At 40.0% G+C, this 71,366-nt stretch overlaps 3 protein-coding genes across 5 annotated transcripts; 1 reads left to right on the top strand and 2 right to left on the bottom strand.

Moving 5' to 3' along the window:
• Positions 1-12,597: 12,597 nt before the first annotated feature.
• IL16 (interleukin 16) lies at positions 12,598-38,724 on the top strand. 3 transcript variants are annotated; one of them, XM_058811459.1, is made up of 20 exons: positions 12,598-12,924; positions 20,563-20,699; positions 21,389-21,497; positions 23,016-23,109; positions 23,560-23,702; positions 25,435-25,545; positions 25,931-26,045; positions 26,247-26,320; positions 26,414-26,627; positions 27,671-27,788; positions 28,932-29,064; positions 29,806-29,893; positions 30,596-31,074; positions 32,713-32,851; positions 34,088-35,171; positions 35,671-35,854; positions 36,044-36,145; positions 36,824-37,076; positions 37,958-38,083; positions 38,332-38,724. In XM_058811459.1, exons 1-20 carry the CDS (start codon positions 12,613-12,615, stop codon positions 38,523-38,525), a joined length of 4,209 nt encoding a protein of 1,402 aa, XP_058667442.1. In that variant the 5' UTR covers positions 12,598-12,612; the 3' UTR covers positions 38,526-38,724. The 3 variants fall into 3 exon arrangements, with proteins under 3 accessions (XP_058667442.1, XP_058667443.1, XP_058667441.1); XM_058811460.1 differs by having other exon boundaries at positions 21,389-21,521; positions 32,710-32,851; XM_058811458.1 differs by having other exon boundaries at positions 21,389-21,521; positions 26,411-26,627; positions 32,710-32,851.
• Positions 38,725-40,629: 1,905 nt separating this feature from the next.
• Positions 40,630-45,689, bottom strand: STARD5 (StAR related lipid transfer domain containing 5). Its single transcript, XM_058811482.1, has 6 exons — positions 45,578-45,689; positions 45,434-45,483; positions 45,200-45,332; positions 43,713-43,830; positions 42,620-42,713; positions 40,630-42,108 (listed from the first exon to the last, which is right to left on the bottom strand). The coding sequence occupies exons 1-6, from the start codon at positions 45,665-45,667 to the stop codon at positions 41,961-41,963; spliced, it is 633 nt and encodes a 210-aa protein (XP_058667465.1). The 5' UTR covers positions 45,668-45,689; the 3' UTR covers positions 40,630-41,960.
• A 1,021-nt stretch (positions 45,690-46,710) lies between these two features.
• TMC3 (transmembrane channel like 3) lies at positions 46,711-66,705 on the bottom strand. The gene is made up of 22 exons (XM_058811646.1): positions 66,596-66,705; positions 65,178-65,321; positions 63,864-63,939; positions 61,788-61,869; positions 61,290-61,396; positions 60,249-60,347; positions 60,014-60,156; positions 58,434-58,581; positions 57,123-57,166; positions 56,837-56,984; positions 56,018-56,127; positions 55,788-55,866; positions 55,108-55,335; positions 53,446-53,574; positions 52,709-52,776; positions 52,286-52,414; positions 51,351-51,461; positions 50,837-50,962; positions 49,421-49,499; positions 49,181-49,223; positions 48,280-48,577; positions 46,711-47,551 (listed from the first exon to the last, which is right to left on the bottom strand). Exons 1-22 carry the CDS (start codon positions 66,703-66,705, stop codon positions 46,711-46,713), a joined length of 3,342 nt encoding a protein of 1,113 aa, XP_058667629.1.
• Between the last annotated feature and the right edge of the window lie 4,661 nt (positions 66,706-71,366).

Below are 71,366 nucleotides of genomic sequence, written 5' to 3'. Positions count from 1 at the left end.
GCATTATTAATGCAGCGTTCACTTAATAGGATCCGTGATTTTGTGCCTCATTAGCGACTGATTGAGGCAGTGTGAGCCCACAGAAAGAGGTGCAGGCTGGTGCAGGACAGGGTGTAGGTGCTGTGCTGGCCCTGCTGCCAGTGCAGCCTGCTTGGTGCAGCTGGGGAGCCCAGACTGGGGAGCCCAGATTGGGGAGCTCGGATTTGGGAGCCCAGATTGGGGAGCCCAGACTGGGGAGCCCAGACTGGGGAGCCCAGACTGGGGAGCTCGGATTTGGGAGCCCAGATTGGGGAGCCCAGACAGGGGAGCTCAGATTTGGGAGCCCAGATATGGGAGCCCAGATTGGGGAGCTCAGATTTGGGAGCCCAGATTGGGGAGCCCAGATTGGGGAGCCCAGATTGGGGAGCTCGGATTTGGGAGCCCAGATTGGGGAGCTCGGATTGGGGAGCCCAGATATGGGAGCCCAGATTGGGGAGCTCGGATTTGGGAGCCCAGATTGGGGAGCTCGGATTTGGGAGCCCAGATCTGGCACCCAGCTCCTGGCCAGCAGAGCCTTTGGACACTGCAGGGTTTGGAGCAGGATTGGTGCCAGGGTGGAGTGGGGACAAAACCCTCCCCTCTTCCCCCACCGTACCAGCCTGGCATGAAGCTGTGGAGCTGTCAAATTGCCTCCATTTGTGCTGAAGGACAGACCTGACAGTCAAGGTCTCTTTGCTTTTACATCTCCTGGCTCTCAGAGAGCACCAGAGCTGTGATCTGCTGCTTTATTTGCCTCCTGCTGTTAATAATATTTCTGCTCTCTGTATTACAGTGTGGCACACACTGCACCCTGTGAGAGAGTTTGCATGCCTTATCATATGGAATAAGCTTTGTATGCAATAGATTCTGCTTAATAGGAGGTGGATTGAAAGGATATCATTACTTGACAACAGCAAATTCTTGTTGCTTTCTAATAATTAGAATGTTTCTAGCTATTATTTTGTTCATTGTCCCTTTAAATAAACAAACAATACACACTTAATTATCTTCCAGTACTTTTCATCAGAGAAATTCTCACCCCACACATCCAGAAAAGAAGTGACCACAAAGCCATAACCCTCTTTCTTTGATGAGGACAAGGATTCAGAAGTGAGGAAAGCAAACCTTGAGTCAAACCAGCAAGTCACCATCAGAGTTGGAAGGAGATCTCCAGACTCAATTAGAATGTTCAGTCAAAAATGAGCTGGGGCAGATTTTTACTGCTTTATAGTGCATTAGATTTGGTTGGTAAGATTCAGTTATGGGTAGTTTACTTCTCTGCCCAAAATTAATGCTGAGCCTAAACTGATATTGTCAAAGTCTTAACATTTTTCTGATACCTATTTTATGTATTTAGGGTCCTTTTCTTAAGATAGAAATAAGAAAAAAACCCTCAGCTTATGCAACCCTCAAAGGTCTGGGTATTCTTGAGTGTTTTTTGAGTTGAGTCTTTAAAGATCCAGTCAATGAATAAAAAGACAACATTTATAATCAGTTTAAAAAGTGTTGAAATAAAAAAGAAAGAACCAGAGAAAGAAAATCCTGGGTAATATTGGTGGTCATATTTTTGTATTGGAACATGATTTTGGACAATTTCTTGGGAGTTAAATCCCAGAAGAGGCTGCTTCTTTTGGGAAATCCAACTGAGACAAAGAATATAGCCTCAGTTCTTATGAAAATCATTATCAGGTATTCTCTGGATCAAAAATGAGCACACATAAGAAAAGGACACCTGAAAAATTTGTTTCCCTGAGCACATCTGTGCTGCAGGGTCGGGGTCATTCAGTGGCCAGGTGCACCAAGGCTGCTCTAGGGGATGGATTGTGCAGAACCTCAGCACATGTTTCACAGCAGCTCTTTAAGTGTCTCCAGCCTTTCCACAGAGTCAGTTCTCAAGTCAGCCCTGGGTCTGGAGGCCCAAAGTCTGTCCCACAATCCAGTTTATAGCTGCTCTTCCATGATTCCTTTCACTCCATGGTCCTCCTACTCATGTTCATAAAAAATTCTGAGGAAGTGATCATAACTATTTACTGTGCCATAACAGCAATAGTGAAGCTCTTTTGGGCCAACACAGAATAAAGGCAAATGAGGACACAGTGATGTTTAAAAGAAATGGTAACTAAGCAGCATAACAATCTGTCTGAGTGTATAGCAAGTTTTCAAGACTGGTGTAATAATGTCTTTACATTCAGATTTGGTGCTTATTTTTAAAGACAAGTTTTAGCTAGAGTAGGAATTATTTTCATCAGTACAGTACAGTACATTACAGGTTAAGATTTTATCTTTAACAGGTTAATCATGCTAGCTAATTAGAACAACAACTGCTGGGCTTGAGAACTGATTCTGTAGAAAAATCAAAACCCAGTATCAGGAATCCTCAGTTGAGATTTCTTAGCCACTAGCTCTAAACTGCTTAATATTAGATAAGCTCTGCTCTGGATGAGTAGGCTGATTTCAAAATGTGGAAGCAGAGTAATGTCCCACAGACACTAAATCCCAGACTTATATTGGGATGCTGCAGCTGACCCCAGCACCGTTTATCACACCTATGATCATCAGATCTCATGAAGCACCAAAAACATTATGTTTTGTGCCTTACCAGGGACATATTTATGTGCCAGATTATATTACACTGATATCCTCATGGGAAACCTGTAAAATACCCTGATTTTTCTGTAATGCTGGTGAGTGGTCTATGTGGTGTGCACTGTGACTGAAGTCAGTGTTAAAAGTTACAGTATTGCCAAAAAACGAGAGAGAGCTGCCATTGGAACTTTATACTGTTATCTTCAACAGCACAAACAAAACCTGTCTGCTCAGCTTCATTCTGATTGTCACAGCCTTAGAGATAAGGCACAGCAGCAGAAATGTGAAGGGTCCTCAAGACTTTTCTAAGGCAGAGTTAAGAAGCAGCCTGTGTTAAGTAGCTTTGCCTCTGCCAAGCTCCAGGGATGACAAATACTCAGAAATAGCTACTGCTTAAGCCTTGTGCTTAAAATGACAACTCTGCAAACGTGGTGAAGTAATTTTCTTCATACACTAATATCCAAGAGAAGAGGTTGTGTAATTCATCACCAATCACTGACAAAGCTAACTGAAAACAAACAAGCAAACAAAAAAAGCCCAAACCAAACCATAACAGCACCCCAAAACATTCTGCAATACCTTCTCCCCCTCAAAAAGCCCTCACAGACAACCCAACCCAACCCATCCAGTCACCCAGAGAGGACCATGCCTGTTACCTGTGAAGTGCTAAGAGATGACAAGCCCCTGGCTCTGGTGAGCCTGAGATCAGACTGCTGGAGCGAGTGGTGCCTGGACCAGAGTGTGAAATATGGAGCAAATTCTGCCACTGGTTCTCAGGTGGACTAAGTATATTCACCTTTTCAGTACTTCCATTCATTCACATCTGTTCAAGGAGTAAAGAAGGCAGCAGCAACAAATATGACAAAATCCAATGTGAATTCACAATAGCAGGTTAAAAAAGGGCAGGTCTAAGTACACCTTTTAACTGAAATCATGAAAAATAAAGAGAAATTAATTAAATAATTTTTTAGGTAGAGTCAATTCAGGTTTTTTTTTTGCTGTTTATAGTTTTTTCCTTATAAATCATAGTTTGGCTATTGATAATTCTCCTTTCATTCAGCCTAAAGGGGCCTTTATGTATGCCTACAGTTTAGGGAACTATAAATTAAAGGAAATACTAAGCCAGATGAAAAAGGAGCATTATGTGGAAAGAAGGTAAAGTCATAACTTTTAAAAATATTTGTTTAAATTTAAATGACACCATACAGTAGAGCTCACATAATGTTTTCACTACTCTGGTGCTGCATTAAGTTATAAACTGTGTATTGGTCAATGGTTTAAAAAAAAGAGATGGACCTTTCCTTCAGTACTAGATTTTTAGCAGCTTCATAGCTGACATAAATATTTAGTGGTTCTCAAAGCCCAGTATAATATCACACATAGTCTACATACACACTATAAAAATATTAAAATAAAAATACAGCACACAACACTTAGCTGAAAGGGTACAATTTTTGCCTCATTCACCTCTCCATGGCTACAGCCAACAAATTTTACACTCACAGTGCTGGACTTTTTCAATCACACACTCTTAACACAATCACTTGTGTAAATCACATGGGCTACTTTGTAAACAAAGCATTGTATGCATAAAGTAACATATTCTTTATGGAGTTCAAGGATATGTTCTCAAGATGAGGTAAAAAATACTTTTTATGGGTGTACACTTACTATTAGACCCTCTTCCATGGAACTATATGAGCAGTATTTTACTGCTCATCTCTGGGGCACTGCAGCAAGAGAGGTCAGTAATCACAGAGTGAGGGTGCAAGTCATGAAACACAAATGTTTCTGGCAAGACATGGTTTAGGAACTTTCACAGGAAAGCAATTCACTTGAAAATAGTCTAGGAGATTGCAGAGCTGGATACTATCATAAAATAGTCAGGTAATAAAGTTCACAAAAGGAAGTGAGTTTTTTTCAAAAAGGATCTGAAGCAAAAAGAAGAGTTCCAAACATATAAAAGCAGTGTGAAGCTGAAAGGAGGGGCAGAAGACAAAAAGATAAAAGTATGCAGAAGATAGAGGATGACATCAGTACAGAGATCAATGAGAAAAGTATTCCATGGAGATGTGAAGATCAGAATATTTTTCCTAGTACAAGAACTGAACAAATCTTAGAGGCAACAAATTTCAAACAATTACAAGGAAGTACATTTATATGTAACACATGAAACTCATTGCCTGTGCATGCTCTTGAAATCAAAAGCTTAATGGGAACCAGAAATGGATAAATTACAGTTCTATTACACAGGATTCATTTCATGTGTAGAAGGGAAAAAATATCTTCGTGCTTCCTGGCATAAGTTAGGTACTAAGTAATGAAAGGAATTAAAAAGAGTTTTACCTAATTTGACATTATGCAATACTTATCCAAGATGGGGCAGCTGTAACTTCTGCTAAAACAAGACTATCATATATCATATCATATCATGTCATGTCAATCATATCATATCATTATATATCCAAGTATTTTGGAATAAATATACAAAACCTCATAGTGCCAGTCTACTCTACCAAGGCACTCAGAAACTCTTCCTGAAAGCAAGTTCTGTCTTGATTTTTTTTTTTTTAAGTTAATACCTTTAAAACAATTGCTATCAGTTATTGCTGGAGAAGGATACTGGACTAGCTGGGCTAATATGGTGACTCAATCTGCCATGTAGCTATGTTTTCATGGATGGAAGGGCAGTGGGAAAGTCATGAAAGCCAAGACAGAGATGACTAATCCAGCCTGGCTTAGCAGCAGTGAGAGGATGGACTGTCCTTTGCAACATAACTTTGTAGTCTGGAACATGGCAAATGTGAAAACTGTGGCTGTGTTTAAGGCAAAAGTAAATTATCAGTTTGCTGAACAATGTAAGGACAGGAAAAAACTTGAACACTCCAAACTATTGGCTTGCTTTCATATGAACACAAGCAGTGTTTGGGGCTGGGTGGGGATCAGGACCGAGGCTGTTCCATCATGACTTAAATCTGCTTTGCCCAGTACTAATGCCCTGTTTAAATTTATACATTCCTTTTTGGAAAAGGTTATCACCAGTAGCAACAGGCAAAATATTTAGTATTGAATAGTCTGCATATTTGTCCTCTAGAACCCAAACCTGTGTATGTGGAAAATAATTTGGAGAAAAGAGGGATCAACTCCTGTATCTGCTATAGTTCCAGACACATCCTGATTTTAGTCATGCAAAAAAGAAGAATTGCCATAACTATTGAGTGCAGTGGCTCTTCTCTTGCCTTTACTCACTGCCAGTAGATCCTAACTCCAGATATCAGAAGAGTTAGTCCATTTTATGGTAACTATCCCATGGCAGGAGTATCATTCTGCCTGTAAACTGCATTGTTTGACTTTCATTCTGAGGCAGGAGTTGCTGCCCCTTTGTTATGCTATTCCCTTTAACCACAGATCTATATTTTCATCGATTCACCTCTTGGGGTAAAATCTCTGTGTGACTGAAATAAAAGACAAAACAGCTAACTTCAAAGTGCTCATGATTTCTGCTGCCTTCTTGTTCCACACATTCATTATGGTTTAGATTTTAAGTATTTCCTTTTATTTGTTTGAACACTGTTTATTTTACCACATTCTTTTCCTGTACCTCACATGAGAAGGAAATAAAGAAACCACACTGATTTGCCTTATATTTCCTATTATCTCATAAACTGTTATCAATGTAGTTCCTTTCTACACAGGAAAGTCCACATAATTTCAATCTTTTAATACAAAATTCCAGCCTCTGATCAGTGTTCATTGCCCTTTTCCTGCTACAATACCTTTGAGCTAAGTAATGAAGATTGACCACAGTATCCAATATCAAAGCATACCATTAATGCAAGAGGCAGGCACGGTAGAGCTTCTCCCTCTCCTTTTCTTCATGGCTTCTAAAAACCTGCTTTTCTGTTCACCACTGGGCACTGAACAATTACTGTACAGAGAAGATGGAAAAAACTGAAAAGGTTAGAGTAAAGAAACATGAAAAAACAGCCCCTCCTTGTGATATTTATGTTTCTGCTGCTGGCCCTGGCAGAAACCCAGACTTGGAATGAACAAAACTCCCAGTGGCTTAGGGACTACATTATTCAGCCCAAAGTCAGGAAATGCAAAAGCATGTGACAATGGGAAGAAATAAAGCAAGCTTTCCAATGCTTTTGAGCTTCTAGCTCAATCAGCTTGGATCAGAACTCAGAGACTGTTGAGATTTTGTGTGAATGAGTTCTCTATTGCTAAACAAAAACATGTCTGTGTTGTAGTGAAAGACAGTAAAGTGGTAAACAGTCTGTGGCTTTGCTTTCTTGTTGATATTTCTTTTTTACAGTACTAGCACTAAATATAAAACCCCATTTTATGTACAAGGCCACTGTGCTCTCTCTTCAAATACAGTAACAAACTCTTCCCCAAAATAAAAAATCAGTTCCCTATTTCTCCTCCTTTCCAGGAAAGCTACTTCCTAATTGTTGATCACTATTCAGTGCCAAAGCTTTGTTCTTGTGAAAGAGTTGGGTAATGTTCCATGTCATTTGTTAACCAGTGAGTCAGGTAAAACCTCTGTCCTTTAGAGAAGATTTCTTTGAGGACCAAATATCCCAATGACATAGATGTTAGGAAAATTATGTCAAATTCTCTCTATACATGTTTAAAACAAAATTGTATGGACAGAGTATTCCAGGATTCTTGTAGACACTGTACAGAGCAGAGATTTCATGTTCCCTTTTTCTCCCAGTATGGAATCATTCTCATGGGAGACATGTTTGTCTTTACAGTCTATGTTTACCTAGAAGCCATAGGATGACCAAACATGAGCCCCTCTCCATGCAATATTTTAAATCTCTTCTATAATTCCTCTCTCTCCTTTGCAAGGTTAGTGACAGAGCAATAAAACCAGAACATTCAAGACACAGAACACAGAGGGCATCAGGTACCTAAGCACTTTCATATTGACCATTTCTATGACCAGACAGGGCCAGGTTTATGATTACATTTTCCTGAAAAGCATGATATTTTTGGTTTGTGAGAATACTCTAAAGAGGCCTGACTATTTCAATAAACTAACGTTAACTGTTTCAGATACAATGTTTTCTTTTATGGATTTTTTTCAAGCTAACAAACACCCTATGCATGTTATCACACGAATTCATTGAGAGCAAGCAGGTTTTTGCAGCAATTTTGTTACCTGTCTGTCTGAGCACAACTGAGGATCAACAGGTGGGGACTGACATGATCTGTGTGATAAACAACAATTTTCTGAGTCCTTGATCTGGTGGGATCACAAAGTTGCAATCTAGCCCATAAAGAGGAAAGTATTTTGGAACTGGGAAATCAAAGAGATTGTGTTCATGGTGAACAATACAGGGGTCTGGCATTCAAAAGTTGCCCCTCTTATGTTTTGCTCCTGGAGCAGAATTTGTCTACAGAAATCTTACTAGCTTAATGTTAAAATATCAGCTGAAAAATACAAGAAACTTTCTTGCCATCTCAGCCTCCAACAGAAAACCTTCACTGGATTAGCACATACTCTGCTGTTGCCCCAACTCCCCTCAGGTGGGTTCAACATGACTGAACCCATCAAACCTTGTGAAAACAAATGGCACAAAATACTTAAATGCTGCCATGTCTGGGTAGCTGGGAGCCTGCTGGAAACAGCTTCCCCAATACTGCATCCCATTGCTTTTGTTTATCTAGCCTTGCTGACATTTTCCTCAATTAGGAAACAATAGCTCCGTTCCAATGTACTGAGCACAATTACTGAAACTGAGTCACGTGGCACCAGGAGAGTGTGTTTTCAATTATTCACTCTGTCTTTTTTTGCCAGGCCTATGAAGAGGAACAGCCTTCTGCAGGAGTCAGGTTTGTCTGCCTCGCTGTTGTAAGTTCCTCCTTTTAAATTTTTATTTTACCATCAGGGGTTTTTTAATTATAATTTTTTAATTCTACTCTCTGAGAGTTTCTTACTCTTTATTAGAAAACTTCCAAATCTTTAGCTCTACCTGCTGTGGGGAAACCCTAGACATCTGCAATACTTCAGTGCTAATAGTACTGCGCAGCAATGAATCTGAGTACGATCACAAGATCTAGATTAAATTAGGAAGCAAGATCTAGATTAAAAGAGGATGCTGCTAGCACTTGGTAATGTAAAACTCATCTTGTTCTTGCTAGTAAAGTCCTGTATTTCCTACTGTCTGGTTAACAGCAGAGCATTCGCATTCAATCTGGGAGCTACACCAAATTATTTTTATCTTGTAAATGCTTGGTTTAATATCCAACCAAAAATTTGAACCAAATGGCTACAGCTCAGATCATGTATTTTGTTTGCAGAAGACAGTCTGAGTTTGGGCTTTTAAGATTTAAGGCTGGAAAAATAAAGCTTGGGGGGAAAAAAATGGAACATAGAAGGAACATTTGGTTTGCATTACAAACCACAGACAGCTTCCATCAGGCAAGCTGGAGGTATAAGAATGGCAAAAGAAAATGACAAGCAGTGAGTGCACTGGAGAAAAAGATGAATAGTTTGGAGAATTGACTTTGAAGTAATTGTCCATGGCCATCAATATCTCAAATTAAATTTAGTGGAAGATGGCAATGAATCATAAAGCTTCTCTGGTACTTGTGATATTGTATGCTGTGTAAAATAGCTTTTCTGGTTATTTTATTGGAAAGCTTATAGAGTATGTTTTTGGTACCTCCTATATTTCTGTCACTTATGCAACCCTGAATCAGCAGCTCTGGAAAGAATGTTCCTTAGTTAGGACTTGTGATCTAATACTTATAGCAAGAGAAAGTATTTAACTGGAAGTCTTCAGGTCTAGTGGGTTTATTTCCACGTCAGCCCCTGCCTCACTGTGGGATTGGGTAAGTCATTCAGGGTTAAACTTGGCCTTTGAGTGGATGGAGCTCTCTTGGGGGCAGGGGAGGAGGAAACAGCTGATGGAGCAGAGTAAAGAGTTCTCTCTGCATAAGATAAAATTCCTCAGGAGCATTGCAGGGGGATGGGAAAGCAGGATGCACTTAGAGCCGTGTTTCCTTCACTGTTTCAACAGGTGCTTCCATCGTCCCTGCATCCCAGATGTTTAGCAGAGCCAGAGAGGCACCTCTTGGATGTTTAGTACTGATGGCAGTTCTCCCTTCAGTCCACTAGCTTCAGGCAGAGCTAGAAAGGACTTCATTCTAGCATGCCAGTCTCCAGAGAGCTGCATTCTGACCATTAAGTTATCAAGTCCTCTGCTTATCCAAATGCTCAATAGCTCTTTTAAAGTTCTTCCTCTTTGAGAAAAGCAAGTGTGTTTAATGTTGTGCAAAAATGAAATACTTGAATGAAAAGTGTTCTTTCTTTTAGTTTCCCCACATAGGCAGGACTGTTTAGGTCTGAATGTGCGGCTTGGATACATTTGCGGTGGTGTTATCAGTGTCTAATAGCAATTGCCAGTATCACTGATCCCTAGAGCAGATTTTCAAGTGATGCACATTCCACTCACCTCCAGCTCTGTTGCTTCCTACCTGGGTGCAGAGAGTAGAGACTTGCAGAAATTCCTTTCACCCCAGCCATTCTTTCTTTTTCAACTCCACATTCTGGTCTAATGGGCCAGATTGCATTTTTACATTCAGACATACAGGAAACACAACATCATAGGCTTTAACAAGATTAATTTCCAAATACAGTGGAGATGCTAACAGTGGGGATTTCCAAGTTCAAAAATTTAGGTCATGTATATGATTATAGACTAGGGCTTTAGGCTTATCAAAACACTAAAAAGTGCATTTTTAAAAAGTCACAAACAAGATCTCCAAACCTTACATTTGTGTGCTCTGTGTCACAGGAAGAGAGCGTGGCTGTGCTGCTGGGCAGCTCTCAATCACACCAGACTTATCATTCATAAGAGAGGCTGCTCTGAAAAAAATAAAAAAGTAGAAAGTTCTGTGAATTGAAGGGGATGGAGAATATGCAAGTCCAGTTTGACCCTGAAAGCTTCCCCCATGCCAATGTCAGGGAGGCTGGGAGCCCAGTGACCTCCATTCCCCTGCTCCAATCCAGCAGGGTCAGACTCTCACAGGAGCAGAGAGGATCCCCAAGACACACAGAGAGGGGCAGGAAGCACTCCAGCTTTGAGGAACTTGACATATTCTTGCTACTTTCAAACTTTGTCCTCAAATAGTGTCTTGCAAGGAAATCCCTGGAGTTCCAATAATCAGGGAACAAGTTTCTGAAGCATTAGGGATTTTGTTTTGGGGAAAAAAGACATAAGGGCTGAGCAATAATAGGACTGGTGTGATAGAAAATATGATGGAAATCTGAAGAAGCATTACCTATCCAAAAACACCAGAAAAGACTGCACAAATAAACATCCTTCTCCCTGGGACATCTCAGATGCACCTGAAAATTATTTTGTTTTTACAAATTCAAGCAAATTCAGATTCATGCTGAACTGTGAATTTCTCCAGCAATGCCACGTAGCTCCTCTAGGCAGATGCTCAGTGGCATAGTGTTTATCATCTGCTTTTGTTCTTCCTGTTTAATTGTATAAGGAAAAAAACCCCAAGAAAAATAATCCTGCAGCTTTATTACCAGGCTGAATTGGATTTATTATCCTGGCTTGGTCTGAGTTTGTAGGCCTGTGTTTATTATTGTGGCTGCAAGGAGCCTTTAGAAAATGTGCCTTCCTTCTGTCTGTATCACCAGTGGAACTTCAGGTACAAAGTGCATATATACATATCTTCTTAATTCTGCATAGAAACAGGGGAAAAAACCCAAACCAAATGCAACAACCCAGTTAAGAGCGCAATGGACAAACCTTTTCTCTCAATAGGATACCTGAAAATGCTTTTCAAACTACATTGATTTTCAGTTTTGTGTATAACACCTACAGCATCTTTGATTTATGCAAGTACTTACATTTCAATCGGTATCTTCTCTAGAATTGCAACACTGGTATCAGTTAGGTTCTGCGAGGAGAATAGAAAAGTTTGTGTAGTAAATATTATAATAGAACTTAGGTGAGAGAGTCAAAGTAATTAATTTAGACATCCTCTTGTTGAATTTTTAAGCTGACACATACCTACCATAGCATTTCTAGAAAAGTTTTTTGAGAGAGTTTTAACTACTTTGTTATCTTAAAATGCTCATTATGTTACTCATTTTACAAAAGCTCCAAATTTTGGTCTATTTTGATTGTATATATTTTTTCCAGTTTATCTTAATTTTATATGTTGAATCATGTGCTGAAATAAACCATTTCTGTAATAGGACACTTTTTGATTGATGTACTGGAGGTGTATTCCTTTATAGAATTCAATCCCTAATCAGATATTCACATCTTAAGTGCTTCACTGGGTCCCTCTGTTACTCTTAAATGCACAGTCTAAAGTGAGTTCTGGTTTGCAAAGGTGGAAGCTTTATGGCAGCCTGACATCCCTTACTCTCTCAAGGCTAAGATCGACTTTTGCTAAACCACTTACAACTCGGATGTGCCAGACAGAAAATTTAGAGTTGACAATTTGATTAATCTTCTTTGAATTATAGTGGTTTCATGAATCAAACTTCAGAAGGAGCTTCTTCTTTCCAAATAATATTAGGAGGATAGAGCAATGCTTTTAAAGTATCTTCCTTTTCAATTTGGGATTTCAACATGCAAATTCAGCAGATGCCCAAAGCAGGCAGACAATGGCAGCATCACAAACATTTATTAAAAGCACTCCACTCTGCTTGGGTAACATGGCAAGAGAATGAAAAGGTGAAGGAGGATCTAGGAGAGCTCTGCACAGAAGCAGAATTAGCAAGTCATGAGATATCACGTGGCTGTTCTCAGACTGAAAGGCTCTGTTGATTCGATTTATTCATTAGGGCTTTCCAGTAGCGTAGGTTATTAAGTGGGAGAAAGTAGGGTATATTACAACTTACTTTTATATTTCCTTTCCTGGAGGATATTTAGCACCACAGAAGCAGAGAAAACTACTGAAAGTATCATGCCACATAAATGGGAGAATGATAGGAAAAAGAGCAGCAGCTCTCTGAAGATGGATCAAAAGAACAGTGCTGGGAACAGGAAGTCAAGAAAGTTTCGCTCCATTTCAAGATCCTTCATACTCTGCAATGCCAAAACCAGCGATGATGGGTCGAGTCCCGATGAGAAATACCCTGATCCACTGGAGAGCTCTACCAGCTGGGGTCAAGAGGATTTTCACTGCTGTCCCAGAACTCAGCTGCCATACACAGCAGAGGCAGAGGACAGCCCACCTGATCCTCCACGTGTGGTCACCAGCATCCTCCAGTCCAAAGCTGCAGCAAACGAGAACTGCAACAACACGAGAAGAAAGTTCCTCACCAAGGTAGGCAACTCGTGCTGGGTATTGTAATGCTTCCCACTGCAGTAGTTCCTAAATGGATTAATTACTATTTCTCAGGAACTTAGGGTTCTACTTGGCTTTTTCAGAGCCTATGAACCTGCAGTGTTCCTGCTCTGCATAAAAGGCATGAAAATATACTGGCTTCCCTGCTGTGCTGTTGCACTCTGCTGATGCACAGCCTGCTGAAATCAGTGCCTCTAGGCCACTGTCAGTGTTCAGACAAGTACAGCTGGCGTGTTCTCTCTGCAAGAGACTCTTCAGCTCAAAATATAAACCTGTCACTGTAGCAAAGTGCTCTTGTAGTGTGATACCATGATATCTCACAAGCCAGGTAAGCATGAATTGTATTAATACTGTGTCAGACACAGGAGATTCAGTAGGCAGATGCTCTTTCCCTCTTATTCAGGGAGAAGGTAGTGATGGCTCTAAAACCACCAGAGATGTCACATTTCCTAGAGATGTGAAAAGTCTAAGAGCCTCATATTACAATGCTATTCTTTAATCAGCTATGTGAACCCAAACAATCTGAACAACCTTTCAGCCTGAGTAATATATTTTAGATGGCTTTAGAAAGTTCTTTCAGTAGGATAGCCTAATTTTTCCACTTTCTCTCTACCTGTTGCTGTGATGTGTAAAAGGGACCTCACTGCAAGTGTCATCCTGGCATCTCCTTTATTACCTTATGCCTCTTATCTGTGCAGATACATGCTTATCTGAAAGAACTGATTCTTTCACCTAAATAGTTGTCCTTGTATATTCTATTTTATTTTATATAAAATAAAATATGTGTTGGCTAAAATTAGACATCTATGTCTAAACACACAGTGGCACAAGTGGTACTGAAAATCAGAATCTCCCCTTACCCTTGATGATGACCACAGCATGCCCAGCATCACAAAGACTACAGCAGGATGAATCAAGGTGTTTCCACTCTTGACAAAGTCCCTGTAGGAAGACAAAACCAAACCAACCTGCTATTGCATTCTGACAGCAAACAAGACCCAAGTCCCAAAGCTCACTCAGTCCCCTGCAAAACCATGCCAACTCCTCCTTTTTGGAAACAGTCCTTATGCACCCTGCAGATGTCTCTGAGTGAAGGAGCTGGCCTCTGTGCACTCCCCATCTTTTCTTTTCAAAAGCTGAAGCACTCAGGTTTGTGTCAGCTGCCACAGTCTATTTCCTTGCACATCTCTCAAGTGTGAGGGCTCCAATTACTGCTGTGACCCATATCCACATGCAACTCCTCAGTATCTTATCTCAGACTGGAAGTTTAGGTTGTTTGCTTTTATAGCTGGCAAACAGCTAAAACAGGGATCTGAGGAACAGAGTAAGTCCCACAATGCCTTTTCACATATAAAATAGAATTGCTAAGGATATAAATCCAGTCTTAGGCTGAAGCATCAGTGTCACTGAAGAGCATGTGTCGGATGCTGACATAAATTAGTCAGCAGCTCAGTCCCTCACAGCAGCATTGGGGTTGCTTAGCGCTGCTGTAGGCTATGAGTACCATTAAATTCCCACTCCAGAGCTCTCATAGCAATCTAAACCTCTTCAAATGCTACTTGCTAATCTTCCATACCTTTCAGAGTCACGGATCAATGAGTGATTCTGAAGTCTTATCTTGGCTTGCTAAGTAGGATGAACATTGGTAACAGCCACACCAACCCTGTCCTGTGCCTCTGAGGCTTTCTCCTGGAGTATGAAAGCAGTGATCTCTACCTTCCATACAGCACAAGCCTGTCAGAACAATCTTCTGTACCACATGTCTTACAAAGCTTAAGCCTTCTCTCTTTAAGAAGTCAAACAGGCATTTTTTCATGTCCCAGTGTAATTCTCTCTCCTCCATCTAAATGTGACACTTCAGAAATTCATGATGTGTGAGTCAGAGCTGAAGAATCCTTGTCTTTGTTCAAGAAAATTGATTCCATTCTTTCTGTGGTGTTTTTGAGGATATTCCATTATTCTTCTCCTTTCCAGCACCTCCAGCCCTAAGCGTGACTCTGAAGGTGTTAATAACTCCCACAGAACTGAACAACTTAATATTGCTGTCACAAGGAAGGAGAGAAGAATGCCTAAAAGTGCTGCATGGTTTAATGCTCCCTGTGTATTTCTTCTCCAGAGTAAGGGGGAACCTGTAACATCAGCATTCAAAATGCAAATTCCTTTTTTTCTGTTGAACACCATAAGTGCCTCTCTGAGCCATACTCTGCTGACTGCATGGGATACACCATAAGCAATAAATTTTTAGCAAATCAGTGTTGCAAGACTAAATAATAGATTTTTTTATTCCTCCTAATATTCTGTCAGCAATGAGAGCAGATGAACTGTCTTTTAATTCATTTGGCTTCTGTGGCCCACCATTGACTTATATTGACTATTACTTGCTGTGTCTAGCGGCCCAGGGTTACCCTGGTGTCACTTGTTCAGACACTTTCTGAGATGAGGTGTGCTTGATCTGGTATGGTATGGTATGTTGGACTGCCAGCTGGTCTATGTATAAAGAAGCAGATCTCCTTTACAGTTTGCTTCTCACAAAATCAGCAATTTTCACAAGGCCTGAAAGAAAAGAAACCAAAGAAATGGTAAGCAGTATCTGATACCCTGAGCATGGACACAGCAAATACTGTAGAAGATGTCTTTGCCTGCTCAGACTGAAATCACTCCAGTTGTTGGAGAACTGGGCAGGAATAGATGATATCAGCTCCTTCAGAGAACAGCAGGCTTTGCTGAGTGTGAGAGCTGCTGCCAGAAGCACTTCTACTACTCCAAGAAGCATTCCATTACATCTTCCCAACACTCCCAAAAACCCAGCAAGCACTGAGAGCTACCAGTGGGGCTGGTAGCAGGGCTGAAATATCATCTAGAATAAACTAGAATAGAAAAGGGTTGAATTCTGATTAAATAAATACGGGAACTGAGCTGACCTGACTGCATGGCTTTACTTAGTTCTAGAAACTTCTGCATCCCTTTTTTCCTTTAGTCCCTGACTCTCTGCTTGAAAAAGGGAAAAAGCAAAAGGTAATTTTTCTCCTTTGGTCATCAGCAGAATATAATTTTATTAACTTGCCTTGATGCAAACACCAGTTAGCTGGCCCTTTGGTACCAGGACAAGTGCTATGGCAACAGACTGTAATGTTTCAAACACAAGCCCACAGGCAGGATGGAAAACCAAAGCCAGGAGAAGAGACTGCATTTATTTAGACATTTATGTATTTATTCAGTTTTCACACCTCTCTCTTTCTGTCTGCCCAGCCTTCTTGCTTTTGGTGCCCATCACCAGGTCATCCTCAGAGCAAGCTGAGAGAGGAGCTGTTCCATTAATGCAGCATGTGGTGCAAAATGCAGGCCAGCAAAGGCTCCCAGGAAAACACACCAAATGGCAGATGGCAGGGGAAAGGTTCTTCTGTAACATCTGCTGTGCTGAATTGTCAGTCTAAGGCACGGCTTGATCTCATGCCCTGCTCCCTGCATCATCCTGGCTTTCCAGCTTCTGCCATTTTACTGGTTTCAAAGGGAATATGCTGCTGGGAAAACGAATTGCACCTTCTATAAATACTTTTAAAAGACCAAGGCATTGGGCTAGGATACGTCAGAGCCAGTGGAGTGAGTTTATGCCAGAGAGACTCTGGCCCTTTCTGTCAGAACTGAAGCAGAAAAAAATTTCTCCTTGAAGAAAGTCCCCAAAGGTCATATTCTCTCAGAAATCCCAGCCATTTCACAGTCATAAGACTGTGAAAGACCAGAAAAGCTAAATATTTTAATAAATTATTGTCCTGCTGTTAGATATATTTTTCCTTTTATTTTTTCCTTTTTTTTTAAACCAGCAGTCAATTAGCTCATTGTCATGCACTTGGTTAACTGAGTCGAAGACCTTACTTGAACTAGCCTTGTATAACATTTCAATTCAGACAATCTAACTACTGTGTCTTACTTTAAGAGTGCACAAAAGTTTTTCAGTTTTCCACAGATGCCATGGTTACCCTTATTTCTAAACAACATCTGGAATTAGATGTTTTGAGATGGGACTCTGGGTTAGAAATGTCTAATGAAAGCATGAAGGAAAAAGGAATCTTTTAAATGGCAGATAAAAAACATTCTCAGAAGCTTCACATTTTGGATGACAAAAAATGGTAACAGGAAGAGAGAGTTGGCCTGGATGTACCAATTATTTTTCCAGAAAAAACACAAGAAAAGTTAATCTATTCTCACCTGTGTAACGTTCCAGAAGGCTCTTAAAGTCCTTTACTTTTTATCTTTCAGCCAAGCAGACTCAGTTTAAATACAAATTTTGCTTTGAGTGGAACGTACAATGCAGATAAAAGTTTCCTCAGAGTCCTGAAGTTCTGGAAAGAAAAAGCAGAGAGTTAATTCACTGGCAGCAAATATATGTTTAAATATATATTCTAATAATGAAGAGACAAGGCTGACCAGGATCCACCTGCCCCCACCTCAAATCTGACAACCTTCTTTTAGCAAATTTTCAGTACTCACTGTATTCAGACCTACAAATCCCCTTTCAAAACAAACAGAATAAATAAAAGGATCCTTTAAAAAGGAAAAGGATGTAAAAATAAATACTGCCTTTACTCTTGGAACCATCAGTAGTATCTCTATGCATAAAATAATCAGAGACAGGAAAAAATATTAAATAACTAAACCCAAAGCAAATTGACTGTGTGCACAAGAATTGGTCAAACATTTATTTTTCTGAAGAACAGCTTTTATTAATTTTCTGTCATGTTGCAATAACTTGGATATGAATATCATGATCTATATCCAGGACGCAAAAAATACAGATGTTGACAACATACAGATATTTGCCACATGTCCATAGACCAATAAAAACTTATTTTTTTAAGTAATTCACCTAAATGAATTGCAGCAATGATTGAGACACAGAGCTAATTTGAAATATATCCCAACTGGGTAGTATGATTACAAATCTAAACAAAAATTGTTCCCAGGATTTTTCTGCTGTGTACAAGGGATTTAACCTCTACTTTCCTGATGACTAAGTGCATGCAACTCACAGTTCTTGGAAAAATCTTCATATCAGTTTATATTTGGTGATGTTTCATATGGATGTCCCAATAAAACCCAGAATTTCCAGCCTGGCACATGTCCCATGGTACAGAATACAATCTCTTCCCCAAAAGACTTTCACAGTGTTGCAATGAAAAACCTCAGAGCCAAACCCACTGCTCTCTGTGATGTCCTGTGAAACTGGGCAGAGATACAACACTTTTGGACAATTAATTAGGAGGATATTTATAAACATGATGAACACAGTAGCTATGTAATGTGAACAAGCTATAGGAAAGGCAGACTCTGCTTTTATCAGAGATGAGCTGGGAACAGTCTGAAAAGGCCTATGAAAATCAATAAAATGAAGTGTGGAGAACAGCTGTGCAAAGTTGTCTGTGTGTGTCTGACAGGTGTCTGTGAGAAGATATGTGTATCTTTCAAGGGAGCATTTCACAAGAGTAGGGATTCGTAAGAAGAGAAGCTGGCAAGTCCAAACTTGAATTCTGAATACAGGAAAAAGGAAGAAAATCACTTTCTTAAACACTGAGTTTTAAATACCTTTATTCTTTCACAACAGCCCCAATCCACAAGCAGCTGACATCTCAGAAATGCTCAGCCAAATGGCAGAATAATTTCCTGCCTTTAATATCTATCTTACATCTCTCATGTTTTACAACAAGCACATCATCTTATTGAAAAACCTGTGAGTTTCAGTGGATGCTCCATGTATGCAGAATCTGACCTCTAATGTCATAATCATGCCTGAAATAAAGGACAGTGCAAACAAACAGAAAAGGAACTCACATTTTTTGCTACTCAAGATCTCAAATTTTAAGGCATCAGAATGTTAATCTTTATTTTGTTACCATGCCGAACACTTCAAAGATCTGCCATAAGATCATGAAATAAAAAGAACATAATGTAATCCTGATTTCAAGTAAGCATTTCCCAAGATATTTATCTTGGGTGAAAAGTAAATATAAAAGCTCCAAAACTAATATTACAGTTCAAGCCAACTGGTTTAAGATAGAACTCTGTCCATGCTTATATCCTTACCAACATATTACTCACCAGAAAAATTCTTCAGGAACAAAAAAGGCTTCGTGAAATTCAGACACTCCTCATCAAAGGCAGACAATCTGGAATGCAAGCAAACCACAGAGTTAACGAGTCAGTCAATACAAGTGTAGCCCTTATCCATTACCTACTGAACTCAGCCCAGGGCCCAAGTTAAATATTTCATTCATTCACAGCCTTAGATTCACTCTGGCAGGTTTCAGAATGGAAGCCAGGCTTTGGTAGTCAGCTTGAAAGATAATAACCTTTATTGACATTGCTGTAATTTGCATTTTGTGTTTGCTGTCAGTTAGGAATGATGCAATACCTATTGATTTTTGGTGAAGCAGCACAATGATTCTCATCCTCAGGGCTGGATGAGCTCTGCCTAGGGAGGAAATGAAGCCCTACTGATGGTGAAAGTGGCTACACAGCTTTCCTTGTGCTCTCAGAGGACTACAGATTACTGGAAATAGTTTATGCACTTTGACCAGGGGCCCTGGGAGCAACACAGACAGTTGACCACTGTTATGTTTTGTGGCCTGTCCTAACATATGAAATTTGCCTCCCCTTCAGAAATCTATACCTCAGTCACACAAATCTCTTGGGAACAAGCCTGGATCCAGGATACACTGAGAGCCCTCTTCACTTTGTGGAGTATGGAGAGGCTGGCGAGGGCAGAGGAGGTGGGTTCAGCTGGGAGCAGAATAAGGGAGAAATGAATGATTCTCTTCAATCAGGAGAAATACTAAGCAAATGGAAAATAAATTGTGTGCTAACTTTCCAGCTTTCCTTGTCTCTTTAAAATTTTTAGGTGTTCACATTTGTGCCACAGGGGTGTAGTTCCTAGTCAAATGTGTTGTGCTTCATGTGCTCAGTTGCTCCATTCTTTGCTTTCCATATATGCCTCAAAGCACTACTCCTTCTGAATGGCCCTGTGTTAATGATTCATAACTGCATTAAAGATATGCTTACAATTAGTCCTCCAGATGCAATGCAGACTACAGCAATTTCAACTAGTCTGGAGTGGACAAAAAATTTTCCACTGCTGCAGATCTCTCTGGTCCCCTGCCCCCACTTAACAAGTCAGCAGCAGGGGTGGAGCATCTAGTGTTTTGTATACACTTATTTTACTTATTTTCCATTCAGACCTCTTTTGTTTTCCAGAGCATTTAATTTTCTGGCATGTGTTTATTTTCCTCCCTGTCTATTCTTACAATAGTTAGCATAGGCAAAGTCTACCCAGTTACTATGAAAAGTCTGTTATTTGTTCTCTTCCCCTCATGCAAAGGGACACTATATTGCAATTCTTCCCTCTTGTAGCCAGAAGCCACTGAAGTCCTAAGGAAAATAACTTCTGTAAAACACTGACTCTATAACACCATTGTTTTTTCTCAAATGGACAGTGTTAAAGGCTCCTGTTCTCCTGGGAGGCAACCTGGTTCTAAGCCTTTCTTAAAAAGGTTCAGAATAAGTGTAAGTAACTTTTAACAGTTTAAGTACATTTTTGCTCATGCAAACTCTCATCTTCTGGATCAGGACAGCTGTATCTGCAGGCTGTGCTCAACATCAGGGAACAGCAGCTTGGGAATGAAGATCTCCAGGAGCCCGAGATGTGCATCTTTCTGGAAAGGGTTAACAGGCAGCCATGTGCCTTCTGAGGGCCCAGCAAACAGGTAAAGTACATGTGGAGTTAGCAAGTTATTACAGAGACATTTGTTTGCACAGAGTTTGCACAACCAGCTTTTTGTGACAAGCTATGCCTTGAGCTCAGTTCCAGAGAAAAGAAATGATGTCTGGGAATCTTTCCTTACATTGCTTCCAGTTGGAGACACAGGTCAAGATTGTAGAAAAATAGAACTGTGACCACTCAGCGATCTATGCTGCTCAATTACACCAAGAAATAAAACCTGGAAGAAGAGAGAGTGTACGTAACATCAGGTATTCAAATGGTGATTCCTTGTTAAAGGGCAGTGTAGGCTGGCATCAGTCCCACAAGGACACTGGAAAGCAATGTGAGTCAAGGTTCCTGACAGGAAGTAAATGTAGTCTTTGATCAATTTTTCAGTGCAAGACAGAGAGAAGGGAGGAATGTCTTGCCTGAATGTCAGCTGTGTGATCACCAGGCAGCCAGTGATCACCAGGCAGCCAGTGATCACCAGGACTAGGCAAAAGAGAGCAGCAAATGGGAAAAATCCTAGCAGGGGATGGGAGTATCACATGCCCAGGTACCTCATGGCAGCCCAGGTCAAGGCAGAGGCAGAACTGCAGCTGACTCCTCAGGTAGTGAGACAGGTAGCACATGGAACAGGGGTATACTATTCTGCGTCAAACAATATACAAATGATTCTTTTTTTCCTTTAAGGGATGGTTGTCTGAGCCCAAGGGATGAACTGTTAACACTAAATGCACAATCACTGAAAGACCTGCCCAGAAAGGAGGCTGAGTCTCTCATTCCCCCACCAACACGGCTGGTGAACATCATGATGGCTCACAAAGTAAGCATGAGCAACTGTGGGGTGATGGGACATTTACTTTAGAGAGGAGGGAATTTGCTCATCAGACATTTGAAGATGGTTTTGCCTTTCATGACAAAACCCAAAACCTCTTGTGGTCAGACTCTGGTGATTTTCAGCATAGTTTTTCCCCAGATAAACAGAGGCTGTGGGGAGGCCAAGGCTCTGGGAAACTCTAGCAAGGGCTGTTCAAACCCTTCTTTTAGAAACACACAGCTTGCCAATGTTAATTTTTCATTTAGAAGAAAGGCAGAAATGGATTTAAGGGAAGATCCATAAATCCCAGAGAAGCCAGAGAACAGGCCCTGTAACAAATAGTTCGGTGAATCTAGCATCCATAGTTAATAGCAAAGAATTTTCAAGCTAGCTAGCTTGGCAAGAGAAACACTGCAAAATCATTTCCAAAATTCATCTTTGAGGATCTTCTCCATGTTTCTAATTCTGAGGAGTTCCCTAAGGGAAAAGCCCGAGTAGGATTTTGCTACTTGGCAATACCCCCACCTGCTGTCCAAGAGGAAAATTAGCATTCCATAGGCCTTGTATCTCCAAACAGAACTCCTGAACGTGCTCTGACACTGCTCCTGTCTCAGCTCCTGCAGAATAACACTGAGCAAAAATTTGGCATTTTGTTTTATTTATATCAGTTTCCATATGGTGTCTGCATTTAATAATTTTCTTCCTTTAACTGGGATTCCCTCAGGATCAAAATAATTGTGTCACAGAAACAGAAACAGAATCAGAATCAGGACTTGCAGGAACCACCCAGAAATTATTCCTAAAATCAACTGTCATTCAGATGTGATCGTGTACTTATTTTCCAACAGCTCTAAAAACCTACATTTAGAGAGCTGAATGTTTTAATCTACAAGTTTTTAAATGCTAGAATTAGGGGCCACATTTTCAAAAGCAACAGGTGATTCCAACTGGAAGCTACTGATTTTTTTGAAAGCTGGTAAACTTAGTCCTTGGAGGTTTTTGAATACTCAGATTGTACTTTTACTAAAAAACATCCATCTGAATCAGAAGTTAGACACCCATCCACCACTGCATAAAATGGGATTAAGAATTTTTCCTCTTAAATGTAACACCTCCCTGAGGTGCTTAAGTACCTGAAAAGTATCAGCTACCTCCAGAATTTAGATAAACGTGGCTATATCTTACCCATCCATCAATCTGTCTGGACCCACTGGGCATGCTCAATTAATTTTCTGTTCATTTTGTCTAAGGACCTGAACCTATTTCTATCTTATTATTTCGTTATAATAATTTTTATAGCAAAATTTCAGCCTCATTCCCCTTTATCTTCCTATTGATTTTAAATAATGAATTTTGCTCCATGTTTTTTTTAGATTCAGGCTGAAATCTGTGCAAGCCAAATTAGAAGAAATTTGGTTTTTAAGAATAGATCACTTTGGAAGTTTCTTGCATAGCCATGGCTTTTGTTTGTTGGGTTTTTCTTTGTTTTGTTTGTTTTAGGAAACACCAACACGTAAGGACAGGCCTTTGGAAATACAGAATGGTTTTCTGCACGGTAAGGCTGCATGCCAGCGGACTCGCAGTAACTCCACCAGTAAGTTGCAGAGCAATAATCTGTTTTCTTGCAATGCTCAAGGGGTGCAGATCACCCCATTGTGTGATGGTACTACGGTGCTAAAAGAAATGTTGAATGTTATCCAAATTTATTCTGGGATCCTTAGCTAAGAATTGCTGATGCATAAAATCATCAGCTGCTGTATTCACAACATCCTGCATCCCAGTTTGGTGCATAAGGTTTGCATTTTATGGTTTGGGGCCTTTTTTAATGGTATATTCTAAACAGGCCAACACATTTTTGGTAGGGAATGCATGCTTTTTACCATATTTAACACTAATTACTGTCGCCAAAGCGACAACTGAAAACATCGGTGCCTTCTCAACGAGATTTACAAAGGGAAAACCATTTCTGGGTAACATTTGCCTAACATGCCTGTGCTGTTTGTCCAAGCCTTGTGCAGTAACTGGGCTCTCTGCCCACCCTCAGGTGCGAGCCCGCTCTGGGCCGGGGCTGCGGAGGGCCCGGTGCCGCGCAGAGCTGGGCCCCTCAGGGAGCGCCCGCCCCACGGCCTCCACGCCGGCCGAAAATCGCTGTCACAGCAGCTGGACTGCCCTGCAGGGAGAGCCCCGGTGAGTGCCACAGAGACACCTGAGGAACACACGGTGCTGTCCCCAACGGGGCTCTCTGCACGACCATGGCACATCCTGCCAGATCCCTCTGTCCTGCAGGCCCTGCCAGGGCGATGGTCACTCTGCCTCCTCTGCTTTCTGCCCCCAACATCTCCTCTGTTGGCTCCATACCATTTCTCCATGTTCTCCTTCCCATTGCCCAGCAGGTTCTTTGGTGTGGCTAAATTCCCAAGGGTGGTTTACACCACCCCACTCTGAGCCCCAGTGCCCCACTGGCCCAGCCATGGCCACAAATGGGTATGGACTGACCATGGCTCTCACTAAAAGAGACAGATTTAAACACCTGATAAAGGAGGCTGGAGACTGGCTCAGGTGCTCTCCAGATAGATGCCAACTGATCCATGAGATGTTGGGAAATGTTTCAAGTATTTATGGTCCCCAGACTCAGACTTGGAGAAGGAGATGGAGGCAAAGCTCCTCACACTCATCTCCCACCTCCCTCCCTGCTGCTCGCTGCCTTCTCCTGGCCCATCACCAACCCTGAGGGACCCAAGGGTTTAACAGGAATAAGGAGGTTGCAAACCAGAGCACAAACCCAACCAAACCACGCCTGAGTGCACAGACAGGTCCTCAGGGATTCACTGGCTTTCCTTCTCCTCAAAGCTCCTGCATGGCTGCCCATTTGAAGAGGCTCCTTGGCAGCATCCTGGCTTTGGGTATTGCTAACCACCACAAACAGAAATAAAAAATACACCTTCTCACACAGAAACAAGGGAAATTTGAAAATTTCCAGTTTCAGATTCAGAAGACTCATACCAGAATAAACAGTCACCCTGGTCAGACAGAGGAATGCATTCTGGAGAGTGTGGTTTTGGTGTTGCATACCTGTTCACTTCTTAGTCCCATTCCAAATCCCATGTGGAATAGATAAACCAGTTTTCATGTCAAAATTGAGATTCTCACATATGCAGAAGCCATAATTTTGGCTGATTTTTCACTCTTCAATCCCTGCTAGTTTCACTTTGCTGCATTAAAAAAAGAGAAAAAAAGAGTGTTGAACTCTCTCAGATATGTAATAAGTGCAATTAACCCTGACCCTGCTGAACTTCATGCATAGCTAGTTTTGGGTAATGACTTCTGTCAGTGCTTAAATTATCTTGTATACCCAATTCCATGTTGAAATAGGAGGTTTTCATTAAATATTTCACTAAATATTTAATTAAAAGTTTATTAAAATGGGACAAATCTCAGAGGCTGAATTTAGGAAATCCAACAGAAATTCATATTTTGGGGAAAATGCTGAAAACAGGTTTGGTATGTGCCAAGATAAAGTTTTTAGCCTCAAGATGAAGGAAAGATTTTGAATGTCTTGATTCTAGTTCAGTTCTCGAAGGCAAAAACTATAATACTTGTTTATATTCCCTAATGACCACAAATAGGTTTTGGCTTGGGGACTCAAGCCAGAGCACAAATATATCTTTCTACACCATTTCACCACTTCAAGGACCAACATCCCAATTTTTCCTCCAATTTAGTCCCTACAGGACAAATTCAGTGAGCAGAGATTTTCTGAATAACAAATAGATTATGAAAATTGCAAGGATTTTTTTTAGTACAATCAGTTACAAGGAAGAAAATTATAAATTAACAAGTTGCTGCAATGTATGTTCAAGAATTACTACCTATGCATAAAAGAAAACTGTTGGTTTTGTTGGTTTTTTAATGTTCACAGGCAATTTCAAGGCCATCCAGATCCCTAAGTACAGCACAACTTGTGCACACATCCTGTGGCTCACAGGCTTCAGTGATTTCAAACATTGTATTGATGAAAGGACAAGGGAAGGTAAGACTGGCTCTGTTGATTTACTGTGAGTTTTACTTCATGTCACAAATGTGATCTGCAATGTGCAGAGAAGTGACTGCAGGTTGCTACTTTTGGGCCGCCAGTTCATATCCAAGAAAACATTTAAAAAATCATTTAGACTCCTTGCTATGTGCATGCAATGTGGATTAATTGATTGGAACAAACAAAAAGCAAAACATGAGAGGATTCTGCTGAAATTCCCATTTACACTTACTACAGGCAGCAGAAAAAAACCACTATTTTTTCATGTGTTATACTACCCCACTGACAAGACTGCCCATGTAGGTAATGCAGAAGAGACTGCAAATGAACTATTATGAGAACAGAACATGGGTTCTCACACACTTTTCCTTTCATAAATTAGGGTTTGGGCTTCAGTATCGTTGGTGGTAAAGACAGCATTTATGGACCAATAGGCATCTATGTCAAAACCATCTTTCCTGGTGGAGCTGCTGCTGCTGATGGGAGGCTACAAGAAGGTGGGAAATACATCTTCTCTCCCTTTTCCCACTTCCCAAAAAATGACTGAAAGACAGATTGAAGCTGAAATGAGCCCTAAGTGACTTTTACACCTGCAACCATTTTTGCATTTGCAAGAGTCTTTTGGAGTGCATGTATTTTATCATGTAACTTATTGCACAATACAGTAATAGTAATATAAATTTTCTCTTTTGAAACAGGTGATGAAATCGTGGAACTGAATGGAGAATCCATGCATGGATTGACACATTATGATGCTCTGCAGAAATTTAAGGTTATGTATTCTCCCTCCAGAACAACCTCTGGTTTTAGACACAATGTGCATATGAGCTCAACCCATTCACTCACTGTCTGTTCTTTCCAGCAGGCCAAAAAGGGTCTTCTGACACTGACAGTCAGGACAAGCTTCAGCACACCTCATTCTGCTTCCAGCTGTCAGTCACCCCTCCTGTGTCAGTCACTGAGCTCCAGTACATGCATAACCAAGGAAAACAGCTCTTTCAGCTCAGAAAATGGAGCATTCTCCTTAAATCCTACAAAGCCCAATGACAGGGTCATAATGGAAGTTACCCTAAACAAAGGTGAGTGCTGACATTAACTGAGCACTGCCAACAAAGCACTGACTGACAAACCACTGTTCATTTTCTCTGTGAATGTCTTTCCTCACAAACCTGATTCTTTTCCTGAAATAAGTTTTTTTAATACACTAAATTAGATCTTGGTGCCTGTCAGTGCTAACAAGTATCTATCAACAACAGGATTTTGAGCACCATCTGTCCTCAAGAGCCAATCATTGAGGAGTTTTTGCTCTCAAGCATTAGAGTCACATTCATATCCTTCACTTGAAAGAGTAAAGCTCTTGCCAAGAAATGCCTCTTATTAAGCAGACTGTGCAACTTTTACCCATAATTATGCAAGCAGTTAATTTCACTCTTGAAAAGGCTTAAAACCAAATAAAATAAGTATCTACATCTTCTTGTAGTTCTTTCACCTCCTCTCCAACTGTCATCATCTTCTTTTTATAAACAACTACTGGCACAATGAAATAAACTTTTGAATATGGGAACATCAGAGCAACAAACAAAGCAAAGCCTCTATGAGGTACCAGTGACTTACCAAACACACAGGATGGGATCTGACATCAGTGACTGTCCAGAGCAAGAGGGTAAACTCACAGAAGTCTTCAGCTGTATTATATAAAACAGAAAGAAGACTGAAATTATATAGCTAACAATAGCCATATATCCTTAATTTTAGCTTTTCTTCCCTGTTAATTTTAGCTCCTAATTTTTTTCTATTCTGTCTCCTTGTAAAGTCATTTGAATTCTTCTATCTGACAGATATTTTGCAAAACAAAACTGTATTCTATTGTGTCTGTTACACTTTAATCCTGAGGGGGACAAAAGCCCCCATAACAACCCCGCAATAAAACAATAGAAAGGTATAGAAAAATGCAGTGGAAGCAGCAACAAATACTGAATGTGCAAAACTCATGAACACGAGCCTTTGCTTCTGGTTCATGCAGAAAAAAGAATTAAATTTAATTAATTTTTAAGAAGGTTCTTCAATAGTTTTCTTTGACTGTTTCTTATGGAGTTTTTTCAATTATTATTGATTCTTTCAGAGCCGGGTGTTGGCCTTGGAATTGGGTTATGTAGCATCCCTTACTTCCAGTGTATTTCAGGGATCTTTATTCACACCCTCTCACCAGGCTCAGTGGCACATATGGATGGGAGACTCAGGTAGGATGAGAAAGGCTGGCTGTCTTATGCTACAAATTTCTCATTGATCTGTTTTATGAGTTTGCTTTTGACTTATTTGAGCAGGAAGAAATACTGATTTCTGGGAATTTGGGGTTTAAGGCACATGTGCTATTTTCAGGGTTGGAGCATGTCTTCAGGATATATGGGATTTCCAGAAATACAGCAAGCCAGTGAAATCTCTTCCTCTTGTCTAAGCTGTGCTAACTTTGAAGGTATTAGACAAACTACTAGAGGAGATCTCCAAATGAGAAAGTATTTGGAAATACCTAAACACATCACATAACTTGGCTTGTTTGAGCGCTCGATTTTTTTCCTGATACTAGCTCCTCAAATTCTATCACTTCTTGCCCAATAGAAAAACAGATTTGCTGAAATGAGCTTTAGTGAGAGTGTAGAAATTCACTTTCAGAGATTTTTGATCAACTAGTACTGTTGAACATATTGAGAATGGAACTGACCACAGCAGTTTCAGTGAAGTATTTTTGATTTAAGTTTAGGTGTTCTGTAATCCTCCTCTCTAATGCTTTAGATGAAAGAACTGTAGTCCTAAATGATTGGAATATTTGTATGATGCAAATCAGTGCCTCCAGTCAGGCTCCTAATGTGTGCGAGAACTAGAGCAGAGCAAGGCAATCTCAGTTTCCATATGAGCCAAATTTTGATTTCATCAATAAAGATCCAGTTTAGCAGATTTTGATAGTTTGTCATTGGAATTTTTCTTTTAACTGGTTATTCACCTATGTAGCAGGAAGATAACACCGTTTCTGACCTTAAATAGCACTGACATAAAATAAAGACATGAGAAGTGAAGTGTTAACTGGAAAGGAAGGTGTAGGTGGAAGCCACAGCTGAGCTGCAGACAGCAGAAAGAACACCAAGTGTGCAGAGCTGAACATGCAGAAAGCTCAGAGGTTGCATGCAACATGGCAGATCAAAACCCCTTGACATCCAACTCATTCCCATTCCATTTTCTGTAACAGGACAGAAAGACAGATTTAATCTGTAAGAAAATTAATTAGGTAGACCTTATGAATTTGCTTTTTATATATTTTCATATGAGTAAGATGAGGTCAGGAGAAAAATCTTTGTTCACATTCTCTTTTTTTTTTAATATCTCTCTAGGTGTGGAGATGAAATTATTGAAATTAATGAAAATTCAGTACAAAATACAACCCTTAATGAAGTTTATGCTGTGCTGAGCCATTGTGATCCTGGTGCAGTACAAATCATTGTTAGCAGACACCCTGAACCACAGGTAGCACAGTCTGTATTCTTTCTGAATTTCAATATAGCATGTATTGAGAACTAAGAGGGAAGAAATGCTGATCTAACACAGGTGGAAAAATGTTGACTACAAAGATGCTTATCTCTTTATGATCATCACTCCACACAAAAAAAAAATCTGAGATATGCACTCTCTTAAGTAAAATCATTTAAGATTTAAAGATTACTGGTGACAGTCTTACATGAGGTTCTATGCAGTGAATAAGGAAACTAAAGAAATAACATTTAAGGAATAACTCAAAACATAATTCTTATGTAAGAAAGAATTTACAATAATAAGTAAATAATTTGAAAGAGGGAACATGCCTCCCCAAAATGAAATAAATGTTTATACACTACCTTTCAGTAATTAAAATTTAGGTCTTGCCCTGCCAATATTTATAATTAAATTAATATTGAAGTAAAATATTTTATTCCTGCAAGATTTTTCAACAAAATCCTTCCTAGCACCAAATACTGTAGAAATTATTATTAAGTTTAAATTGTTACATTAACTATGCTGTATTGAGTTACCTTATACTGGTAAATCCAGGACTCCACTTCTAGTGAAATCTGCAAAAGAACATTTACCTTTGAAAGGTCCCATTTTACCTAAACAGCCACTAAAAAGAGCATATCTATAGATATGCTTCATATATACTGGGATATATGCAAATATAATGGTGTGCAATTAACTCACCTCATGAGAGTAAAATGGCATTATGTTTCCTAGGTGTCTGAACAACAGCTAAAAGAAGCTGTTGCACAAGCTGTGGAAAGCAACAGATTTGGAAAGGAGAGACATCAATGGAGTACTGAAGGTAAGGGAATAAATGCATTCACTGAGATATGGTAATTTTGACTTAAAAGATGTCAAGGATGAGTACACACTGTATTAGAATCCTTGAAAACAGTCAAGTGACCCAAAGCAGAAAGAAAGAGGAGGAAACCTTACAGGACAGCCCTCCTAACACGTCTCCATGATACATTACCAGAGTGATGAGAACAGACCAAGCCTGTCTGATTACCAACAAAAATTTCTTGTGCAAGCTTACTCTCACAGTTGCTTATCCTCTCTAATTCACAAGCCCTGCTTAGAGCTCTTCAAACCACTGTCTGTAGGTGACAGAACTATGACAACAAAGAACTATGAAGGTGATGCCCTAGGGGTAAACTTTGTTAATTCCTTTTTTTGTGAGGAAATGCAGTCATGGCTTGAGCTATTTGCCCAGCTCAGGTATAACGTCTCCCAGTAATGATACTGCTTTGAGTGTCTTCTAAAGAACCAACAGGAAACAGTCATCATCAGTAAAATGATAGTGCTGACATACCTATATATAAGGAGAATATTATTTGGTTGTTCAGGAACTTGGCTGTTGACTCTTGACCCTACAAGCCTTCATTGCATAAATCACTCCTTTGCATCCACCAAGGATGATATGTAGGGGCAGATTTCATCAGCTGAATCAGAAGCAAGCACTCTGCCTGTACTGAGCAGACATTTGTCCATGTTCCTGGTGCAGGTGCTAAGAGGCTGGAGCTGAGCTGGCACGGGAGGCAGCCCTGTGAGAAGCACACGGACAGGAGCACGGGCTGCTGCAGCCGCAGGGCTCAGCGGCTCATGACCCGCTCCAGCAGTGACAGCAGCTGCACCCCCCGGGCCTCCTGTGCCCCTGCTGCCTCTGTGCACCAGCTCACAGACCTGACAGCAAGAGTACACAGTGTAGATGTACCAATCACCCAGCAGCCTGGACTGCTCTACTCATTCTCTGCCAGTAATTCAGGGAGAAATTCCCCTCCCACCTGTAGTGAAGGCGGTCGAGCCTTGCAAAACACTAAGAAGTCATCAGAGATCCTCGTTAGAAAACCTAAATCATCAAAGCCCAAACCTCCACCAAGGAAATACTTCAAGCAAGACTGCACGTGTGACGACCAGGGTAATGGAGACAGAAAAGAAAAGCTTGTATCAGAAGTGGCTGCATCACCTTCTGAGAGTGTTCAGGTAAAGTAAAAATTTACAACATTTTTCTTGTGTCTGTGTATTTGTGAGGCAGGGGAAGGAGGAAGGCAAAGTGTTTTTGCATGGCAGCAAGAAGAAGAGTAGGAAAGAAAGAGAAAGCAAAGTGTTTTTGCATGGCAGCAAGAAGAGTAGGAAAGAAAGAGAAAGCAAAGTGGCTTTGCATGGCAGCAAGAAGAAGAGTAGGAAAGAAAGAGAAAATATATATATATATGTGAGAACTGGGGGAAGAAGATGAGACTCTTCTGTTTTGAAAATAAGGCGAGTATCTTAGTGAAGCCAGTATATCACAAAATGTAATGTTCAAAATAAGGTCAGAAGGCAGAGAATTGTCTGCAGAAAATCTTCCATACTAAGGTATCTGAGTTAAAATCCCAGTGCGAGCAGCTGCAAGAATGAATCTGAGTCCCTGCCTCTCCTCACAAGCATGTGCCATTGGTGTTAATCAAGCATGCTCTGCTGCCAGGGTTATGCCCTAGGCTGGGCCTGGAGGGGTTTACACAGCCTCTGATGCCAGCTTGGTGTGGCTCACCACAACTACCTGTGTCACAGAGTCATATCATTTATGGAAGTAGTCAGAAAACAATAATTTCATTGTTTCAGTAGTGGATTTTTATTGGAAGAAAGCACTAACTTTATATGCAGCAGGGAATCTTGGGCTCAGATACATTTCTTGAAACCAGGAGGTATTAAATAAAACCATTTAACATACATCTTTGTTGATGAGCTACAGTATTTAAAAACAGTGTACATTTGTATATTACTAAATTTCAGTTCCCTCTCTTATCTAGGGCAACAGAGTGTGTTTCACTTTTGCATGAGCGTGAAGGATTGTGAGATCTGCATGTTGAAACAAAATTGTGGTTTGTTTAAAACTGAAACTTCTTTTCTTCAGGTTTAGTAATATGGGAGTAGAAATGAACTGCTCTCAATGCAATGCAAAGGAAAAATACAAAAAAAAAATCACAGAAAAAACCAAAACAAAACAACAAATAACCAAACCAAACACAAAAACCACAAACTGCCCCCCTAACCAGTTCCCAAGCTGCAAAGATCAATACAAAATGATACAGAGCAAACTGAAGTCCACATATAATGTTAATATCTAAGAAAACTTCAGTTAAGCTTCTTAAGTAAGGTCATTTTTAGCATCCCCTAAGTAGAAATCACTGCTAGAAAATCAACTTTCAGAAGTAAAATTAAGGGCAATAAGTACTTGTTGAACTTACCACTCCCTGCAACTTCTTACTCTTCGTATTTAGTCATTCTAGGTGAGAAAAACCTAAATCTTAAAATCAATAAAATCCATGAAAAATCAAGATCTGTTCAGGAAGACAACTTCCTCTGTTAAGATTATCTTTATATCTGTATATACCCAAGAGAGAAAGTTTCTGGTCAGAATGTATTTCAGATCATTAAGGAAAGGTTTTATTAGTGCTTTAAATTTTTTTTAACCCTTATCCCCCACAAACTTTGTATTACTCAGTCTGAGGCCTGCATACCACAATTTTAAATAGGGTTTCTAGTTTTTTTTTGCAGATGCATATATTTTTTCAGATTCATATATAGTGTGGTTTGCATAATTGCATTCTGACACACTTCTCTTTCCTGTTTGTTCAGCAGGAAGTTGGAGAAGCAATGCTAGAGGGACATCAAACCCATGTGACCCACAGTGTCTTCACCACTTCTCCTACTGCAAGTGATAAGGAGCGCACAGCTGCTGCTCCAGTGGGCAGAGATCAAGAAAGAAAAGAAAAATTAGGTATGTTTAATTCAATTAACTTGTTTCCCCCAGCTAAATATATAGCATTTAGTTTGGATTCCAAAATGGGTATTGAGCTGACTTCACTTCCTCTTTAAATATAGTCTTCAAACCTTATCTCTAAATGTTGGGATGAACAGATGAAATTTCAAATTATTGATTAATCTCTGTAAAGAAAAGGAAAGTAGATCAAAATCAGCATAAGAGATAATTTATTGTAATTTTTAAAAATTATTAATCTTTGTAAAAAGATAATCTAGATCAAAAGCAGCATAAGAGATGATTTATTGTAAAAAATGTTAATGGACAGGTACAGTATTTCTGTATTGCTTCAGATGAAACTGCTTAGTTATTCTGAACATTTCACATTAAAGCTTAGTCTTAGCATTTCTAAAGGATATTTTTATGCACAATTTCAAGACCCTAGTGTTGCAATGGTACAAACCACGGATAAGTTACTTTTCTGCTGTGCTAGTTAGAACTAAGGAAACTTAATGTTAAGGGAACAGACAATCTCAAGAGGTCTCTTACAACATACAGGCTTATGTAATTCTGTAAGTTATGGCTCAGATAATTAAAAAAAATAAAAATGTTACCTTAAAAAAAGTTCACATTGGAGCAGAAAACAGTACCTGTGCAGATGCACAAACAGAACTTTGTTACCATTCAGCTCCACCATGTCTAACATTAAAATGCTTAATTGCTTTCTGAAGTAAAAAATATTCCCATATTAGAATCAAGTTTTTACTTATCAGAAAAATCAACTGGAAATGCCTGAGGAAATCTGAGGAAGCATAAATATAGAAGATCTTCCTATGATAGCCTTTTTAGAATAGGATATACTTATAAATGTAGGAAATAAATGTTTTTTTAAAAGAATCTACTGTAACACCAGCTTTTTCTCTAGGCTGCAAAAAAACATTGCAATTTTAACTTTCTATTTTAGCTGTTACATCCTGTATCAAGATTTCAGCACCCCAGAATTTCAGTATTTGTAAACCCTCTAAAAAAACAATCTCATATTTAAGCGTGAAAGAGCCTTGTTTTTCAGTTAACTTCAGTGTCTGGATTCAGAACTTATGGATCAAGAATTATGAATTTTTAAATGTTTAAATTTTTTAGGAACTTCAAAAAATTTTATCAGAGATTTGAATGAAATTCAAGGTTAATGAATTAATAATGATGCAGCGAGAAGTAAATGGATGGTTGTTCATAATCCATGTTTTTTTATTACAGGGAATCAACTTTCATCAATACAAAGGCCTGTACTTAAAAGACAAGCACGGGTAGATTATAGTCTTGATACAACAGAAGACCCCTGGGTTAAAATTTCTGACTGCATAAAAAGCTTATTTAATCCTACCATGAGTGAAAACAACGTCCACTTAGATCTGCAACCTGGCATAGACAAAAAAAAGGAGAACCAAAATCGAAGCAGCTCAGAGACAGTTCTGAAGAAATCAGAATCAGAGGGTTCCAAAGTGCTAAAATCAGATGAAAATGACGGTGTGAAGAAGGGTCCTCCTGTTGCACCAAAGCCCACCTGGTTCCGCCAAAGTCTGAAAGGATTGAGGAAAGCAAATTCAGATCTAAAACCACAGGCAGATCAAAGTCCTCCCAATCATGACAGTGTTTCCAGCAAAAAACAGCAATCCAGCTTCTCACGTGTGTCTCCTGGAGGATCATCAATAAAACAAAGAATAAGCTCATTTGAATCCTTGAGTGCTCCACAGTCACCTGAAAAAACCCCCCGAAGGCTGAGCCTAAAACCATCGGTGCAGAAAGAACCTTCTCGCCCTGCAGCAGAGGCAGAGGCAGCTCCAGCCTGTTCAAACCAACACTTCCACCCACATTGTGAAAACAGCCACCAACAGCCACCTGTGGCTACAAAGAGCCTGGATAGATCTTCCTCTCGCAGGGAGAGCATTGACAGACCAGAGAAAAGCAGCTCAGAGAAAAGCAGCAATGCCAGTACTGAAAGTTCATCAAGTCTCCTCACTGCAGGGGCTGTAAACTCCCATCTTGTGTCAGTAGCGAAAGCGCACAGCCTGAGGTCACGGAGCTTCCCTCTCACTGCTGCCCAGGCTTGTGAGATAATGAAGCCATTTGATGAGAAGTGTAGCAAAATCTATTCCATCAGCAGCCAAGTGTCATCTGCTTTAATGAAATCATTGCTTTGCCTTTCTCAGTCCCCAGCCTCTTCTGGAAACAGTGCATGGGAAACTCTGGACACAGTGTCTCAGTCCTCCATGGAGGAGGATGGGCCTTCCACCTCAGCGGCGAGTGAGAACCATCAGCTGGACACTGGCTTTTCCCTAAAGTAAGATGCCATATTTAAAACAGATTTACAGGTCAGCCCTGATGAGCAGCTGCATTGATTCACTAACAGATTAAAGTTCTAAGGTAGCAGCACACAGAAGTGAAGCACAGACTAAGTTAAGAACTTTTTAGAGCACGAAGGTTAAATGACTCATGACTGTTAATCTTGTTTTTGATTTGTATTATATCCATACACGGACATTTCAAACATCCTCCTATTTAAGGAGCATTATTTCTAGTATCTCCACAGTAAGGCAGATTAAGTGCATTTGCCTGAGGCCATGAAATTTTTCTCATTCTTTTATGCAATGGATTGTACTTCCTTTAAGTGAACACGATTAATTTCCATTTGCCTGTATTTATAATAGTTGTAGGAGTTACCACCTGAATTACATGCTAATAAGATGAAAAGATGACTGCTCCAAAATTGCCTTTTGCTTTAGTGGGTATGTTCTCTCATAGCTCAGTGTTTCTTTTTTGCTCTTGTCACAATGGGATAGCCTCTCAGAGCTGAGAGAATACACAGTGAGCCTGGCAGACAAAGGGAAGGAGGAAGACAAACAGGAACAGGGCTCACCTCAAGCATCCGCTGTGTTGGGGCAGTCAGTCATCTCTCTGCTTTCCCCTGAGGAGCTGGCAAAGCTTATAGAGGAAGTTAAAGCCCTAGATGAAGAAACCTTAAAGGTAAACCTGCATTTTTTTTTCTTTTTTCATGCATGATTTTCAGAAAGCTGTAGAATGAATGTGTCTGGTTAACTTTGCAACTTAATATTATGCTTATGCCACTAAGTCTCATTAAAAATGCACAACAGACTTTCTAATCATTGTGACATCTTCTGGGAAGTTCTTGACTTTATTTCTTTCTCTACCTAGGAACTTGATGATATCCATGTTACAGTTTTGCATAAAGAAGAAGATACTGGGCTTGGATTCAGCCTGGCAGGGGGCATTGATCTAGAAAACAAAGTGGTTACAGTAAGTAGCATCTTAAAAATTACTCTCAAAACAATGCTCTATCTAAAAATACTTACCTTACTGGTTTTCTACTACAGGTTTTGGCTTTTAGATAATCAAAGCAGGCAGCTGTATTGATAGGGTTGGAAGGACCATAGTGAGTGAAAACAGGTTCCTTCTGCACAGAGCTGCCTCTCCAGGTGTCTGGTAGCAGTGTCCTGTTGCCTTGGGCACCTCCTCTCCAGCAGCTCTGAAAGCTGAGGCAGAACACACAGCCCCCAGCAGGAAATAACCAACACCTTACTCACATGCTTATAGAAGACCATGCAGGATGGTCTGGAAAAATGAGGTGGGTAAAACACATCAGGGGTCTGGAAGTTAGAGATAAGTCTCACACCTCCTCCCTCTCACGAGCAGCAAGAGGGTCAGGAAGTAGAATATGCAAGGTACATAGCATGGGTAACACAGTTTTAGCCATCTGGTACCAGGGCCAAACTGCTCCCCTGGCTGCTTGAGGAGGGATGTGCACAGGAAAGCTTCTCAGTGCAAATTTATTCGTCCTCCATCCTGAAATATGATAGAAGCAACTTATTCCTGGTAAAGAATGAAAAATGCACATGGTGTAGTGTTAACTAAGGGATTTAGTGATGTCCTCTTTTCCCTTGTGTGTGTGTGTGTGGTGACTGGGCTCTTCAATAGGTTCACAAAGTATTTCCCAATGGCCTGGCCTGTCAGGAAGGAACCATTCAGAAAGGAGATGAAGTGCTCTCCATTAATGGGAAGTGTCTGAAAGGTGCAACTCACAGTGACGCCTCAGCAATCATGCGGCAGGCCCGGCAAGCCAGACAAGCTGTTGTTGTCACCAGAAAACCCAAAGATGGAGAAACAAATCTCAATGTTTCAATCAGCTCTAGTACATCATCTGTAGCAAGTGATGCCTCACAAGAGTCTGGTAAGTTTAGAGGCATTATCTTGCAGCCCCCACTTGATAAGTGTTTACTCATCACCTGAAATCCAGGTGTTCATAAAAACAGCAGTGGCTGTATAAATCTGTGAAACCTGATTAAAGACAGCACAACTAATAAAGCATTCTGAAATATACATTGAAATATTTGAAATAACTTTACTCAAAAGGGAAAGAATTAATGGATTTCTAAAATAAAAGAACTCCTAAAACAACCCAAGCATGATTCTCTATGTGGATTTCTGGAGATGTACAAAGATGGCTATTGTAGCACACCATCTAATTGAAGGTATAATGACAACTCAGAGAACAGCGATTCTTTATTCTAATATTGTTACAAGACTTGTTCTCCATGAAAGAGAATTTCAGTTTGAACAAACAATATGCTATTACTTGACATAGCAGGTGGCTACATCTGAAACACAGCAAGGTCAGAGTTTTGCAGAATATTTCACTTTCAGAATAGTTTTGTTTTGATTTGGTTTTGGTTTTTTTTTTTCTACAGCATGAACTGGAGATCTGTAGCTTTATTTCCATACTGCAAATTAGCAGCCTGGTAGTCAATAACAACTTCCTAACTAATATTAAGTCAAATATTTCCCTTAGATTTGGTTCATTTAACAGATTTTTGTAATTCTAGTAAATATCTCAAATCTCCATTCTCCCATTAATTCAAACATAACTTTCTTTCCCCGGCTTCCCATAGGGCCTTAAAATGACATAATGAGAAACTAAAAGCTTTAATTTTCTCTTTCATTTGGCAGTTTATAGGACCTTTGCAAACAACCCAAAAGTTAATTTCTTGTAACGGATGTTTGAGCTTTTTAGACTGTGTGCTGTCCATGTGGTAACTTTCCATTTGTTTCCAGCCACTGGGGACACAATCTGCACTGTAACTCTAGAAAAAACATCTGCTGGTTTAGGATTCAGTCTGGAAGGAGGGAAAGGCTCTATTCAGGGAGATAAACCCATCATCATCAACAGGATATTTAAAGGTAAACACACTTACCATGTTCCCAACTCAGGCAGCCTTGTGGGGTTCATAACTGACTGCTGATTTATAACTGTGGAAATGTTATTTTCTCAAATGCAGCATTATATTGTTCAGTACCAATAATTTGTTGCCTGCTGGGACCAGGTGGTTTTTAGCAAACATGCTGGTGATCCACTCTCTAGTAAGTGAAAGATGCATTAAAGTTTCCTCCACAGAAAGAATTAAAGAGAATTCATTTTCTGTCCCCAGGGACTGCACTGGAGCAGAGCAGCCCTGTTCAGCCTGGGGATGAGCTCCTACAAGTGCACACAACTGCCATGCAAGGACTCACTCGTTTTGAGGCGTGGAATGCAATCAAGGCATTACCTGATGGGCCCATCACAGCCATCATCAAGAGGAAGAATCGCAGCTCTGTTACCAGCAAGTCATCCAAAACTTTGTAAGAGGAGGGATTAGACTACTGCCAATATTCAAACAAAGGATTTTATTACTTGCAGGCACTTGGCTGCCTCAGCAAGATGCTCAGCAAGCACCCACGAGAAGTACACTGGAGCTTACTGCCAGTTACAGAGAAAACTGTCTGGGATTAGCTAAAACGTGCAGGAAACGGGCATGATTCTTATTTCAACCTTCAGAAACAGATGTTACAAAGTGTATAATAATAAAATAATGACTTTGTTAATAATATAGTGGTCGTAATAAAATCCTTCATAGCTATAGTACTCTCCTATTTCAAGCTATTAACTCAATGAGTATCCGAAGCAGATCCTGTGCTGAATTTTCAGTGCTACTCTCCAAGTCCTGTTCCCTACCTTACCTTCCCAGCAACAAGAAATGTGTCTGAGCCTACGACTAAACACTTAGAGAATGGGTAGGGCAGAGAAAGGGGTTGCAATTCTGTGTGTCAAAACATCCCCTAGAAAATTCCAGCTTTCCTATAAAAAACATAGAACATTCAGGACAGCCAAAACCTGTAAAAGTGACTTTCCACTAGCAGCTGACAGAGCCATCTCAACTGCAGCAGGCAAACACAGGGTGGAAAGGAGTTCTCATGGTATTCCAAGGGGGAGGCAGGAAGCTGAGGGTAATGTAGTCAAAGTTTTCATAACCTTCCTCTGGCCAGAGGTCTCAAGAGGACTACAGCAGGAGAATAACAAGGCCATTCAGAACAAAATCTTACCTTGTAACAACACTTTTTTCTTTTAAATGTCTGTGTTAATTTTGCAAGGGAAAGTAGCAGCAGGACTAATTGTGAATCCAAGTATTTCTGAACTGTTTACTCTGGAAAGGCTAAATAACTTGGAGACAAATCTATGCTTCAAACACTGCTTTCTATATGCACTGTATGGAATTCTGCCAGCAGCACAGGTACCTATGGCAAGATGGTCTCATGCACACACTTGGTCTTTGACCTGCTTCATTAAAGGGAGAGAGAGAGAGATGCAAGGGCAGGATGGAAGTGGTGACTCCCCAGCTGAGCCAGATGGCTGATCTGGTTATTGTCCTTGGCTGCTCACCTTCCTGAAGATGGGAATTTTCTGTTACCTAATTTCACCAGGAAGAAGTTAAGGAGCTCAGGAGTTGTCTTCCATACACTTAAAACAATGCCTCAAAAACAGCAGTTAAGAGAAAGGGAAGGAAAATAGGCAGGAGGTTATTAATTAAATCCAGGCATTGAACTTGCTGTGGCCTTTTCTCACAAGACAACTGTACATTAATCCTTGAAAGAACATTCTTGAGAAGCCATCTGTCCCCACACTTACTCAGCTGAGCTCTCTTTCCCAAAAAATAACCTCTATCTCAAAACAAAACATTTATTAGTTGGGTAGCAACCAAAATGAGAGAAAAATATGACAGAAAATTTTCTTATACATTTTTGAATTGGTACCTACATAAAAGTCTTTGCCAAAACATTTCCAACTCCAATTTGGTAGGGCAGAAGGCTGAATATGAAGAGCTCTTGATTCCTGGGTAGAAGGTGATGGGCACTCAGAAAAAGGGTTCTTAAGTTATTCCATGAAGTGTTTCACCACCTTTATTGCTCAAAGCAATAAAAAAGAAATTGTAAATAGCTAATAAAAAGCCAAATTATTGCAAAAATAATATGCATTACTTGCAGAATAATGAGTGGCGACCACAGCTGCGCTTCTTGAACTTTCTGCTAATTAAATTAATGCTAATCCTGGCAAGACTTGCCAAGATATTATAATTCTTGCCTAAAAACTTCAGTACACTTACAAAAATATATAGAAGCCTCCGCAGTATGAAGACCCACATCTCTTCTCAATGAATTTGTCATTCTTCCTAAGTATAGAAAGCAGCAATTGGAAAAAAAGACCAACCAAGAGCAGAGAGCCTTGAGGGTAAGTGTTCTCACCAAAACACCTCTTCCCTAGGTAGTGGACATTATCAGGGAAGGCTTTTTCCCTCTCTTTGCCTTAAATTCAGAGACATACTGGAGGTCTAAGCAGCTGTTTGGCTTCCCTGATGGCAGAACAGTGTATGAGGAACCATTTCAAAGGATGATACAGGAAAAACAGTAAGATGTAGCACAAAAAATATTTATTTCACCACACTCACACAGGTTTTTACATCTTTGTATACAAAGGAGACTGGACTAAAAACTATCTCCTTGAAAAACTAGTCCATAGGGTGAGGTTTAGAGTGGGAAACTTATTGTGCAAGTCCATGTCCTATACCAAAGATAAAAAAATACAGGGGCAGAAAGCAGAGCATATAAACCTTGTTAAATAATCAAGTCACCACAGTAAAATCACAACCTGCATTTAACTTCCTCACTCAGCAATTATTTTTATTTTTGTAATTATATGTAATCCACAGTAATGTCTGACTTTCTTGCAGCAACCAGCACCATAGGTATCTCCTAAAATGGACACACCTTGGCACAAAACTCAGGTGCTGATTTACCAATGGAATGCTGGGAGGCAAACCAGTCATAGAAAAAAGCAACATCCTTATGGCCTGTCAAGGTAAAGCTAATAAAAAGATTATTTACCCGTTAAACCTCTCCCCACAGGAAACCAAAAAACATTCAAATACAGTTCAAAGTGGTCATTTCATAGGCCTTTTAAAAAATGGCAATTAAAGTGCTTAATCCTCTTATTTTATTGCCTCTATTTAGTTCAGTTTGTGTCATGACACTGTGAAACCACTGGTTTTGGCACCAGAGAGGGGAAAGGGAGAGAGTCCATCTGCCAGCCCACACACCTGTGCATTGATTAGCACTGCTGGACCTTGACCCAAAAAAAAAAAAAGCACTTAAGGCATATTTACCATCACTATTGCTGTCTGCTGGAACAAACAAGTGAAATCCTCTACATAATCTCATTTGTTCTGGCTTTCACCATGTGCAGGCTGGACCCACTGAGGCATCGCAGCAGCTCTAGGAGTGCTGGCAGCAGGAGGGATACATCTTCTTTTGGGGGAGAAACATTTTTCCACAGGAATCTACAGGGAGTTTCAGAGACCAAACAGAGCTGACCTGCACCTGGATGTGGTGCTAAGTGGATTTTAGTAATGCTTCACCTCACAGACACTGCCAAAGAGTGGGCAAGAATAGATCCAGTATGTGCCTGTCTTCCTGCAGTCACCACTGCTGCCTCCAGGATTCTTCCAGCCTCAGATGTGGTATTTTTCTAATCACTAAAGTGAAGATTTTTGTATTACATAAGAATGCATTGTTCTGCAATGAGTCAGAAAATGCTGGTTTAAAAATATATTGTACTCAGTTCATTGTTTCATGTCATCTTTTTTTCTATCTCAGCAGACAGAAAAGCCCTGAGACCAAATTTGTATTTATACCCACGAGCTGACAGGTTGTTTCCTACCCTCAGCTGTTGATGAAAGAACTCATCTTGTCATGCTTTTAATGCCTTAACAGCTTTGGTCAGGTTGCTGTAAAATCCAGATATGCTAGATGGAAAAAAGGAATCCACCACTGTCTGGGGAAGATAGCCACCAAGATCCGTCTGGAAGAAAGTGAGGAGCTCAGTCCTGTTTGGCTCCCTGCAAAGACAATGAAAGTCATTTTATAGACAGTGGCTTAAGAGCATCAAGAACTTTTCAGTGACTCTTACTTGTATTAGAATAGATACTTCCAAAAGCTTTTCTTTTTTCAAACAAACCAGACAAATTTCAGTGAATGTAGCTACAAAAGTTAAGTTTATCCAGGCCCTAATTAGCTACATGACTGTTTATAAATTATGGCAAATCAACCAGATACTCATTTACCAAAAAATAAAACCATTCTTGTCTCAATTTGTGAATTTCAAGAGGTCAGGGAGAATTGCACCATGATAACAGTTTCTGTAACTGTAAAGACTTTCTTCTAGGAAATGAAGATAAACTAATTCATTGCACAAAAATGAGAACAAGAAGAACACTCAGTCATAATGAAAGGCAGAAACATACCATTGCCAAGAGGTTGCAGGTCACATGTGGCCACATACACATAAACACACCACAATGGATAAGGAGGGCTTTAGAGTTTATACCATTCAAGCAGGATGTTTCTTACCCTGGAACAGGTATGCAGAAACAGCCACAAGGATAATTAAAACCTCTCACAAAATTTGGTTGAGGAGGACACAGCGGGTGTTCCACATTGGTGGCTGAAAGAAAAAGCATTGAAGGAAAGTGTCATTCTTCCAGCAGACAGGAAAGAGCCCTTGGCAGGCAAAGCTCCAGATGGGAAGCAAAGTCACTATTCAAAATGTATTTAAAAAGAACTGCAGTACAACCTCTTCAGTGTGGGGCTGACAAGTGGTCAGAAAAGACCATTAAAAGAAACCACTTTGGCCTTAGAATGGAGAAATCAAAGAAGTGCTGAATTTAGAAGGAATTGTTGCTGAGCTCTGAAGGAAGAAGCATTGACATTTGACACAGTTTCATCAAGGCCATGTTGTGTGAGGGCACTGCTTTTCTTGAGAGGTCATTTGGGCTGCTTCCAACAAATCCACATCACACAGATACATCACTTGGCTGCTGAAAAGCTGCACTCTAGGAAGTATATAAATTCCTGACAAGGCTTTTCTGAACAGGATAGGAAAATGGGACACCTGAACAGTGGGGCAATAAAAGCTCAGATCAGTAACAATTAACAGAATCAAAGTGAAAAACCAAAGAAACCTACAGTGGCAGCCCCTTAAAAATCAGCACTGCTTGTTTTCATCAAGTCAGTTGTTTTCACATACAGGAGTGGTACATTTATTCAATGGCTTCATTGAACCCTGTGCAGGAAATGTTAAAATAGGATTTAGCCTAAATGGGACTCCTTTCAGACTATTAAAACAACAAAAAAACACATTCAAAATACCCCAGAATTTAACACTAAATTAAATACTTATTCAAGCTCAAAAGCATGGCAAGGGAACAAACCATAGGCCAGTCTTATCAATATCTGAGTCTTAAGATGATTTATATACTCTGGAAACAAAAATGTAGAGAGATTACTATTTTCTCTTCTGATTAAGATCAGGTCAACAACTACTGACCAGCTTGTTACTTAATTTTCATTTGATGTTTATTTCTGTAGCTTTTATAGTTGTCTCCAGTAGCTGTTGGTTATCTCCAAATGAAACATGAAGCTGTTCAGAACACAAGTGTCTCACCAGCAGACAGCATGGTCCCATCTTCGTATTGCTTCATCACTACTACATCCACAAATTCCCTTGGTGAAATAATCCTCATGCAAGCTGAAGGGGTTGTGGTTCTGCATATAGACACAGTCTGGAAATCACAGAACAGAATTATTATGTCAGTTATGTTTCCAAAAGTACAGCAGAAAAATATGGCACTCTTAATTATACTTTCTAAACTCCATCGAGGTATTCTACATCCTTTGTTGATGTAGAAACACCACAGGCAAAAGGCACCACTATGATCAATCAAGGGCAGGAGAAAAACAGAGTGACAAGGCATTGCTTCCATGTTCAGAAGGGACAGATACCACAAGAGATGCTGAAATGCAAATTTGGCACACCTGTGCCCCAGGATAGTTAAAACTCTTGTCCTCCCCAGGACACTGGCAAAGATAATTTCTTTGTGTGGTATACACAGGATACAACTTGATAACCCAGTTTGTTACATTGCACAAATATTAATGCTACCATCTGCCTCCCTGACTGGCTCCCAAAACAGAAGTTTCTACCACATTGGTAGGTCCTGGCAAGTCTGTGAATTTCAAGTGGCAGGCTGCAGCATTCCTGAAGTTGTCTATAATGAGTACTAAATGCCTACAGGATTTCCTCTGTAGAAATATAAAAATAAACTTCCTGGAACTTCCACAAACATTTCTGAGACTAGTTGTGTTTGCACCTGGCTGCCTCTGAGCACATATGACCATTTCAGATTCGGGAGCTAAAACCAATGCTCTTTTAATTTTCCCATATCCTTTAAAAAAAGGAATTAGACCGTACAAGCGTGCCAGCAGAAGCAGCTGCTCATACACAGCCCTGCTCATCTGTCTGCTCAAATTGCAGCATCTCCATTTTAATGACAGATGCAAAGCACTGGGTGCTGAGGCCAGCTGAAGGCAGGGTGTGATGTGCAGGGCAGAGCGTCACTGCTGCCATGGTGAAAGATGGGGCCTGAATTGATGGCTGGTGACGTGAATGCCTCACTGCTTAGCTAAGTCTGTGTATTCTCTAAACCTATTCTTACATCACAATGAGCTTGCTAAAAACAATCATTCTTAACTTGATTAGCAGCATTAACAACAATGTAGTGCAGGAATCTTTAACGTTATATATTTAACGTTATACATGCATATATATATGTATGTATGAATATATATGTATGTATATGTTATACATTTGCATATTTTTAGCCAACAACATATTTTTCCTTCCAGAAAAATAAACTATTGTCTATACATATATATATATGTTAATAAAACTTATAAAGTGTATGCAAAAGGACAAAGCAAAAAAGAAACAAAACCAAAGGAAAAAAGGTTTCTTACTTAAACCAGAATCGTTCAGCTGATGCAGCCAGAAACACACTACAACTTAAGACTTGCTACCTAACATAACATCGGCTGTCTCATAAGGCCCAAACGCTGCACTAATCTCCCCAGAACAGTTTTTAAGGAACTTACATCACTGATGGCTTCGATGACCTCGAAGTCCTTCACGTTTTGGTCCCACTTGGTCCTGAGCCCGCCGGCCACCGGCTTTATGCACTCCCAGACGTTCTGCGGGCTGGCGGGCAGGACGCCCTCTCCCTTGTACCTGCGGGGGACAAAACGAAACCGAACCGCGCTGCTCTACCCTGCCTGGCCCAGGCAGCACCGCGGGCAGGATTCCGCTCCCCAGGAACGAGCATTACTCACAGATTGCCAGCGAACTCCGCCGAGGGTCTCCAGGACACCGCCACCTCACCCTGCGGGACGGGAAGCGTTCAGTCCCCAGGCCGGCTCCCGCACGTCCCCGCCGCATCCCCCCCACCCACCGGGCTTCGGCAGCCCCTGACCCACCGTGCTGCGGCAGCCCCGCCAGCCGTCGGGGTCCCGTTGGTAGAGCCGCAGCTGCTCGGCCGCCTCCTCAGCGCGCCCCGCGCAGTCCATGGCGGGCGGGCGTGGCCGCTGCCGCGCCGCTTTGAGCGCCCGCGCCGCGCCGCCCCTGGGCCGATGGCGGCACCGCCCCTCACCTGAGGGTGACGCCGGCCCGGCCCGGCCGCGCCTCACGGGACAGCGAGTGCGGGGCTGGGGAGCGGCAGAGCCCGGGCGGCGGGGAAGGCACGGCGGGGATGTGGTAACGCGTGTGGGATCGGAGGCGGAGCGGGGCTGCCCCAGAGATCGGGCCGCCCCGCGCTCGTCACTGGTGTAGTCCCAATCCCAGTGACGCGGAGAGAAACAAGCGAAAAACCAACCAAGGAATCTTCAGTATCTAAAGGAAGTGCGAAATTGCAGTGGTGAAGAATGGGATAGAATTTGGAAACTACTAGTAATAAAGTGAGTCTTTTAAAGGCCACGCATCGAAAATTTACCACTGAGAAGGTTACCAGGCTGGTCTGGATCACCAGAAAATTAATAGAGGATGTAGGATTTAATCTGGAAGTCTGACTCACGTTGTCAAATAACTCCCCTGCCCTTGTGATACAGTCTAAAGAAACTCACTATTCTCTCTATATAACATTTTTTCCTGGTTTGTTTGGGCCACAGCATATTCAAACAAGGCACAGCAAGATCTACTCTAGCAACTCGGTTTGCAGGAAGCTGATTCCCTGCTGAATTTATTCAGGAAGCATCTTCAGCTCTGGCTGCATCAGATAAAAAGAGCCTCATCTGATGTATTTCTGTATTGTTTTAATTGAAGTGCCCCAAGTACATTGCTTTTGATTTTCCAGTAGGCAGAGATTTTGGGTTTTGACAGCGTAACAGAAGGGAATAAATTGGAATAACCTTCTTTTCTAAGATTTGCGACATATCAGTTGTGATTTTAAAGCAAGGTACAATAAAGAGTAAAACAAGGCTTTTCCCAGCTTGAGCGGCTGCATACACGATTTTTACAAAAACTACATTGCAGTTACTCTGACAGACCTCCAACAGCAAATAAAGCACAACTGCACATACACCGGCTCAAAACACAACGAGGCAGGGGCACTTTCTCAGACATTTGAGCACACCAGTTCACTAGGCTCAGACATACTTAGATCAACACTGTTTTTAGATTTCTTTTTGGCGAGTTTTGCCCCAGTTTTTGGATACTTGTCCTTGGTATGAATGACCTGGATGTACTGGTCATTGCTGCTGTTCTGCGGATCACTGCTGGATTCAATGGAAATGGAATCAGACTCTGTTAGAGATTGCTCCAGCTTTTGCTTTGATTTTGGTTTCACACGAGGTTCAGGATAGTTCAGGTGTACTTTCTTGTACGCATATGGAGGCCTGTCCAGGTCCAGCTCAAAACCATCATCCCAGGATTTGTAATGCACTCTGGCTAGATCTTTGCTCATTACAATGTGGCCATCAGCACGATCCCCAATGTAAAACGGTGATGCTGGCCGAAGGTCAGACAGCGAGCGAGGGCGATGGGATCTGTTCATGAATTCTTTCTCAAGTTCTTCTTCATCCTCCTCATCTTCACTGGGATGAGGGGAATACATCTGGTGTGGTGTCCGAACCACGTATCTCCTGACATGGCGTGGATACAACTCAATAATGTCTCCTGCTTCCTCCTTTCTGAAGTGCCTTTGGAGTCGGGAGGTAGAACGCAGCGATTTTTTGCGGGATTCGTTTTCATTAACCAGAAAATACCTGGTAGCATACGGTCTGCATCCCAAAAATACAGGAGCCCCTGCCCCAAGGGCATCCGAATTTACCTGCCGAATGGCTTTTCTGAACAGAGGCTCAGAATGGACATCATCAGTGTGCTTTTTGAAAGTCACTGGTGTGTAGGGCTTTGTTTTGCACAGCTCACTTGCACTCCTATGGACAACACTTGGGTATCTTTAGGAAGGAAGGAAAAGAGAGGAAATACTGATATACACACTTATAAATTAATGGAAATTAATATAGAAGGATTCACTGCTGTGTAAGCCAAAGACTAGGTTGAAAAAGTAGAGATTATCATATCTCCACTGTTCCAAATTTTTAGAACAATTTTTAGAAACATATCCTAGAAATTAGGAGATATATTTGTTGTTCTCTAGGAAAGGATTCACATTTGTCCTCTCAAATTATATTCCCTTTCTGTTTTCTTATTGTTCTGAGAATTGTTCTTTATGTTTATTCTTGGAAAAAAACCCCAGCAGATAGTTTAAAGCATCCATCTACTGATATACCAGACTAGTTTTTTTACAACTAAAGCTGCACAGATATTCTGCAGAGAGTTCCTTCGCTTTATATTTGTTTTCTTCATGGAGATGGTATCCTGCACAAAGTATTTTAGTTATGTGCCTGAGGGCAAGTCTAGTATTTACCTTTGCTTGAGCTGTGTGTAAACTCCATCAGTTACATAATTTCAAAAGGTTTATAATCCCATCTCTGTTAAGGGAGAATTAAGGATGTGGTGTCACCAACAATATCAATAGTACCTGTGAATGTATCTGCTTTTGAAAAATCCCTCTCCTGTCTTACAGCTCCAGACAGTCTGAATGCACAGCTGTTTTGAAAATAAACAAGTATGGCATGGAGCTGCTGGAATAAATACAATTTCAAAACCAAAGCAGTCTTACCTGTTTGTGATATGATCATTTCTTGGTTTCTGTACACTTGACACAGAGGGAGCTGGTGTTAAAGAGGTCGAAGTTGTGGGAGTTGCATTGGCAGGTCTCACAACATCAGTTGCTGGCACAGCTTGGGGCACAGACTGGGAAATGGTTTGAATTCTGGTGCCTTTGCTCACGGGAGATTCAAAGTTCAAGACACTGCCATTCTTTCGGGGTGTTGAGGACCGAGCAGAAGACTCCTGGCTGATGATATCAGTTTCTTGCTCTGGTCTTTTGTCATTAGCATCCAGATTTTGGATTCTGGCTAGAAAACAGATATTATTAGAGGAAATTTCCATGTCTCTACATTTAGAAACTGTTGTGCAAATTCAGTGGCTTGAATTCCCCCTTCAGTCAGGGATCCAAGGCCAATAGAACCTCCTGTATTCAGAAAAGAGAAGCAGCTGTCGCACTGGGAGACTCAGTGATAAAGGGGTAGATCTTCATACTACACTACATAGCAGATGTAGAACTGGGGACACAAAAAATACTGAATATTGCACTATAGGATTGCAAAAGGGGCAATAAGCCAATTTTTCATCTGCCTACCAGTCTCTGAATTGCATGCAAAGTCTGAGATTATTTGAATTATCAAAGATGCATCCCAGGTTTTTCCCTGTTGGTGATAAAAGCAGGAAAATACCCAGTCCAAAAATTCCAGGTGAATTCAGGTTTAAACTATGCACAATACCTTTCAGTGTTGCCAGGATTGGGTCAAACTGAGCTCAGAAACCATTTAAAAGGAGGATTCTACAGGAAATACAGCTTTAAAAATGTTATTGTACTTCCCTATACGTATGAGAAATCAAAATGGGTTTACATCCAAATACTTTATTAATAGTGGCATTTCTAAAGGTCACCAACTTACCTACTGCCATCTGAACCACCTTTTTCTTATCTTCAGTTCTTTCCTAAAATACATTCAGAAGAATGAGAATTTGTAAATTATTATGGATTAGAGAATAAATCCCCAGCTCTGTAAGGATTAAAAATACAGGATTTGTTTTATTTTGTGAAAGACTAGAAGTGACATTAGAGATTTAATTAGGCTCATACTTTACTGAAGACCCCTCAAATTACATATAATAGTGCTTTTCACCATACTTACCGTTTGTATCTTCATTCTCAGCTGACTGTTGGTGAATTTTAATGATCTTGCAATACTTTGTAGGTAGTAGATTAGCATGCTAGAAGAGAAAGGGGTGATTATGAGTCATTTCACACATTCTTGACAGTTTCTTTTTAAGGGTTTATAGGTCAAAATGATGTACAAGTTCAGCTGCTGCTCTGTAACATTTTCTTATATTGTAATAATGGATTACAGCCTTCTTTCAAGCAAATATAGATGAAAGAAATGACACTGCAAACACATTCAACAGCGGTTCTAATTTCACCTGTGGTTTTTGCAAGTACTTTCATTGTGTATGTAACCTGGGATGCATTTCCAAATGGTTTTGTTTTGGTTTTTTTATTTCTAGACAAATAATGTTGACAGATATTGTTTTGTTTTTTTCCAGTCCAAGGTTACAGAACAGGGACATCATAGTTACAGCTGAGTTTGCTCAACCATACCAATGCAATGTTATTTTGTTGGCTGGCTGAAATAACACCTTGTTTGCCCTGGCACAGATGAGATCAGATCCTGGCAGATTATGGCCTGACAAAATGGATTGCACTGGCTTTCAGACAAAGTCTTATAGCTGGATCTCATACTAGAAACAATTACATATGTGCTTAGCTGTCAGTTTGAAGCAGTCAAAAGTAATACTTAAATTTATAAATAATACATGGCTGGGACCTTAGAGGAAAAAGTTACAAATCAGAAGTGATGCTTTGGTCTTTCTGAACAGCTACCAGTGGGACAAACTCTGGCTTTGTCTGCAGTTTGCACAAGAAGAAAATGGTACAAAGATACAAGCAAAACAAAATAGAACTTTTCAGAGAAGCAAAGTGAATTTCAAACAGCTCAAAATCAATATTATTTCCCAACTGTGAACAATTATTTATAACCCAAATAAGAAAAGACTTCCACTGGAGAGTCTGCAGGAAGTTATATTAAATTAACACTTAAGAGCAGACCATCGTAATTGATTTATCTTGTCATAAATCTGGATGACTGAGTAGCTTCTTTAAATGACAGACTGAGTCCTGCTCAGTGTCAGAAACTGAACTAATGACCATGAAGAAATGGAAAATTTATTTCTGAAGAGCTCTTAAGAGGGAAGAGGTTCTTAAACTTCCTGGAAACATCAGCACTGCAAGCCTTGACACAATGCAGTGAACATGTTCTAACAAAGTATCCCAGAAGGAGAAATTCCTTTTGAAAGTCTTTTTAACGTACTTCCATCCTGTCTGGTCCATATACCACACCTTCAATGGGGTGTTGGAATTGTTGTTTCGGTTATGCTTAATGAAATTATAACAGTGCAATGTTTGTTCCTCAGTATCTACATTTGACTCTCCAGAGATAAGGCCAGTATTAATACAATCAATTTACCCTGCCTACAAAAAACAAAGTACTTACAATAACAGTAGTAGTGCAGGCAGGACAACCACAGGACTGCTGATGTAAGTAATCACTGTGTTGAACCATGTGGGAAAATCATTTTGAATTGTTTCAGAAACAATATCATATATTTTTTCTTGACCACTATGGGAGGTGTGGGAAGAAAAAAAAAGTAAAATTAAGTTGTAAGGAATCCTGAATATATTTATTAAGCAGTGCTGCACTGAATAAAAGCAAGCTTGGAGGGTGCTTGTATGAAGACACAAGACAGTGATGTTTAGGAGATTTCTCAGTGGCACATTACATTTTGTAAATATAAACTAACTAAATTATGTATGTAAAGCAAATCAACTCAGAACTTTGACCTGTTCACCTTCTTAAACCATAAACAATAAAATATTGGTAGCAGAAAAGCATTTTCCTCTCAACTTGTTTTGAATTTACATCTGTAATTTGTGTATTATGAAAGATAAGTTTATTGTAAGAAGGAGAAATAAAATCTTTGCAATTTTCATTGTCCATCATACCTTACCTGAAAGGGCCACAGCTTAAGGATGGCTTATATCGGGCAATAGCAAAAATTGTTGGTAACATGCACAAGAACAGCATAAACAGCAGCATGGCCAAGTAGAAATTATTGGATCTGCAAAAAGGTGTAACATGTTTCAGATTATACTTGTCAGAGAGGAAACCAGAGACAACATAAAAGGTGCAAGTCTGAATCTATTTATCCAGTTCAAGATCAGCATGTCTGAAAGATTAAAATCTTCTGCTATAATTAGAAAGTCTGAACAGAGATGGTTTCAACAGACTTCTAATGATCAAAATTCTATTTGCACTGCTTTCCAGATACCACTGCTGCAGCCAGAGAACTGGTTACTGCACCCTTTGAAAAAAGCTGCCCTTACTGCCCAGTTGTGTTGGGGGAGAAAAAGAACAGCAGCAGAAGTCAATTAATCTTAAAAAATGTTAGAAATAATGGATTATTAAGAATTAACAATGCCTAAAATTATTTCCATTTGAAAGAAACAATTAAAATATTCATCATGATTTAAAAAAAGAGGAAATGTGTTATGCAATGCAATGGACAAAAGCAGATATTGCATATCTTTTAAAGAGACAAACATCAAGAAATAAGACTTGCAACAGTTAACACATACAGGTTATTGTACTCTGTCAGATTTGTATGGAAATAAAGCGTTTATGTTTGGCCATAGTAGCTATCTAGGAACATTCCCTGACATATTTTTTAATTCTTGCACATCTTCAACTACCTTGCTTTACAAACCCTTCAGTTTCTCAGTTACTTTGTCTTTTTTCCTCAGACCTTTGCCATCAGTGTTAGTGTGAAATTTGATTTTAACTTTTAGAGCTAAAACCTCCTGTAATTTTCTTCATATTGATAAAACATATTTCCATTGCCTGCATTTGATTTTTTCCTTCTCTTTCACTCTCATTTTGACTCACCGAGATGCTCTGAAAACCTGCTGATGTGGTACATTGCATGTGAGCACAGCCCAGCTCCTCAGGTACATGAGTCCAATCAACTTGAGCACATTGAATGCTGGTAAGCAAGGTGAAAAGAAAGCTCCCATCCTGGAAAAATCATATCATATCAATCATATCATATCATATCATATCATATCATATCATATATCATATCATATCTCATGTTGCCAGAGGCCATTTTGATAGCAGTAGAATAAACTAAAAAAACCCCCTAACCTCACACCAGGTAAACAGATTAATAGCTCACTATTAACAGATGATCTCTTAATCTAAAAGACTACCCTGTCAATATCGTAATTAAATAGGTTTCATTTAAATAATCAGATTGATTTAGCAATCAGCCAACAAAGGACAAGAAAAAAACACTTAAGGACTACATACCAGATCATTCCTTGGTTGTAGACCAAATGTAATACGTTCTCTGCAATTTTGAATTCTCCATATTCTGGCTACAAGAAACACAGTGTAAGATGAATACCTTTATCTTAATCTCATTTTCAGGCCATTTATTAGGTTCATTTGACTGAATCAGTTTGCAGACAGTACATGGCTTGAAACATCCAGATCAAAAACCAACTGCTGGCAGGCAGTGGGAACACAGCAAAACCTTCTCTGCACTGGGGAGTAAACAAATTTATTCCTCTTTAGTTTACTTCACATCTTTAAGGACAAACAGTCCACAGCCTTTCATGCCAACAGCTTCTTGCAAACCAAGTATTACCCACTGTAATTTTCTTAGCGGGCTGTGTGGTGTTGGTTACTGTTTTTTGGATCACTATCTACATTAAGTAAAGATGTTAGAGCTGCAGAAAAGAGGATGTGGGCAACAACTACGTGACCTCTGTGTCACCTCAGACTGTGGGAACTGTGCTAAGATATTATTTTGTGAAAACCAAAAGTTTTTGCATCAGAGCCATGTGAATAGGCTTGAGAACATTATTAATCTCAATGTTTATCCTGTACCCTCCAATTTAAACTCAGTGTGAGCTGTGCCTTTCTAGATGCGTGCTACTGAGAAATTATTCATCTGTGGAAAGACTTTAAGGACTTTTAGTACTGAGGGAAGGAGCCTACCAATCTTCCACATCTTAGCTTGATGAAATAAGGATTGTACTTACAAACTTGCTTTCTAGATCCCAGCACCAGCAATCACTCAGATACCGGACACACAGCCCACGGAAAAAATCAATTAACAGGATGCTTGCCACTGTGAAAATCATGTCGATAATTGAAAGCTTGAGCATCTCCTGAAATGCACATTTTTCACACATACTGAGTCATTCTGAAAGCAAATGGACTGCATATGGCTCTTTTGCATTTGTAATTCTATTTTTGGCTCAAGCTCAATATTCTGATAAAATATGAATTGAATATATGAATAATTTCCTTTTAAATTTTTCCTATTTGACTTTTCCCTTACTTGTCTTTGTTCTCTTAAAGACAATAAATATAATCAAGCTTCCAGGGTGCTTTTTTTTGTTTGCAGCTGTAAAATTCTGGTCGTGATGGTCAAACTTTATTGACTTTCTTTTTGATGTTCTAAAAATGTATCTAGCTAAACTGAAACGGTTTGTTTTTTCTACTGCATCCATTCTTTTATTAAGCTGACTCTTGTAATACATATTTGCAAAGTGTTTCACAATGAGAAAAATCTTACTATTTAGACAAACTCACAACCCAATGGCATAGGATCATCAAACCATAAAAAATAGTTGTTTCATGCTTAAAAAAGAATGTGGTTATCCTATATTTAATTGAGCTTTAAATAGATACAATTAAAATAGGAAAAATTCAGTTCCATACATCTCTAGGCTATTCTGGGGAAAAAAGCAAATATTCAAACCCTCTATTTTCTATGAGATTGTGCACAAAGGATATACAAGAACAGAAATCAGGCTAATAAACCTCAGAGGGGTCTTTTCCTCCTCATGTTTAAACAAGACCTTTAATATTCCTCATTCTGGAACAAGATGTTCAGAAAAACAGAAGCACACTAACATGGTTCTTAATCCAGTGGCCTGGACATGACTGTGACACTGTCAGAGACCACAGTGACATCTTTGCATTTTTGTGGTTAAAATTTCTCTCTGAATGTATTAATGCCCCTGGAAGTCACAATCAATGTACCCTTCACATGTAGGGAAGCAAGAGATGTCATATTAAATCTGCAGATTTTCTGCACCCCAAATGTGGGAACATGGCACTGCCATCCAACTTTCCCCATTCCTACAAACTGATGGGATTTTGAAACCTTTTGTTGTTGTTCTCTCTCCCTCTGAAAAAGTGAAGAGCACTTGATTGTCTAGAGATTTATTGAAGCAGAGACTTCTGGTACTGTACAAATGACCAAGAGCACAATCTCGTGCTTGTTTCAGGTCTGCATCTCCATCTCTTGAGGCAGCAATCTGAATCTACAGAGAAACAAAACACAGTGCATTTTGTTTCTCTGTAGGGGTTAGAAGGATGCACCATGTTAAAATAGGATCCATATCACAGATCTGTACAGATCTGCCTGTGCAGAGCTGAAGACAGAGACCAAACCTGGCAAAAGAACATTTGAACAGCACTAAACATACTGCAGATAATGAATGAAATCCAAAACTTGTATCTGTGGCCATAGCACTTTGCATAGTCTTTACTCTTCCTACATCATCCCTAGCTAAATTCTGGAATTTATGCAAAGAAAAGTTCTAAGATTAAACACAGCACAGCATGATTTTAACTTTTTGTCAAATGTGAATTAAGTGGAGTAAGTTGATGACAATAAAACAATTACATACTTGACCAACATATGTCTCCCAGCACTGATCCTGTGGGTTCTGGGTGTTAAGGGAAATTGTTTGGTTAACCAGTGAGTCTGTCAGGCCTTGGGTGCCATGCTCCTCTGACATGACAAAGCCATTTCTCTTCATTTGTACATTAGGAATGGTTACATTGTCGTCCTTAGAAAGAGTGTTGGTTGCCAAGGAGGTGGTAGAATTACTTGCATTGCTGTTCACATCAGAGTCCTGAAATAATAAATGTCCCAAAAGCTGCTTTTTAACTGTACATAGGTGCAGATGTCTGTACCTTTTACAACATACACTCACACACACACACAGACATTTTTTTCATATATTTACAAGCAGCAGCTAGGCAACTGTTAAACAGCTGTCAATGGACAGAGTCGGATGAAACACCAAAGGGCAGGACTTAAAGCTAATTTAGGTAGGTGGAAATATTTCAAATGGATCAAGTTATCCTTAAAAATTAATAATTAAAATTAATAATTAAAAAGACTCTATAAATAGTTGTAAATAAACATTACTATCTAAACTTAACTTTGCAATCCTATCAACCCATAATATTTTAATAAATTTCAAACAAATTTTTATCTAACTTTACATACTTCACAATAAACAGAATTCTGTCTATGAAGTGTACTAGCTTTACATGTCAGAAAACATCAAGTTAAGCTTACAGTGACACTCATACTGTCCACTTTATCCAGGAGGGCAATGATTAAACTGTAGAGGTTTCCCAGGTATAGGACAAGAACTCTGAAAAGAGAATAATATAGGATTACCAGCACTGGTAACCACTGACTTCTCATAAACTCTCTGGTTTGGCTGTACTAAAACATGTACCAGAACACACCTCTCCTTTCCTCCTTTTCTCTCCACATATTTTTACACCGAATAATGCCCATACCTGGCAAGCTGGAAGCGAAGAGTGGTCCTTGGATGGTACATCTCCAGAGCTGCCACAAGTTCAAAAGCAGAGGGTGCAATCATTGTGATCAGAGACACAACTACACTGACCTGTGGAACAGAAACATGCAGTGCTTGATGATGGCCTTCTGTGGAATCTTGGGCTGACTGAAATGCTGCTGAGGCACATGCTTTGGTGATTGCTTTTCTTGGAGGAGATGCTTTAAAAAGTTATTATTGACATTAGTAATAACAGTAGTTATGATCAAAAGTTATAGATTTGAAATACCACTCAGGAATCCTTACTCCAGATATTGTAGCTTCAAAGTTCTACTTTATTAATTGAAATTAAAAGTTATTGTGCAAGAAATATGGTGCTAGCATCTTCCTCTGGCTGAGTGGCTTCCTCATGCCTATTCACTTCCTACTCTCGCTCATTCCTCTGAATGGAAATAGTCACAGAACTTTCAGTATCCCCTGATACTGAATCAGTTACTGTTATCAAAGTCAATTCCTTTCTAGTCCATGAGTCCAGTCTTTGGTCAGCTCTGTCCTAGGTGTAAAAGTAGATTTGTAAGTGACAGGAAAGCTTTGTGCTCACAAAATAGGGACCTGCTAGAACTGCCCAGCTCAGCTGCACCGACACCTGGCTGCAGAGCTGAGGGAGCAAGCGCACCAAGGCAGATCCACTCTGCCCACTAATTCCTCATTTCTCCTGGCTCATCTCTTGCTATTTACACCTCTGTGCACACTACTGCTGCAGAAAGTCCCCAGGCAGTAATCCTGCATCAAAAACAGAGGTGGCATAAAGACAGGGTACCTCATTTTTTTCCCAAAGAGTCAATTCCTTCTTGGTGCGCTCCAGCCTTTGGGATCGATCCACGACAAAGTAGATGATGTAAATACTTCCAGCAAGGGACAGAAGCACGAGGATGTTTGCAATAATTCTTAAGCTGATGGTCACTGCCCTAGGAAAAAGATTTATACAGTCTTAATGACACCTTGGTAATTTCTAACAGGTTTTGGAAGTATAAGACAAGCAGATTAGCACTGATATCTGCATTGAAACAGTGCTTTGAAAAGTATCTCTTATCTCATATACATACAGGTTTTTGCTTTTCTTCTTTTCCTGCTCTTCCAATATAGCTTCCTTGAAAGAAACACAGCATTACCATTTTAATAACGTTCAGTGAAAATAATGTACATATCTTTCACAGAAATTAAAGTATACTAATAAAAAACCATCACATCCTGGAGGTGCAAACAGATAAATGTCACTGTCCTTATTGATTTATAGCACTGATATGTGATATTAAAAACTGATGGAGATTTCTGAGAAACAAATACATAGTAATCAGATACTTGGGCATTTTCAGTCATGCATGTTCAAGGAGATACAACAAGAAGGTTACGCTTCCAGATTTTTTGGCAGGATGAGCCTTTAAAATCTGGGTGTCCCTAATGTAATACAGTACTGTCAAAGGTTATCCTCAGCCATTGAAATAACTAAATATCATAGCTTATTAATTTACTCTTGGCACAATTTGAAGTAATTTTTTTCCAATGAGAATGGGACTACACCAAATTTGAGAAATAAGTTAATTTTGATAAAAACACATGTGCTCTTACATTATAGATGCAAAACATCTATTTTTTTAGCAGTTTTCTAATATTGAGAGACCTTTAATAAGTCCCTCCATTTGTTATGGAGAGATGAAATAAACCATAGAATTATAGAAAATCTCAGGTTGGACAGGACCCATAAAGACTATTGAATCTAACTTCCTGATACTCAGAGGAATACTTAAAACTAAACCATTTCACTAAAAGCATCATCCAGATGCTCCTTGGACTCCAACAGGCTTGATGCCATGACCACTTCCCTGGGGAGCCTGATTAATAGCTGATAAAATAAAGAAGAAAGAACAATAAATTGTGTGCAGAAAGTTATAAACCAAAGAGAGAGATATAAAACTTATTATCATGTAAAAAAGCATCTTGTAAAATATGAGCTGTTGTACATGGATTCCCTGAGGCATAAAACTCTTCCTTTGCATAAAAGCAATTATACATTCTACAAATTTGTTTATTTTCCTGCCAAATCAATTTGATTCCAACACTCAATGAAATTTCATCCCTAGCAGATTTGTTTCTGGTTATCTAACTTCTTATCACACATACAGGCACATTAAATAAAACTCTCCCAAGGAAAGACACAATGGCCTTGCTGGGATGTCAGCAAATATGATGTGCCTCTAATACCACATAGATGTGATATAGCCCTCCCCTAGGCAAATAGGTATGCAAATAAATACAAAAAACCAATAGGAAGTGCAAGGGGATGAGTGGAAAAACTTACATGGCTTACAGTTTAACAAGTAAATCAACTTGAAATAATTCAAAGGTCAGTTGCTCACCCTGATGCTGTTGACTATGGCTGCAGCTTTGCTCTCTGCAGCCTCAGGGTTTCCTATCAAATAGTCCCAAGCACAGAACAGTCTCCAGCAGAAAGTGTAATTTTCATCAGAGGCACTTGCTAAACTCATTCTTGAGTTCTTTGCCATTCTGTAAAAAAATAACAGGTATTTAACTGCTTCTGTGTGAAGATAGTAATGAAGGAAGTCACTGGTTTGGTTCATAGTTTTAAGATGTTTACACATTTAGAGCTACCAAAGGTTGCAGAAATTAGCATCACTGTTGGCAGCTTTCTGAAGAACATAAAACAGGGTGAGGTGCAGCTCATGAACTTGAATTTACATCTAAAGAGCAATGACTCACTGTGGAAAAGCATTTCAATATTTACAGTCTTTACAACTGACATATAAAGCAAATAAATCTTACTAAATGTGGGTTACACCTATTTCAGTCTTACAACCTCTAGGTAGGATCCAGCTGAAATATATAATCACTAAGATCGCTGTTTACAGGAATTAAATCTAGTTTGGCATAACTATTGATTGTGCACAAGGTTTTTTGTTTGCTGTACTATTTTAGCCCTCAAAATATATATTACTGTCAAATAGAAACCCAGGGCCATTTTACAGACCTTGGGAAAAAGAAAGAAAACCCCTCCTACTCATGTCAGGTGAGCAAGATGGCAGAATATTGCAAAACAAAGGAAATTAAATGAAGATTAATAGCTTATGAAAGAAAGGGCATCTGAAAGGACAACATTAAAGGGGAGCTGTACAAGCTAAGCAAGGATCACTGAGCTAAGTCAGAAGAAAAGCTGATCCTATCTAGAAATTACAGATGTGTAGATCAGTGTCAAATATACCAGTGACCCTTGGCACAAACCAGCAGGTAGATTAAAAATAAATGAAAAGGGAAGGTTTGACATCAAAACTGAGAGCTATTACAGACAGCACTGAAAACATCCCTGGACTGCACTGTGCCAGATGAATAGGTATCCAGAAGGGAAGAAGAGAAAGCAAATCAGGAGAGGATAGAGTGACCTTGCCCCTTCTCCAAGCATTGCACATCCCTGCATTTATGGCCAGCTCAGGCAGTCTTGCTCTCTCTGCTAAGTAACTCCCACTCCTTCCCTTCCACAGCAAAGAAATTAAGCTTACATTCCAATGGGATGCCACGTACCCACTAAAGCAATGCAAATGATTTTACACCTAGCATGGCACTTCTATATTTGTATTTCAATAGAGGGGAATATTAATAATGCTGAAAGCATTGCACTTCAAATATAAATTTCTGTCATAACAATATTTATAACAGAAAAGAGGGGAAAGGACTTCCACAGAGACAAAGCTTAGAGATGACCTGTGCTGCCCTTCTTTTAAAGGCTGGGAAATGGAAGAGAGAGTGAGGATTACAGCAAGATAAAGGGCAGTCTAGAGTTGAATTCAGTCTGCCTCCATGATAATAGCAGAGGTGAATGTGTTAATAGAACTACACAAAATAAAGAGGAAGCGGAGTAAATACCATTGCTGATTGCCTGGGCACACAGGTTTATGAACAGCAGTAAATAAATGGGCAGTCTTACTTTTTTAGAAGGATGATGAAGCTGTAAGCAAACACAGCCATTCCAACAAGGAAGTAGGCAAGAGGCAGCCGGTATCCAGCTTTCCCAATCTTCCTGTCCCGGCCATAATAGCCATAAAACAGAACAGAGTACTGGAGGTAGCCCTGCAAAGACCAGAGCCCATCAGTAAGAGCAGTAACCAGCAATCACAACAGAACAGTGACAGCAAAATAACAAGGAATGGTTTGAGTCTTGCCCCAAGGGACCAGATGGTGTCCAGGTCCTGAGCAGATGCAATGTGCTCCTTGGGAATGGTCTTGCTGAGTGTGCTGCCAAACGGGGCTCCGGCCAGGAGCTGCAAGAGAGAGGGGGTGTCAGGACACAGGGAAAATAGAGAGAGAAGGTCTCAGGAGATGGGGAAAACAGAGAAAAGGTCTCAGGAGCTCCACGAGCCCATCTGAGCCAGGGCTGCACAGTGGAGCCCATCAAGAGCTGCCCACATGGGTGGTGCTCTCAGGGTAGCGAGCACTGTGTCAGCACTGTGCCAGCTTTAAAAGCCATGCTTTCAATGTGAGCTTTTTTAAATTAAATGGGGCAGTGCTTGATCTCAAAATGATAGTTCAGGATTAAATTTACTTTTTCTTAAAAATTAAAAAGTGAATGTGAATACCTTTATTTTTCCAGTTTACTTTTTATTATATGAGGGGTATTTACTTTTTTATTTTGTGCAGTGAGAATAAAATCAGGTATTCCCATGTTTTCTGATAACACTATTAAAGCACGGGGTAGGTGAGGCAAAATAATGTTTATGAATAATTGAACCAAGTTAACAAATTGCCTTACTCGTATGCAAGAGCTAAACAAAGTTGTGGCTGTTCAGAACTTTTAGGAAATGCTTTCTAATGGACAATAATCCAGAGTCTGGAGAGGGATGCTTTGTTTTTCTTGGTGTCATTTAAACTTCTCATTAGTATAAATGACACTAATAGGACTTAAGTGTATTCAACACCCACTACATCTTGTAAGAATGGATTCTTTATTTTAGTAATCAGATAAAAACATATTCTCTAAAAACATTAGTACCATGTTGACAAAATACAATCTTGAACACTAATAGAAAAAGTCTGTTATCCTTTGGCAGAGAAAAACCTCTTAATAGGGGAATTTATTTTAAATAATTAATTTTGCAGTGTAGATTTTAAACTGATGCATGACTTAAAGTGTGGTGTTTGTTCCATTGAGAAAGGAAAGTTCAACAGTAAATGCTTCTCTGTAAATATGAACAGTGTGTTCTTACCTCTGGTAGGACTACAAATGCTCCTGTCATTATGGTAAGGACAATATTGATTCCAAACAGCCATCTCAGGAAGATGAAGTAAGAGGCAACTCCAGACCCAAAATGACCTTAAACCACAAAAAACCATTATGTGACCTGCACAGTCTATAAAAGCTTCTATCATTTATCCATGAAGTGGTTGGATAACAGGCAAAAAGAAAAACCTTTCTTATGGAGGGCATTCAGCAAACTAGAGATTTTTTTCATTTTCAGAATCCCAAAAGGACAAAATTGACTTTTTCAAAAGTTACCCCCCCAACTAAGACCATCAATGAGATCTGTGCAGTTTCTGAGGCATGAGGAAAAGATTAAAAAAAAAATTTAAAATAAAGATTTCACTGCTGAAAATATGCATTCAACTCCCTCCCAAATATTTAATTCAGTGCATTAAAAAAATAAATCAAAAGACTCAGCATTTTAACAAGTGTTTTACTAGTACCATGAAATCTTTATACTTACTCTCGATTTTCTTTATTCTCATTTCCCAAGGAATAAAGATTACCACAAAATTGTATGCAAGTCGAATGAACTTCTTCCAAAGCTGAGAAAAAAGCAGAGAAATATGACACTTCCTCACATGAAAAAAATAATTAAAAATAAAGTGCTGGGTATTTTGCTCATGTCTTTTCTTTTATCACAAGAATTGTTACAAAAATTGATGACTAAGGTCTTATTAGGAGCATAATGCCTCAAAGGAAATTCTCTTAGAGGAAAAATATGATTTTTTTTATTCAACAGCAGCATATTTTACTACTTTATTCTCAGCTCTATGTTGTGCAGCCAACACCTGCAGAAATCCTGTGGTTATATTTTGTAGTCTTTATTCAAACTCCATTTTTGCATGGCCAGATGCTCTTCCTGCACACACCATACACATTGAGGAGAAAAAGTAAAATCCACCTGTGCAAAAGTGAGAGCAGTTTTTGAGTTGTTGAGTTAGAGCTATAACTTCACAATGTCAACAGGAAAAAAAATGTATTCCAGGCATTATAAAGTATTTTTCTTACTTCTAGATATTAAAATCCCACCTATATTTTAAGGCATATTTTGCAAATATGAAAAACCTATGCAAATACATATACACCTAGTAGCTGCATTTTGTTCTTAGCGTGTGTTCAACCACTGAGTTCTTAATTTTGATGATGTAGTGCTTGTTTTGCTGTGCTACAGTTTTTGTCTCCTTGGTCACCATGTTATTCTGTAAGAAAATATGTGGGGAAAAAATCTCTTCCAGTTAAAAAACAAACAAACAAACAAAAAACCAAAAAAACCCAAAAAAAACCCTCACCAAAAAAAGGCAGCTCATTCTGTTGCTGTTGCTGAATTTAGCCCTAATGTAAATTCTATACCCCTAATTTGTGCTAGGATAAAAGAATATAGATCCCCTACACGTAATGAGTGGTACTAATTAACTGCTGAATTACATCCCTGTGCTGAATGTCTTCTAGCAAATACAACAGAGGCAATTAGATTAGACACAAACTTTTATTCACTGTGAACTCTAATTGAAAAGCTTTTGTGTTTGTATAGGAAGAATTATATGAGCAAGCACCGAGCTCGATCTCTGATTTACTGATATTCTGATTTAGCACTTTCTTTCTAGCTAAAGTCCTAGTTCCACTCATATCAAAGGCAAAAAATAGTGTTTATTTTACCTGCATTTTTACTTCACTGCATTTGCCACACATGCAAAGGCAGAACAAAGAAACTTACTCTTTCTACATTGGAAAGTTTTCTGAGATGGGGCCCAGCATCTCAGAGCACCAGATACATGTGCAGCTCTTCACTTGTTCACATGAATAAAATGCTTGGTGTTCTATTGGCCTAACCCTGCCTTTTTGCATTAAGATAAATTAGTAATTAAAAGTCTACTTGTTATGATGACAAAAATATTCTTGACTGCTTAGATGACTAAAGAATTCTTCTCTTGGTTGCTGATTAAATACAATTTCCTGAATATTATAAATTTCCAGAAACTCAGGCCAGTGTCTATTTTCAGTAGTGTAAATAGATTTGCTAAGATTTGATTCAAATTCTCTAAGTATAATGCAAGCAAAGCCTCTTCTTTAATAATGTATTTAACATAAGCTATTGTAGGATTGTCTTCCAAACTAAAAGTCAGACACATTTTTCATGCTAAGCTATTGAACTGTGGCCCCAGTTTGCTGAAATTGCTCTTCAGAGGATACTGCATCATGTTTGTTGTTATCCCTTTCACATCACCCCCTCTAACAGGCATCAATATTTGTAAGCTGTCTGAAAAGAAAGCTTATACTGCATTAACAGAAGGATATTCATCCCTCAACACATGAAATTAGTCTGCAAAAATGTAATTACTAAAATTACAATGGAAAAGAGAAGAAGGAAAAAAAATAAAGAAGCTTTTAACTGCTTTTTTCTCTCTCTACAGTCCTGAGCTGAAATATCAGGAGTGCAGAGCAAGCACACACTTCTCTGAATCAGAACTGCAAATGAAACTGGTGGGAAGCAGAAATTTCGGAGAAATGTCAGAGATTTGAGCCCAAGCAGCCTTACCTCTGCCCCAGCAGCCTGGTACCCTCTGGTTCTGGTGAGCCTCCCCTCGTACTTGAGCACGATCTCCTTGGCCTGCCTGCATGAGAGGGGAGGTCAGTCTGCATCGCTCACATCTCTCATTCTGCACCGACAGCACCTGCCAGAGGGCTCAAATGCTCTGAAATACAGCCATGGGCTGTCCCACCATCAGCCCCTAACACAGGCAATGCTTTTTTCTCTGACTATTGAGCTTTTTACTGATACGTTAAAACCACTCAGATTTTTGTCTGAGAGAATTTGGCATTCAAGAGTTTCACTGCAGGGAGAGTTTTCTGTTCCTCTAATTTATTTCTCTGTGCTTTTGTTTCAAGGTCTTTCTTTGAAATGTTAGAACCCAAGTGAGTAAAACAGCAAGATCCCCTTTACAGTCTGGTAATCTCCTATGGATACTGACACCCCTTCTGCAGGTATGGTCTTGTGAGAGTTACATGTTTATCTGATCATACACAGTCTATGACCTCAGCAGAAGGAGGATTGGGACCACCAAGATCTGATCAAAAGGACAGGAAAGCAGAAGTCACAGACCCTAAGAGGGAAAAACCTCTCTTTGCTTCCCAGATAACACAAGAGCTCTTGGTAGAGTAGAGATTCCTCATGGCTGCATTGCCATCTGAGCACCATACAGGGTTTGGACAGAAAATGCCAGATGAAAAGGGAAAAAAAACCTCAAATATCACAGAGATCATGAGGTGAAAGACCTGACATAGTTTAGACAGATGGGCCTGAAAAGTTAGTCACATGCTCTTTCACTGGAAATCTGGAATTATAATAATTGAAATCCTAAACTGTGAAACATGAGCATACTTTTTAAACTTACAAGTGTCCAGTATTTACTGCATTTACAATGTGTTGTTGTGCTATGACCAGCTTCTGTTCTCACACCACGTAATTACCTTAAAAAGGCAGGCTGGTTCTCCTTTTTGGGACACAGTGAAACAATTTACCTTAAAAACATATTATGGAGCATTACCAACAGCCTTCATTGAGACCAATTAATAGCTGACAGTCTCTTTTAGTAGTTAATAGGCAAAGCATGATTTCTTGCTCTTTTTTGTTCTGTGACTTTCTAAAGGGAGCCACAGGCACGCACCAGAGACAATTTCCCTTACAGACTGTCCACCCAGAGGCTGCTGTGTCAGCCAGCCCTCATATCCTCCCAGAGCATCCTCATGGAACACTTTCCTAGCAGCTCTAAATCATCCCTGTGCTCCCTCCCGGGGCTGGCAGCACTGTGACAGCCAGTGAGCCTGAAAATCTCTGCACAGGCACCTTTACCTGAGCGCCCTCAGCTTCTGCCGCATGGGCCACGGCCGGCAGCGGATGTTGGACATGATCTCCTTCTGGTACTGGATGTTCTGAAAGATCTGCTCTGGGTCATGGCTCTCAGCCTTCTCTTCACCAGCATCGTCTTCTGAGTTGCTGGCAGGCAGCACATACCCCATGAGAGCAAAAAGGAGACAAGTTATTGCTGTGGATTCCCAGCAAAGCACTGGCTCACACAGGATCCAACCTCTTGGAGCATTGTAGGAACAGGGAGTGAGAGAACTCACATAACCTTCTTGTTTTAAAGTTGATTAATAATTTGGATGGTTTCTCCATCTCCAGGACATACCTCTTCCCCTCCCCACCAGTTGCTGTTCGGTCATAAATTATCCCCACTCCTGACCATGAATCCCAGTCTTTCTTAGTCAAGCATTTCCAGCCATTCAGATTGTACATCATGCTAGCAAGACTGTCTGTATATTTTTCTGGAACAAAGTGCTGTCTAAACATTTCCAGAAAGAGCAGATAACATTTATTTATTAATCATACCAATTATTTTACTGTTAGAATGAGGGGAGCAGGTGATTCAGTCATGGTCACCATTTAATCCTCTTCCCTGCTGAGGGGCACAGGGGTGTGGGACCCCACATACCAAGGATTACTTGTCCCTGTGAAAAGATTCCTGTGCTTTGATGCAGATTTCTGTGGATGATTATTAAATCATCTTTTCAGATGCTGTCACCACATTTGCTACGCTACAGCTCTTGTAACTCCCTGTTGGTCTATGAAACAGCAGCAATATTCATTCTTACAGAGGCTTAGGTCTAAAAGCCTGTGGTGACTGTTTCTCCCTGAATGACACGAAGGGATCTGATGTACTGCAGCAACCACCAGCCAGGAACTTTCCCAATTGTATGGCTATGTACTTGCTGGGAAAGTTCTCTGCAATTTTGCTGAAAAGGCAGCCTTTTAGTCACTTAGAAATAAATCATAACCTAAACCATGCCATGGAATAATATTTGGGGGACATACTTCATCAGACCACTAATCTGTTAGTCTGCACTCCCGTCCCTTCAGTCACAGGGGACATTCAAGGGAAATTTATAGTTACACAGGAAAATAATTAGAGACTTCTTACCATGCTATACCCTGAACTCTTTGGAGTTACTTTGCTTTATGTACAGTGTTTCTATTTCAGTACGAAATATGAGTTTGACAAAATAAAGAAAAACAAAGATGTTCGAAACACATCTTAAAATACAGAGAAGGATTTTTCTCATGCCCATTTCCACACTACCACACTGTTACTCAAACCAGGCTACCTTCCGCAGCCTGACACACACCCTGTCTGCATGGAAGTGAAAAGACAAGCTCCCACTGCTGTGCTGGACAAAGCAGCCTGTCCCTTGAGGAGAGGGGGGATCCCTTACCTGTGGGGAGGCTCCTGGTAGGTGTAGATGCCGGTTTGCCGCTTCACCGTGCGCTGCTTCTTGCAGGACTTGGCAGCTCTGGGTGCAGGGGAGCCTGGAGCTGCTGCCATGGAGCAGGTGGGACTCTGCAGGGCTGGAGGCAGCCTGCAGCTCGCTGGGCAGGCGTCTCAGCAGCAGCCAAATGTTATTAAGCAGAGAGCAGCGAGCCCTGTGGAGCAGAGGATCACTGCCCGCTGCTCCAGCCTGGAGAAGCTGCTGCTGCCTGGCACTGCCTTAAAGCCACAGCACACTGCAGCCCCTCCACTGCCCCTCCAAGGCCAGATCAAGGTGGGAAGCAGAGCTCAAAGGAAGCCCAGCTTAATTCACAGCCAAGTTTGCCTTGTTGTGGATGAGGGACATCCCTCATCACACCACCACACCGCACTGTCCAGCTCTGGGTGGTGTTTCCAACAAACCCTCTGTAGGTGCTGTTGGTGTTCCTGCTTCCTGTGCTTGACACAAGGTTCTTGCTCAGCAAAAGCATGATGGTGTTTTGGCCTTTAGTAACAGAGAAACATGCAATGTCATTGTCCCACAGGGCTTCCAGTTCAGTGGTGGAGAGTCCCCTGACATCCTTTCTATGGTTAGCACCAACACAACCTCTGTCAGCATCTCTGTGATGCTGGCCTTGTTTTCCAGAATCGAATGAACTGCTCCAGGTTCTGCTGGGGCCAGGGAAGTGAGTTTTTAGAGCTTTTCTCCATCATAGAAGTTACCGATATTCTGGTGCCATTATTAAAACACAGCAAAACAGACCAAAAATACTAGATATTAATACCAGCAGCCATAATTTGATGCTCAGAAAGTGGGAGTGAAAGGAAGGGTTTGAAGAGAGTTTTTACTTGTTCCTAACTTGGTATTTTCTCTCCTTAATAGCTCTGCACACAGTGCAGCAACAATTTTGATTGCATAAATCAATGGTCTGTTGTAGTTAACTTTCCCTTGCAGCGTCCGACAAAAAGAACATTTAGTTCTTGCTTCTAAATTTCCTGTAGAGAATAGCACAGACTGCTTTTTCTCTCCATCCTGAACTAAGCTAAAGTACTGCCACTTGGTGAAAAGTTTTACTTTTTTACTGTCTATTGTTCTAGACTTATTCAGTTAAATAACCAAAGGGCTAAGTGGTCACAAGCCTTATCTTTTCTTACAGAATTGAAAGAGTAAATTAATTAGGTGTAATTCACTGAATTTCTGAGATGAGCAGATAAATATGATTCTGCATTTCCAAAATGTATCTCACAATAAAGCACAGAGTTTGCTTGCGGGTGAAGCTTCCCTAGAAATCTGAGTTCCATTAGCACAAATCAGAATGGTAAAGAAATGCCCCTATTCAGAGTTCAGCTGTATTCTGCACTACAGAATGTGTCATATGCATGACTATTAAAGCCTGCTAAAACCCATTTACTGTGTGGGGCTTTTTCTGAAAAAGCCAGATTCTCTAGTCCCAGCTTCACTCTGAGCATCTCTTGCACCCACCTCCTTTAGCCCCAGTAGAGAATAAGCCTCTGGACTCCAATTTTCAGCTTACCATGGATGCCTCACAGAAAAATTTTCTTTTTACTGTATTTTTTTTTTGTTTGAAGTCTGTAAAATAAAGGCTGTTAGAGCTCTGACATCTCAGTCTTTCTGTACCATTCCTAAATCCACAAACCTCTGAATGGTTTTCCTATTTGGCTTCCAGTTCACATGATGAAGAAAATATCCCACTACCCTCTCTCTATCAGACCATTCATTAAGTGAAAGCAAACAGCCAAAAGGAATAGATATCAGCCCAGAAGCACATCTCCATTAAAAGTCTTATCATCTCTTCCTAGCTGGAAAAACAAAAGAGCTATTCTGGTTGCCAGGAACACCCTTTAGAGCTTTGATGCTCAGAGAACTGCAAACACACCCACATCACCACATTTTTTGACATGCCACAAGATATATTTTCAGTTATATAATTTAAAAGCAGGAATATGTTAGTTCAAATGTCCTTCCTTGGCTGTAGCCATTTTCCTTTGCATCTCAGCCAGTGGCACAGTACTGGGGGCAGGTTCTGCTGCCTCAGCTCATGAGGATAAGTGCCCCTCTACCACAGTCCATCATCTCCTTGCTTGTTCCAGCTATGTGTATAAATGTATCTCATGTTGCAGATAAACACTCACCCAAAAGACAGGTTTTGACACAGTAATGGCCTGAATTCCCCTGAAATCATAAGCTAGGTCTCCAAAATCTGCTGGAGAGAAACACAGATATCTCTCCTTCTGTACTACCATTCCTGCCTCGTTGTTTTCCCTGAGATTGTAGATGTTCTACTTTTCATTTAAGGAACCACAGTGGAGAGATTAACATAATCTATAGTTCCTAGAGATGAATATTTAAAAAAAAGCAATATCCTTCCATGTCATGGTGTTACAGCACTACCAAACCCATTAAAACACTAACATTACTGATTTACGTGGATTTAATTGGCTAATGCATGTTAATGTGTCAACAAGGCAGACAAATTTTCTTCCCCTTTGTTAGAAGAAAGCTGAGAGTCTAAAAAAAAAAAACAAAGGGACAATTTAAGGCTGACATTTATACAGCTCTAATAGTGCCAGTGCTGGAGGCACATACATCATGAGAAGTTACTAGCAAACACTAAAAGCACAATGAGCAGCAAGAGACTTATGAATTCCGAGCCCATCTGACAGAAGCATGCAGGGAAAATGGAAAGCAGGCTTCGAGGGCTCAGCCCTGAAGCTGGCAATATCCTCTGTTGTCCATGGTCCCTGCAACAGCCTCTGAAGAATTCAAGTGTTAACTCAGATCACAAAGAGGGTTTTGGTTTTGCTTTTTGACTCAGCCAGTAGTTCAGCAACCAGAGCACCCAGCTGCCCATTCCAATCTGCTCTATTGAATCCAGAAACCTGCTTGGGTTTGTTTTAGTCTGAGTGAATACTACAGGGGTTATAGATTTGATTTCAATTGCTATTAACAGGATGTAAAACAGGACATTAGACTTTTACTGCAAAACTTTCAGCTCTCTGTGTGTAATAGGAAGACTCACATTTGATCCACAGGATCATTTTGCATTTTCAAACACTTACCCAGGAAGGAGCTGGGCTGGTGAACTCTGCTTACTGACAATTCAAGGAAATAGTAGACCTTATTCTTTCCCATATGCTCTATTCCCATAGAGGTAGAGTTTAAATTTTACCCAACATTCCAGCACTGCAGTTCAACTCAGGACCTTACCAAAATCTCCCTGCTTGGGAGATTCAGAACATTGCTGACCTCAATTTCAAGGTAAAAAAATAAGAAAGGGACAAGTTTTCCAGTCATTTTTGTAAGAAAAAGAGAATATTATCCCTCCACATCCTTAAGTACAGAAAACCAAGGTGGGGAAAAAGCATTTGGAAACACTGACCAAGACAGCTTGTGTATTTTTAAGTGAAGTAATTATCAGTAGTGCTGAAAACATTCACAGACCCCAGTGATAAGTAATGGTGCTGAAGAGCATCCAGGTTTGTGTGAAAACTCTGAAGCTCCTCATAGCTAGAGTACCTTGACTTGTAGAGCTGAAATAACTAAGATCAAAAGTTAGACTTCACATAGGCTTCAAAGGCAGACATTTAATTCTCAGATTGCAATCTCAGTTCACCTGTTTAGTCCCCAAATATGCAGCTGGACATAAGAGCAGTTATAGGACTTCCAGGGTAACAGTGCCAAAGCCATCATTTTCACTTACTGAGAATAAAATTGATCTACTGAGCTCTGGTAAATCATTCTCTCCTCCTAAGATTGTTTGGACAGCCTAATTTCATACAGTAGGTTCTGCTCTTCAATTTCAGCATGATCATAACTCTTGCTGACATTTATCACACTTGGATCAAGGGGAATGCTCCCATTGTAGTTCAATTTTCTTTGTGAATTCACATCCCACATAAAAAAAAAAAAATCCATTTAAAAAAGCTCCTCCTGTGCAGTTAACTGATCTTACAGCATCATGAGATGACTAGCTTTATTCTTGGATGAGTTTCATGACTATTAAAATATAAAATATACATTTCTCTGACAGTACAACTCAAAAGAAAATATATTGAAATCAGGAAATTTTCAGGAGTGTTTTAGAGACCAATGCTAAGACAGAGGCTAAGGAAGAAAACCAAAGGAAGAAAAGGGGGCTGAAAACAAAGAGAAACAGCCCCATGCTGAGCCAAACACCCATGGAGGGGCAGAACAAGCATTAAAGCTTTTATAGCCAGTTCAGCTGATGCCTTGGCTTGCAGCCCTGCCTGGCTCACTGTCCCTGGGACTTGCAGCTTTCAACTTTCAGGTGGCAAAAAAGTAATTAGACACCATCAGAAAACTGACTTTTCAAGAATAATATATAATCTGCAGCTTCTTCCGCTATGAGGAAATCAGTATTTTCTTTGCCTAATGATGAAATGAGTATTTCTTTGCCAGCAGCCTGACGTGCATCCCACAGACGTGTGCATTTCACCAGAGACCTTTTTGAAAGCCCTGTAACCAAATTATTTTCCAGACTTACGTGAGTCGTTACAAGCCAGACCTAGGAGTCAGTGAAAATGAAGAAGATAATTTTAGACTATTTAATAAATCAATTAAAAAAAAAAGAAGAAATTTCTCATTTTAGAAGAAGAGAGGAAAAAATTCCAGGAACTGACAATGGCAGAAAGTAACTGAATAGCCAGGACTTACCAGAGTCCTGATATTTGGGACAACCTTCCTAGTCAAAAGCCTG

Source organism: Ammospiza caudacuta, chromosome 10 (genome assembly GCF_027887145.1).
Source record: "Ammospiza caudacuta isolate bAmmCau1 chromosome 10, bAmmCau1.pri, whole genome shotgun sequence".
NCBI lineage: Eukaryota > Metazoa > Chordata > Aves > Passeriformes > Passerellidae > Ammospiza > Ammospiza caudacuta.
Note: the sequence above shows the minus strand (reverse complement) of the source record. Positions and strands in the feature narration are given on the sequence as shown.

Excerpts from the sequence above, each read along its gene's own strand:
- STARD5 (XM_058811482.1), bottom strand. The coding sequence starts at position 45,667 with ATGGACTGCGCGGGGCGCGCTGAGGAGGCGGCCGAGCAGCTGCGGCTC. Across the intron at positions 43,831-45,199 it reads TCATCGAAGCCATCAGTGAT|ACTGTGTCTATATGCAGAAC; the intron begins GTAAGTTCCTTA and ends TGTGATTTCCAG. Across the intron at positions 42,714-43,712 it reads TGGGACCATGCTGTCTGCTG|CCACCAATGTGGAACACCCG; the intron begins GTGAGACACTTG and ends TTTTTCTTTCAG.
- IL16 (XM_058811458.1), top strand. The coding sequence starts at position 12,613 with ATGGATCAAAAGAACAGTGCTGGGAACAGGAAGTCAAGAAAGTTTCGC. Across the intron at positions 31,075-32,709 it reads CACCTTCTGAGAGTGTTCAG|CAGGAAGTTGGAGAAGCAAT; the intron begins GTAAAGTAAAAA and ends CTGTTTGTTCAG. Across the intron at positions 38,084-38,331 it reads CATCAACAGGATATTTAAAG|GGACTGCACTGGAGCAGAGC; the intron begins GTAAACACACTT and ends TTCTGTCCCCAG.
- TMC3 (XM_058811646.1), bottom strand. The coding sequence starts at position 66,705 with ATGGCAGCAGCTCCAGGCTCCCCTGCACCCAGAGCTGCCAAGTCCTGC. Across the intron at positions 56,128-56,836 it reads CTCTTTGGGAAAAAAATGAG|GTCAGTGTAGTTGTGTCTCT; the intron begins GTACCCTGTCTT and ends TCTGTTCCACAG. Across the intron at positions 47,552-48,279 it reads AATGATCATATCACAAACAG|ATACCCAAGTGTTGTCCATA; the intron begins GTAAGACTGCTT and ends TCCTTCCTAAAG.